This window comes from Eublepharis macularius, chromosome 19 (genome assembly GCF_028583425.1).
Source record: "Eublepharis macularius isolate TG4126 chromosome 19, MPM_Emac_v1.0, whole genome shotgun sequence".
NCBI lineage: Eukaryota > Metazoa > Chordata > Lepidosauria > Squamata > Eublepharidae > Eublepharis > Eublepharis macularius.
In genome coordinates this window covers 13,208,969-13,278,287 of record NC_072808.1, presented here as the reverse complement: position 1 = coordinate 13,278,287, position 69,319 = coordinate 13,208,969, and the positions used below count along the sequence as shown (strand labels likewise).

At 45.7% G+C, this 69,319-nt stretch overlaps 1 protein-coding gene across 1 annotated transcript; it reads left to right on the top strand.

The window, feature by feature from the left end:
- The first annotated feature begins 16,617 nt into the window (after positions 1–16,617).
- LPAR2 (lysophosphatidic acid receptor 2) lies at positions 16,618–68,840 on the top strand. The gene is made up of 3 exons (XM_055003558.1): positions 16,618–16,799; positions 52,981–53,732; positions 67,489–68,840. Exons 2-3 carry the CDS (start codon positions 53,000–53,002, stop codon positions 67,788–67,790), a joined length of 1,035 nt encoding a protein of 344 aa, XP_054859533.1. The 5' UTR covers positions 16,618–16,799; positions 52,981–52,999; the 3' UTR covers positions 67,791–68,840.
- The last annotated feature ends 479 nt before the right edge of the window (positions 68,841–69,319 follow it).

The window sequence follows — 69,319 nt, the reverse complement described above, 5'->3', positions numbered from 1 at the left end:
CCAGCAGGTCAACTGGTCAGCCAGCAGACAGCAGGTCAACTGGTCAGCCAGCTGACAGCAGGTCAACCGGTCTGACTGGCAGGCAGAGGGGGCAGCCGGAGGACAGCAGGTCAACCCTTCCCATGGGCAAGGGGAGCCAGAACCTGCCGGTGCCAGGGGCAAGGGGCAAAGGCCCAGGGCCTCAGGAGGCAGGGGGAGACAGAGAGAAGCCAGCGAGTTCCACTCCCCTGAGGAGGGAAGGGGGACTAAGCAAGGAAGAAGGGGGCAAGGGCAGAGGGATTGGGGGCCCAGCAGTCACCCACCCAAAGACCTTACCTGAGGAGGAGAAGCAGTAGCAGCCCCAACAACCCAAAGCCACGCCCCAGCTAGAAAATAGTAGCCTGGCCCAGGAGTTGCCAGAAGCCAAGCCACTCCAGGTGGGGCTAGTGGAGGCACTCTGCAGGAAGCCCTGGGCAACCAGCCAAGGAGCCGCAGCTGGACCCACCTTCAGCCATCAGCTCAGCCAGGGAGGCCGGGCTGCTAGCCAGGGGACTGCAGCTGGACAGGCCTTCAGCAATCAACCAAGGCAGGGAGGCTGGGCAGCCAGGGAACTGGTGCTGGTCAGTGGGGCCAGATCGGCTACCCCAGCTGCAACTGCTTGGTGCAGCCCAAGACCAGGCTGGAAGAGGGGTGGGACAGTAGAAGGAAGCCCTATAAAAGCTGGCTGGGAAGAGCCCTGGGGTGGTGGGTGTGAGTGAGGAGTGATGATGTGGAGTGAGAGCAGTAAGATGCAAGGGTGGCGGCTTGGAGGAGAGTTCTGGAAGGAGGAGATGGAGGACGCAGAGGGTAAGCAGGCCAGGTTGAGCAGGCCAGCGAGTGGACTGAGAGGGAGTCTGGGTGAGGTATACTGCCCCTCCTTCCACAGAGCAGGGTCCTGCAGAATCCCTGGCCCCCCTATGATGTCAGGAGCAGACCGCCCAGTGCCACGCCCAGCGGCAGTGGTGGCAGGCCCTGACAAAGACATCAATCAGTAGTTCAATAAATATCACAATACATGCAATTGTTGCAAAATAGTCCACCACCTGGAGGCTGGCAACCCTAGCATTCCTCTGTGTGCTGTGATTGCAAACAGGAAAGAGCTGGTGTGCTTCTCAGAGGCACAAAACTCTGGTTGTATATGTGAAGCAACATTCTCTTATTGAGGACCCTGGTAGGTGGTTCCTGGGATGCAGTGAGAAATTTGGGGTGGGTCACCTAAGGAGGTGTCCAGCCATAGGCTGCACAGCATGGCGGTACCAGGACACATGTGGTCCACAGGCCATGTGTTGTGCACCCCAGGTGTAACACATCCGATCCCTGCAACATACTGTGTCGTCCATTGCAAATAATAATTTCCTTTACTTTGCAATCATGTGCGCTTTTGCAAAATCCTTTTAGTGAGCTATCCAAGAGGTTCCACCCATCAAAAATCATTCAACTCTGGGGTGAAGAGGATTCCTTTGGCTTTCAAATCATCATTGGCATTTGTACCTCTTCATCGTCTTTTGCCTTTTGGCTGCCCGGCAACTTCCGGCAACAAACAGCAGTTCTCCTTTGCTGGGCAGCGAGAAAATCAGGCAACGACTTCCATTAATCTGACACATACAGGGAAAGGTACATTTGTTTGAAAGTGTCATCTGCAAAGCCAGCCCTCTCCAGGGCCCTTGTTGCTAACGATCTCAAACCTGCTGCCTAAGCAAAGCCGGAATTGCAGCTTTGCAAGTTCTTTTTTTAAAATAAATGATAGAGCAGAGGGCAGCCACAAACAGCTGGTTGAAACGGAGGTTGGGCTTCATCTGTTCCAAATCTGTTCTTTCGCGTGCTCCCGACTTGCTTTCAGTGCAGCAAGCGACAGCCAAGGGCGTTTTCTGAATCTGTGGCAGAAATGAAAGGAGATGGCTTCCGGACAAAGGCCAGCAAAGCCACACCATCCGGTAACACGTTCCCGGGAATACCAGGCCTGGATCGCCAACTCTGACTCAACATTTGATAGTCAACAGGCCAGTTAGTCGGGTTCATTTGCACATCGGGATGGGAGAGGTGGCCTGCTATTGCCAAATGGGCTGTTTTGATTTTGTAACTACCTCGTGGTAAACAAACCTCCCTTTTCTACAAAACGGGCCAAGGCATTCTGTAAGCACAGTGTATCATCTCCCAAGGTCAATGGCTTTCCAGCAATACAGGCTCCAAATTATGTTCCAAAGACTTGTACCAACAAGATGCCATTTGAAGGAACTCGGCGTTTGTTTAAAATACTGCATGGTCCCCTCTCCACAACCTTGAGATGGCTCACACGATATAATTAAAAACCCTAATAAAATGACACAGTTGGTATCATTAAAAAAAATTCAATTCCATTTCAAATTGTAAGCTGTCCAGAGTCTTGGAGATGAGGTGGGAATAGGGTTGCCAGCCTCCAGGTGGTGGCTGGAGATCTCCCGGGATTACAACTGATCTCCAGGTGACAGAGATCAGTTCACCTGGAGAAAATGGCAGCTTTGGAGGGTGGACTTTATGGCATTATACCATTCTGAGGCCCTTCTCCTCCCCATACCCCACCCTCTCCAGGCTCCACCCCCAAAATCTCCAGGCATTTCCAAACCTGGACCTGGCAACCCTAGGTGGGAACGAAGACAAATCATACCAAAAAACCAAATCCATAGCTAGTCAACAAACTCTAAACAAACTCAGAGAACCAAAAGCAAGCTTGAAAATGATCCAACAGCCACCAAAAGTTTATCTCAAGAGCTTACATGCTCTTACATGTTGGAACTTGCAATTATGGGAAAACTTAACTTTGTTGATCAGAGATCAACAAACGATATCTTTGTTTGTGGTCGGATGGAAACCCTTTATAGACTTTTTACATGAAATAGATAATAACAATTTGGTGATTTGTGGATTTATGAATTAAGGACTATGGACTTTAGGGGGAAAAAGCCTTTAACATAGAATAAGAGAAAATTTGAAAATGATACTCATATTTGTTACGGAGAAAATCAGAAGCCTTCTTGTAGTTTATTCAGTCTTTTTCTGGTCCCCCCCCCTTTTTTAATGTTCATATATTTTGTTAGTTTTGTCTGCTTGTTAACTGTTTTTTTCTCCCCCCCCCCCTTTTTGTTGAGTGAGTCTTTAGGTAACCTTATCTTTATATTTTGTCTTTTTATTAAATAAATAAAACTTGAAAAATAAACAAACTTGGAGAAAATGATCCAACAGCCACCAAAATACCTCAAGAGCTGATATAGCTTCCAAGGTGAGAGAGCTCAGGCAGCTTGGTCCATATCCTTGGGGCCAGCGATAATAAGGCCCTGCTCCTCATTCAGATGATATGCATACAAGCTAGAGTTGCCAATTCTGGCTTTGGAAATTCCTGGAGATTTGGGGGTGGTACCAGGACAGGTGAAGTTTGAAGAGGAAATGTGGTAAAAATGTGATGCCCTATAGTTCACCCTTTAATGCGACCATTTTCTCCAGGGGAATTGATCTCTGTAGTCTAGATATCAGTTGTAATTCTGGGAGAACTTTGGCCCCCACCTGAATGTTGCAACCTTATCTATAGTTTAATACTTAACAAAACCAACAACCACACAGTACCTTTTGGAGGAAGCCTCCTCTCTGGTCTCCAGGGGCAACCCTGTGCCATATGATTTTCTGACATGGCACTGATTTTTTTTTTGGTTATTTTAGTTGAGTAAGATTATGCCATCTTACATGCGGCATAGGCATAGCAAACACTGCCAGTGTTCTCTGCCGTGCACTGCTGCAAGTTTCTCTTTTTGCACTGGTACTTGGCAATGGTTCCACACTTTCCATTTTGGTCATAGCTCAGCTGTTTCAGCATTACTGTCACATCTTCAACTACTCCATCCCACGCCCTCTCCTAGCACTTGATTGCTGCTAGTGTGTTGATTTAAAAGTAGATAACGTCAGATTGGAGGGAAGGACGCCACAGAATATGATCTTCTTTGAAATGAGTAGGGGGCTGGCTGGAAGCCAAGATACAGAGAGATTTAGATGACACTTGAACCACCCAATTATGAAGCCAAGTTGGCAGGATTATGACTAATTCCAGGACCATAGACGCGTCAGTCTGATGCCACAGAAATCAGCAAAGACATTTGGTGGACCTTCCAAAATTAAGCCAGCATGTCCATGAAAAGTTTCTGCTGCAATGAATCCATTCACACTGTAGACACCAGAGAAGCTGGTCAGGGTAAGCGCGGATTTAATGTATGAAGAAAGATGCAAGATTTCAGGTTTATTAAAAAAAAAGACTGACATTCAACTGGCTAATTTAGGTGGGTAGCCATGTTGGTCTGCAGTAGAACAGCAGGATTTGAGTCCAGTGGCGCCTTAGAGACCAACAGGATTCTCAGAGTGTAAACTTTCAAGAGTCAGAGAGCCAAGCTACAAGTGGCGAATGACACTTGAACGGCAAGTGAACAGACTCACGTGTATTCCTCCCTGTTCTCCTGCGCTCCACTTGCGCTCCGCTTGATGATCAAGTGAAGCGCAAGTGAACAGGGAGGAATACACGTCAGGGCCAAGCTACACATGACGAAAGACACTTGCCTGGCAAGTGGATTGAGTGGAGGGCAAGTGAACAGGGAGAAATACACTTGCCGTTCAAGTGTCATTTGTCACTTGTAGCTTGGCCCTCAGTCTGTTCACTTCCCGTTCAAGTGTCATTTGTCACTTGTAGCTTGGCCCAGAGCTCCCTTCTTCAGACACATGTTTGAAGAAGGGAGCTCTGACTCTTGAAAGCTTACACATTTTTGTTGGTCTCTAAGGTGCCACTGGACTCAAATCCTGTTATTTAACCAGCCAAGACAGCCATGCCGGAATGGTTTGCAACAAAAAGAGAACCCTCTGAGGAGTGATCTTTGCTGGCTCTGTAGAGAGGGGAAACTGACAAAGCCTTCTGATCTCTTTTAAAACTCAGCTTCCCGGCTAACCTTGCGACTCCCTTCACATGCTCCTCCTCGTGTAATTTGTCTCTAGTAGCTTAGCTCTGAGGGCCTAACCCTATATTATGCAATTTAAAAATCCATGCTGCGTTCACTGCAGGTCTTGTTGAGCACACATGCTGGGAGTTCCATATTGAAACTGAATTCCCAGTTGTGCAGGGTCTAGATTTGGATTTGGGAATGCCGTGTGAGGAGCGAGGATGCTTCGGTCCCCATCCACCCCATGACCTGAAATGGCCCCAGGAGCTTACTATTTGTCCTACTGGGAAAACTTATGTGAACTGATGGGCTACTCATAAGTTTCCCCAGTGGGGAAAATAACAGTTTCCAGAGGCTATTTTGTGTTGGGAAAATGATGTCGGGTGGGGGCAGGGAGAGAAGGTTTAATCTCCCTTTGTCTGTGGTCCCAATTTGAATTGGGCCCCTGCAAACTTAGAACTCAGTTTCAACACAAAACTCTCAGAGCCAAGCTACAAGTGATGCCTGACGCAGGTTGGACACCTGTCAGCTTCCCTCAAGTTTTGATGGGAAATGTAGGGCCAAGCTACACATGATGAATGACACTTGAATGGCAAGTGTATTTCTCCCTGTTCACTTGCCCTCCACTCAATCCACTTGCCGTTCAAGTGTCATTCGTCATGTGTAGCTTGGCCCGTAGGCAGCTTGGCGGAATGTTGGACAAGTGACAGTTGAAAAGTCCATTGGACAGCAGTCAGAGAGCCAAGCTGCAAGACCAGGATGCCTACATTTCCCATCAAAACTTGAGGGAAGCTGACAAGTGTCCAACCTGTGTCAGGCGTCACTTGTAGCTTGGCTCTCAGTCAGCACACATCTGTTTCATAGGTCCCCAATGGGCCTGTAAAGAGTATAACACGCAGAAAGAGCCTCTGAAGAGGTGAAGCTTTTGATAAAAATCAGTAGCTGCATTGGCCCACGTAAAAAATTCCTAAAACAGCACTTGTTTTCCAGAATCAATCCTTTTCAGTAATCATTTATATAGACTTCCACATTTTAACAACAACAACAAAAACAACAACTGCACTTATAAACCGTTCTTCTAGACAGGTTAGTGCCCCACCCAGAGCAGTGAACAAGTTAGTGTTATTAATATCCTCACAATACAGCTCGGGAGCTGGGCTGAGAGGAGTGGCTGACCCAAGGCCACCTACTGAGCTGATGGCAGTAGTGAGATTCGAACCAGCAGAGTGCTGCTCCGTAGCCAAACCATTTAACCACTGTGCTACAGCAGCTTTTACCTAAAAGCAAAACAAAAGAAAATATGAGATTCACAACAAAGCTTGCTTTGTGGATGAAAACTCCTCAGACGGTGTGTGGCAAAATAGTACTGAACCCACGTTCTTCCAAATCCAACTCCTCCTGTCATTATACTCCTCTGGGATCCCTCCCTGCACATAGAAAACTAGCATCTCGGCGGGGGGGGGGACCTAGATTACAATTCTTCAACCTGAGGTGCTAGATTTTCTATGTTCAAATATTGTTCCCTCGGTTTGCAAAGCATTCAATCATGTGAGAATCTACTCACTCTTTGAAGCTCTATGTCTGAGAAACAAGCTTACCACCTCATCTGTTTTTGTGAAAACAGGGCCTCAGCTATCACCTGTCATTGGGTCAAGAACAGACTAAGGACAGGACAAAGAGCACAGAGCCACAGACACGGGTCTTGACCCTGTCTCAACAGGGTCACTGCTCCTCTGACTCCCCCCAGACCAAAGGCGTCTGCCCTTCTGTTACACATTCACAGTGCTGAGATAACTCAGCTGGTCACGAAAGCCCCAATGGCTTGGGTAGGAGTGAACTGAGTTTAATTCCTTCCAAGGTCAGCATCTTTAACCCACTCTGTGCTCCAGTCAAGGCCTCTGCAGCTGTGAAGTCTGGGGGCCTCTTGTTGACTCAGTGATAAGAAAGACTGATTGATTACTCTTCGCATAGAGAAGTGCTTCAAGCTAAGGTGGATTAGGGGCTTACTTTGTGCCAGGAATTAATATTGACTCATGCAAATAAGCACTCTGCAAGAGGGTGCCCTTCTGCTCGATCTATTCCTCCTCTCTTCCCCAGCAACACAAATTGTTTAAAAAAATTAATAAGGGGCTGTAAAGCTTTGCATCTTGGTAACCCCTGAGAATCAGTTTATCTGGATTTTAGTTGTGCTTGACAAAGCATGAAAGAAAGAACCTTTTGGGATAAGCAGTCCCCAAGACTGTTGAGTGCGGGAAACAGAAAATCCAAAGAACAGCTCCTTCCACTAAATAGGTAAAGGTAAAGGTGGAAGCAAGGAGTCATTACTGGCCCATTTGGGGGGGGGGGGACGTTGCATCACAATGTTTTCTTGGCAGACTTATTGCCTCCTTATTTTTAACAAAGTGCAAGTGCTGTAAGCGCAAGAACTTATAACATTATATTACTACCATTTCAAATATTACAGATCCTCCTATATATACCAATGCTATAAATACAGTGATAGAAAATCACAATCCATCTATACATTCAAGAAGTCTATTTGAATCCTAACACAAGGTAAGTATCCACGTCCAAAATTCAGAATGATAGCAGCTTGTTTCTTCTTCTTCTTGAATGTATAGATGGATTGTGATTTTCTATCGCTGTATTTATAGCATTGGTATATATAGGGGAATCTGTAATATTTGAAATGGTAGTAATATACTGTTATAAGTTCTTGCGCTTACAGCACTTGCACTTTGTTAAAAATAAAAAAGTATATTTATTTGGGTCTCTTAGAACTAGTTGGATGCTTCTTCTGGTTGTTTTTCTCTAGCAAGGGACTCTCTCCTTTTTGGTTGTTGTGGTTTTTCCGGGCTGTATAGCCATGGTCTTGGCATTGTAGTTCCTGACGTTTCACCAACAGCTGTGACTGGCATCTTCAGAGGTGTAGCACCAAAAGACAGAGATCTCTCAGTGTCACAGTGTGGAAAAGGATGACTCAGCCCAACCCCACCTTCCGGAGTAGATATAAATGACCTGCCAACATCTTTTCCACACTGTGACACTGAGAGATCTCTGTCTTTTGGTGCTACACCTCTGAAGATGCCAGTCACAGCTGCTGGCGAAATGTCAGGAACTACAATGCCAAGACCACGGCAATACAGCCCGGAAAACCCACAACAACCATCGTTCTCCAGCCGTGAAAGCCTTCAACAATACATCTCTCCTTTTTGTTTGCCTAGACTTATTGCCTTCTCCAGTCATCTACACTTTACCCCCGGGGAAATTAATAAAGGACATAATCAATTCCTGTGCAAACCCCACTGAAATGACCAAAAGTTCAGCAAACGCACATTAACAAGCCCCAATATTTTTGTAGCGAAAAGAAACCTCAGACAGCTGCAATTTTGAGCGACAGGATGTTTGACCCCACTCCTCGTTGTTTTGTTTTTCTGCTTAAAAATCGCACAGGTGCACTTGCACGCATGCACGCATGCATACCGGCACAGTGCTGTTTTTCCTCCCAGAGGAAGAATTCAGCACCTCGTTCCCTCCTGCCTCTCCTTTGCTCAGCCTCCCAAGGCCGGTTTTCACTTAAAAAATAATAATAATAATGACAGAGCTATTTGCTCTGCTCTATTCACCGGATGCTGTTTCCACACAGGTTCTTTTTTTTCCCTTTTCACATGGGGATATTTGCTTGCATGGAAAGTAGGAAGCCCCCACGTTAATGGAGAACATCCATGGGACATTGTGCTCATTCCGAGCATAAAATGTGGTGTTCCCAGGGCTTTGCTAGCTCCTACAGTTCTGAGATTTCCTTCCTTTGTTTACCCTGTGGAAATGCACTACATGGCTCTATCCTAAAGAAGCTTAGGATAAATACAAATCCTGAGCAAGAGGATTCCCCCACCACCAGGGCTTTTTTCAGCTGGAACGTGGTGGAACAGAGTTCCGGCACCTCTTGAAAATGGTCACATGGCCAGTGGTCCCACCCCTTGATCTCCAGACAGAGGGGAGTTTAGATTGCAATCTAAACTTCCCTCTGTCTGAAGATCAGTGGGAGGTGCCACCGACCATGTGACCATTTTCACTGAGGGCAATTTAAACTTTTAAAAACTCCCCCCTTGTTCCAGCTGACCCAAAGTGACATCATTGTGCGGTTCTGGGGGAGTGTGTGCACTTTGCGCGCGCACATGTGGTACCAGGGGCACCACCTCCCACCAGGAGTTGCCCCCTGTGTTGGCAACCCACTGAGTTCCACCAGCTCTTTTCCCAGAAAAAAAGCCCTGCCCACCACCATCTTTGCGCACAGGTTGACTGGGTTTCAGAGAGCATCCCTGTGGACTGAAAAGAGGGCCATCTCTCTTCTATCAGGTGTTGAAGGGATCTGTTTGTTACTTCTTTCTCCCTTTCGACTTCTCTATTTCAAATCTCTCCTCTGCTACTCACTGCCCTGGTGGCCTTTGGCAAGTCACTCTAGCTTAGCTTCTGCAATATGGAGATGACCAATGGTTTACCTTTCAGGGCCGTCGTAAAGATTGCAAAACAATATATGCAAAGCGTTTTGAATACTGAAAGCACTATATGAATACCAAGTTTATTATACCACATCCGTGGGACTTTCTACTCTCCTTATAGTACATGGTCCATAATAAATACAGTAATCTTTTTTTCCCTTTTGGGTGGTGGTGGTAGAGAATGCCCTCAAGTCACAGCTGACTTATGGTGACCCCTGGTGGGGTTTTCATGGCAAGAGACTAACAGAGGTGGTTTGCCATTGCCTACCTCTGCAACCCTGGTCTTCGTTGGAGGTCTCCCATCCAATTACAAACCAAGGCCAACCCTGCTTAGCTTCTGAGATCTGACGAGATCAGGCTTACCAGGGCTATCCAGGTCAGGGCTCTCTTTTGGGTATCCTATTGCTTTCTCTCCCTCTTTCCCCAAGAGCTTTTCAAAGGATGATAGTGCCAAGCTACAAGTGATGAATGACACTTGAACGGCAAGCGAACAGACTCACGTGTATTCCTCCCTGTTCACTTGCGCTCCACTTGTTCGCCACTTGATGGAGCACAAGTGGAGCGCAAGTGAACAGGGAGGAATACACGTGAGTCTGTTCACTTGCCGTTCAAGTGTCATTCGTCACTTGTAGCTTGGCTCATAGTCTAGCAAGTGTTGCTAGATACAACAGCTAAATGGAGCCTCCATGTACAGAGGGAGGATAGCTCTGAATAAGAGGTTAAAACGACACAGGAAAGCTTTCCCCTTTGTGATCTGCTTGTATGCACTAGGGGATGTTGGAACCATCACGGTCAACCAAACGGCGCTCTGTGGAATCCAGCAAGGAAATTCTTGTGCAATTTTGATTTTGTTGCAAAGGCTTGGGAAGGCATCTGCAAGGAGAGAAATTATTCAAGTGGTGGCAGGCAAATCTTACTGGGAGATACTGAGCGAGCCAAAGAGAAGAAAATAAAATACATCAGGCCCTGGGAAACTCCTTAGTGATGCCATCCAAGTTCCAGTAAAACGGACAAGACTTACTGCTAAGGAAATCAGTTCACACCCAGAAAGCCAGTGTGGGAGGCAGAGCGGGAGCTAACCAAATGAATTCCAATTAGACATGGCTCAGGCAGGACCTTTGTAATGGTAGCAGGCCGCCCTGCAGAGAATAATTTTTTTTCCTGATGGCTGTCTGTCATCCAACACAATATAATGGGTGTCATCTTGCATAACCATGACGGTGGTGGAAAGTGGCCTCAAGTCATAGCTGACATATGGCAACCCCCTGGTGGGGTTTTCATGGCAAGAGACTAACAGAGGTGGTTTGCCATTGCCTGCCTCTGCAAACCCTGGTCTTCCTTAGAGGTCTCCCATCCAATTACTAACCAAGGCCGACCCTGCTTAGCTTCTGAGATCTGAGGAGATCAGGCTCACCGGGGCTATCTGGGTCAGGGCATATAACCATGAATGCCTGTGCTTATTGGGAGTGGTGGAGGGGGGGAAGGCACCTCTTACAGCCAAACGGTGATATAATTTTCCAAAATACTGTTCAAGACGTTCAGACGTTCAGCTGCGCCAGAATCACCAAACACCACCAAATTCACTTTGAAACGAGGGTCAAAACAAAGCTCGAAGACTTTAGAGGGCTCATAGTTGAGTCCATGTTTATTTTGAAGTAAGTTCCACTGAGTTCGCCCTGAGTTCCACTGAGTTTGCCCTGACCTGGATAGCCCATGAAACGAACTACTGTGCTCCTGGACAGCTCCCATGGTGTTTCCACAGGAAAACCTGCCCAAGTAATGCACCCCACATTCTGTGAATGGAGACAGATGCCAGTTGGATTTCCACCTCAGGAGTCAATATCCTGGACAGATCCTGTTACACACTTCCTCATTTTGTAAATATCTGTGGGCTGCTATATGCCTCATGGTGTATAGGCCTGCTTGCCAAGGGGTGGCCCTTCCAGCTATTGAGGGATGCAGAATCCCATATGCCTGGGCATCTACAGCCCAACATTTCTTCAGCCCCTCTACAAGGCCAGTTCTGTGAGTCCTGACTCTAACATTTAGATGCTGGAAGTCAGGAATTAGAAACACTTCTATATTTACAGAAATAAATATTTATGCAACTTGTTCTAAACTCTCTTTTTGTCCACGAGCCTGACCAGGTCTGGCAGGGTACCTTCCCTCTCCTGGAGGGAAAGACCCCATCATTTTTACTATTTTGAGAACACTCTTCTCTGTAGCCAGTTCGCACTGAGGAAAGGGGAGATGGACGGAGAAACCTCACACATGTGGCAATGATTAAAGCAAGTTGGTTTTAAATTACTCCCTGCTACAGCCTGACTATAAAGAGGAGGAGGCAAGAGGGTGTGACTCTGTATCTTCAGGGCCTCCTTTAATAAAATCCCATTCCTCTGCCTGACGACTCCAGAGAAATCTTTGGCCAGGAGTGTTGGTTTGGAAAAAAATGGGGGAAGGGATTGCAATGACCAAATGTCTAAGAAAATGTAAAAGGGGAGGGGGAACTCTCTCCAGACAAAGTTTCTGCAACAGCAAAGGGCTTTGGTAAAGAAGGATGAACAGAGAAAATGGATTGGATTGCTTATATTTATTATGTAAGTTTATTATTACAGCATTGTGCCAATATAATATATATATAAAGGTCGAGAGACCATAATATAGACAGATAGTTACAAATAGATAAAAAATAGATAAAAATTATATGGTGAGGTATATACAGATGAAAGCGTAGGTGCATATATGCAGATGTGTTAAAATACCCAAAAGAGACTTGCAACCAGATATGTCACTGCAATGAGAACAGAAAAACTGTTCTGTATACAATAAAACTGTATACAATAAAAACTTTCTGTATACAATAGCAGTAGCTATCAATTAAAGCCAGCGATAAGGATATCGGACCAATATCCAGCAGTAAGCAACTAGGAAAACAGACAAAAGACGGTGGAAGGACCATTTCCAAGCAACGTCCCACTCAAACCCTGTTTCCACATGATAGGAAGGATGCTTTCTCATACAGCCATGGTATTCCCCATATTGTGTGAAAGGCAGATGTCATTGTGTTTGCAGCCATGTGCAAAAGAACAATCCATACAGAGTTCTGCTTACACTGGTGACAAAAAAAAGTTACTGTTCCAGCGCTTCTGCCTGTGAAAAACAGCATCTTGAGTGTGTATACACTGAAGCGCAGACCCCCAGTTTCCCTCTCCCACCATTCCTAACAAACACAAGGGTGTAATCCACACCGCGTGCATCCTAATTAACATTTCCTCCCAGCTCCCTCACTGGGAATGACAGGTTAGAGGGTTCTCTGGCTTCCTTTTCCCCTACTCTGCTCTGCATCTTCAACCAACAGATTATACACTGTGGATTAGGGGCCCAAACTGAGATCGTACATTCCATTGAATTCCTGGGAACTGAACCTGGGAACTACTCCAGTGTAAACATGGCTGCAAGTATTTTAGCCTGAGACAATTCCTAAGCAGAAGTAGAAGTAAATCCTACCAATGTCACTGTACCTGGATAGCCCAGGTGAGCCTGATCTTGTCAAATCTCAGGGCCAAGCTACACATGACGAATGACACTTGAACGGCAAGTGGATTGAGTGGAGGGCAAGTGAACAGGGAGAAATACACTTGCTGTTCATTTGTCATGTGTAGCTTGGCCCTCTGAAGCTAAGCAGGGTCAACCTTGGTTAGTAATTGGATGGGTGACCTCCAAAGAAGACCAGGGTTGCAGAGGCAGGCAATGGCAAGCCACCTCTGTTAGTCTCTTGCCATGAAAATCCCACTAAGTAACCCATGACTTGAGGGCAGGATTTCATTCCATTTACTCTCCCAAGTACATTTAGCTAGAGTACAATTACAAATAAAAACCACAGGACTTAGAAGAGCTCCAAAACAGCCTCTCCTGACCCCCAAAACCCAGAGGTTTCACCACCAAGCTTTGCCATCTGTTCTCAACAGCCACCTCCGGATTCTGTATCAGCAGCTCCCAGTCCTGGCGAACCACATTGTTTTAATAATTTCCTCATTTCTGTTTGCTTCTTTCTTTATAAAAAGAGACGTGTGGGGCTCTGAGTTTGCCTAGGACCCACCCCCGGACCTGGAAGCCCTGCTGTCTTATCACAACCAGGCACAGGGGTGGGCTGGGATTTTTGGTGGAGAGAAAAAGGCATTCTTATTATGCTCAGGGGTGCTCTTTTTTTATTTTACTTGTGTCACTGCTGGCTCAAATTATAACTCTGTGAATCCTTATAAAACAATGTTTCATGCTATAGTTTATATGTTTTTCTCATCAGCACTCCAGAGAAAAGTTAGAGTGCAACGAGGAATTGAAGCTATAATATCAATATGTAGGAAGATACAGCAAGGCACAACGCCATTAGCAGATACAAGCTAAATATAATAATCTTAGTAAATTTAACTCATAAGGAATAATTAAAACCCTGGTTCAAATTAACCCCTCAGCCTTGTCAGGTTCCAGTGAGCAGTTGGAAAAGGGAGAAGGGAACTGGGCAAAAATCGATTTCTTGAGTTCATAATTTGGGACTGGAGGGACAATTCCATGCAAAAAACAAGTGCAGTGTGGTAGTAGAGTGCTGTGCAGTGGTTGGCGTTCTGGTCTAGGAAGCCTAGGTGTAAATTCCATCCTTGCCGTGAAACTTACTAGGTGATCTTGGGCCAATCACTCTCAAGGCCAAACTACAAGTGACGCCTGACACTAGTTGGACGCTTGTCAGCTTCCCTCAAGTTTTGATGGGAAATGTAGGCGGCTTGGCGGAATGTTGGACAAGTGACAGTTGAAAAGTCCATTGGACAGCAGTCGGAGAGCCAAGCTGCAAGACCAGGATGCCTACATTTCCCATCAGAACTTGAGGGATGCTGACAAGTGTCCAACCTGTGTAAGGCGTCACTTGCAGCTTGGCCCATAGTTCCACTTACCTCAAAGGGTTGTTCTGAAGATAAAATGGAGGGGTTGGACTAGATGACCCTGAAGGTCCCTTCCAACCCTATGATTCTATGATCTGTGTGCGCCACCCTGTGCTCTGTTACCTGAGAATTTTTTTTCTACTACTTGGGCTCCATTGTACAAAAATTGCCTGGGAAAACAGAGCACAGGGAAGCAAGCCAGAGAAGAGTTCAACTTCCCTCACTCATATCATATGCAGTTTCTCATTTTTAAAAAAATCCAGCCTTTCCCAATTTACACATGAACAAGGCAGGAATGTGAATACATGTGGCTGCCCATATGGGCCTGTGTTTGTCATTAATATTATTATTAAGGGCATTTTTGTCCTGCCTTCCATACAAAGTTCTCCCCACCTCCTCTGTGTCTCCACAACAACCCTTTTAGGATGAAAAAGTATTACTGGCCCCTGAGATCACATATAATGACCAATGGACTCTTTAGAGACAAGGTCCTTGTGTTTATTAGGTGAGGACCTGAGAAACCTAAAGCAGATGTTCAATGGGAGTTTTGTGGCTCCTCAACTTAGGCAGGCTTCCTCTTTCCTCCTCCTGATTACAGCGTGTTTGGAGAAGCAGTTCCAGCCCCTCCGGACCGTCTCCTCCTCCTGAAACTGCCCCAGGGAGCCACTCTTGGCTCCTCTGAAAGACTTACAAGCAAACCATGATTTTGCAGACGGGGGCCAACAGCTGCTCCACCAGGCAGTTTAAGCACAAAACAATGCAGAGGGGACGGCAGCTGCTGCTTCTGCCCTCATGTCGCAGGTGGGAAGCGGAAAAGGCTCATGTGTGTCTGGGAGGCACAAAACTCGCATTGAGTGCCTGCTTCAAAGATGCTGCGTCATCTCCCAACACACAGGAAAACTTTGCAAGGTGCAAAAAGTGGGCCTGAGTCAGAGCCAAGCTACAATTGGTGCCTGACACAGTTTGGACACTTGTCAGCTTCCCTCAAGTTTTGATGGGAAATGTAGGCACATCCTGGTCTTGCAGCTGTAATGGAGAGCCAAGCTGTAAAACCAGGATGCCTACATTTCCCATCAAAACTTGAGGGAAGCTGACAAGTGTCCAACCAGTGTAAGGCGTCACTTGTAGCTTGGCTCTCAGTTTAACGGCAAGCAGGGATTTGAACCTGAGTTTCCCCGAGCCTTGCCCGACACTCTAGCCATTGCACGTCGCTGGCTCTTTCCTGTGGTATAGGAGACAGGACCAGTCTATGACAGTTTTGTGACTGTAAGCCAAAAAGCAAAATAAAAGGGCCAACCAATGAAGAAATATAAATGTATTTCAGTTCAATTTCATCAAGGAATAAAGTGCATAAGAGTGCAAATTGCTATAGAGACATACAGTCAAAATTTACAGCAAAAATTTACAGTCAAAATTTTGCTATAAGTTTTAACTGTAAATTTTGACTGTCTCTAAAGTTGGTTTGCCAGGTCTAAGTTGGGGAACTCCTGGAGGTTGGACGGGGGGTGGAGCCTGGAGAAAGCAGGGTTTTGGGAGAGGAAGAATGCCATAGCATCTACTATCCAAAGCAGCCGTTTTCTCCAGGAGAACTGATCTCTGTGGCCTGGAGATCAGTTGGAATTCCAGGAGATCTCCAGCCACCACCTGGAGGTTGGTAACCCTAGCAAAAGCCAATCATCTTGGCTTGCTCCTGTGCCATTTTAACTTTTCAGTCTGCCCCTACAGGCCATGGGTACAGTTTGTGGGGTGCTGGATGTTCCTTGAACATATCCAAGCCCTCAAATTCAGGCGCCCTCTTGCTCCTTTTCCTGACAGCCCTCGCCGGCTTCTTTCCTTCTTGTCAAAGTCTTGCATCTCCTCACACCCCAGCGACTCAAACCCCTTCCAGACAGAGCTGAGTAGAGAAGCCAGGAGTGCTGGTTCTCCTTGCCCTTCCTCTTCCCTTCTCACACAAGGCGCACCCTGCAGCCTCCCCTTCCTTCTGCAAAGGGCCAAGCCAAACTTCGCCGCCTTGCCTCCGCCTGCAAACCAGATAAAGGCAGTTAAAGAGACTCAGGTTACAATTCCTGGGTGGCTCAGGTCTCCTGCCAGGCGGGGAAGGCGGGCCGAGGGGAGGCCACAGAGAGGGATGGGCCGGCGGAGACAAGGAGCGTGGCTTGCAACATTGCCTTGCTAGAGTCAGCATTTCCAAGGGCTTGAACTGTGACAAGAGATTCAGGCTGGAGGAGTTTTGGAGGTTTTTTTTGTCTTCCACTTTTCTTGAAAAGGCATGAGAGGAAAAGAAAGGAAGAGGCCGTAGCTGCTCAGCCATGACTAGGAGACGGTGCTCAAGAAATTTCCCTGGATGCTGCCAGAGTTGGAGATACCTGTGTTAGAGTGTGCACTCCTGGACTCAGGTAAGGACTTTTATTTTTATTAGTCAGGGTAAAGATGGCCAGCTGAAAGTTTGTAAGAGCAAAAGCTGGTTGGAAACAATGAAAACAGGGCTTTGACTCTCCGAAGCTGAACATTTTGTGGGTCTCTGAGATGCCACTGGACTCCAACCCTGCTGTCCTTTAAAAAACAAAACCCTGTTGGTTGCTTGAATCTCCCCCCCCCCCCCCGCCACAGTTCATCAGCCGGTCTCAGGACAGTTTCTCAAATGAACTGGGGAATAGATGCTAATGCGTGTTATCCATTTATACCTGGAGTTACAGATTGCTATTTTTACAGGATTGGTTGGGAAGAAAGAAAGGACAAGCAACTTCAGGTTAATTAAAAATGTTCTCTTTGGAGAAGGAGTCTGGACATGTTGAAAGGCGGGGGGCGGGGGGGCTGGCATTTAAATAATGGGATCAATACATTGAGATGGGCCTTTTACAGGCGCAATTCTTGATTCAATCCAGTGTGTAAGAAGAGCTGGCTTCTACCTAGTTGGATGGAATTCTAAGAATCTCAACATTTGTTTTGGGGGGAGGAATAAAGTTTTTTTATCACGGCTTGTAAGAGAAGTTTGGTAACACAATTTCCACTGGTCAAGTGGGGAAGACACTCGCTGTCTTCAACTTAAAAACGCAATTCCTCATCAAAACTTCTCAGACCACGAGTTCGGGACTCCCTCACCTGTACTGAACAAATCTTGGGCATCAAAAGTTGATCCCAGTAGCTGTGGTGGAACCTTTGTCTTCACAGGGCGACGAAAAGCACTTCGTTGCTTAACTTTCAACAAGTGGATTAGGCTGGCGCTACGGACCTGTGGAGTGTGTTACTTTTAAAAGACTGTAATGCAACAGAGGTCATAGGTTTGGCAGTGGGTTGTAGGGGGTCTGAATCCCAGGGAGGGATCAAACCTCAGCCCCTGATGTCCCTTTACTTTCTTACTCTGCCCATGTTTTTCTGCCAATGTATTGTCACCCAGCTGACCTGGCCCAATACAAGGGAGTACTTGCACTGATTAATAGTTCAGGTATGAAATGCCCATTGGTTCAGTGCAAGAAATTGCTCCAGATTTCCATGGAACAATTCCCATCCATCACTTTGGTGGACATCAGACCGTCATCTTACAGCATACGTACCGACTGCAAGGCAAGACAAAGCAGTGAATTTTGGCTCTCTAAATGCAAAAGAGGAGGAGGAGAGGAAGAGATCTGACCCATCCGGATACAGCCTGCTAGAAAGTTCTGTACCAGGCCCACCACAAGGAACAAGTTATAACAGCAGTGCTGATTTTGTGAACTTGGACCGATCATGAGGGAGAGGGCAGAATGGGTTACATTCGTGCTTAGTTCTCGTGACCCTTCTTACATGCCCAGGGTAAGGCCGATCGCCACCTTGGAGTCAGGTAGCAATTTTCCACAGGCCAGTTTGGCTAGGGATCCTGGGGGTGTTTTGCCATCTTCTGAGCATGGAGCAGGGGACACTGGGGCAGTTGGCAGTGGGAGAGCTGTGAATTTCCTGCATTGTGCAGGGGGTTGGACTAGATGACCTTGGAGGTCCTTTCCACGCCTATGATTCTATAACAATAATAATTATGTTTGTATACTGCTCTTCTGCTCAGCTCAGAGCAGTGAACCAAGTCAGTGTTGTTATCCCCACAATACAGCCGGAGAGCTGGGGCTGAGATGAGTGACTTCTCCAAGGCCACCTGCTGAACTCAAAGTAGTTGTGGGAGTCGAACCAGCAGAGTGCCGATTCACAGCCCAACCAGTTAACCACTATGCTACAGCTGCTGTAGGCAATCCTCACATTATCTAGTCACAGTGACGTCCTTTTAGATTTTACTTATTTATTTTATTTATGTCATTTATAGTCTGCCTTTCTCACTGAGACTCAAGACGGGTTACAGTATGAGACCAGTGCAGTCAGTTTCAAGGATATTTCCATAAACAGTGCCATAGGGTAAATAAACACAATTTTACAAAGACATAGCATTAGTAAGAATCTAGTACAAAGTTGAAGAAATGCTGAAACAGAACATAAGCCATTCTAGGGCTGACATTAGACCACATGAAGCACAGGTAGCTCATAGGAGCACATATTTAAGACAACAGGTAGCACGTAAGGCAACAGAGTTGTGAAGGCTATTAGCAAAGCATCTGAGAGCCCCTCCCATACAAAAGCCTTTTTGAATAACTCGGTTTTGCATTGTTTGCAGAAAGCTAGGAGAGAGGGAGCGCTCCTGATCTTCTCAGGCAGGCCATTTCACAGGGTAGGGGCCACCACAGAGAAAGCCCATGTATGGGCTGCTGTTGGTTTTGCCAATTTTCCACCTCCAACATATCTTGCTCCAGCTCAATATTGGTGGTATCATTCATTACTGGCTATTTTATAAGCATAAAATAAGTCTCTCTTCAGCCCATTGTGTCACCGAGAGTAGACTTTTCTTTAGATCTTGGCGAACACATTTTCATTTTAACCTTATCAATAGTGGGTTCTAACAGAAGCAAAGCAAAAACTTTCCTGCCTTCCCACAACATTAATCCCAGGGTAACTCTGCATACACTGGGCTAGTCTTATCTGTAACCAGATAGCAGGCCCAAGGATGGCAGATTCTCCCATGCTTCTGTACGAGGCAAAGATACCGCTGTATTGAGGAGGTTGTCCAAAAAATGTGGGAAAGACAGGCCCCCTAAGGCATGGACCTTAACTGTAAACTGGTAACTCTTGGCAGCATCCAAACATACTTATCAACCGCTCCCTTCCCCTCCACACCCACCTTGGAATCTGCCAACCTGGCCAGCACTTTTTCTCAACAATTTTGCATAAATGTGCCTTAAGCAGAAAAGAGATAGAGGCATTGTTTCAAACAGGATGTGCCCAAACAGTGAAGCTCCAGAATCCTTGTCTCTTATTCCTTGCTTGGTAGCACATTACCCACCCCTGGCATCTCTTTGTTCTCGCCAGGGATTAAGGAGTGTTTACAGTATCGTTTTTAATGAGATCATATATTGAGGTCATGTTTTCCCATATCTGGCCCACTGGAAGAGACAGCCCAGCTGTGTTCTGGAGACGAAAGCAATATTAAAATCTGCAAAGTTTCAAATATGAATTCATGTTTAAAATGTGTGTGTGTTTTTAAAAAGACCACAGAACCTGAAATCCAGGCACTTAAGTTGTGTTTTGATTTGGAGCAGATCTCAAATCTCGGGAACATGCCAACTAAATAGCGCATGACCTGTTCAATACGAACTGTCCAATACTGAACGCAACTAGGCACATGTTGAAATAAGTCAATGAATACCAAAATTTGTCCGATGAGTACATTTGGGAGCAAATTTGTTTCAACCAGTCAGTATTATGCAGTGTTCAACATGCTCTTTCTAAGCAAACGACACTGATCTACTGTTTCAGTTTTTTGGTACATTTTTATTCTCTCTCTTTTTTAAAAGGAATTGAGGATAGCCTACATGATTCTCTCCCCCCACCCTCATTTTATCTTCACAACAACCTTGTGAGGTAGGTGAGGCTGACAGGCAGTGGCCAAGGTCACTCACTGAACTTCCACAGTAGTGAGGGAATTTGAAACTGCGTTTCTGTAGCCTAGTTCAACACTGACCACTGTACAATACTGTCTGTGTTGACTTGAAAACCATAGTACAACTGACAAAGCCATAGAGCAACTGCAGAGCAATTGTAAAAGGAACAGTCCTGTTTTGTATCACACCTGCTATTGGCCAATGGTGTTCAATTTTTCTTTTTTCCATTTCCCCCATTAACATGTCTGCTGAGGAACACCAGAAAAACTATGGATCCAGTGTATGCCACAAAGGATTCTGGGACTAGTGTTAAATCACACACACAGTTCAAGCAAAGCAATAGCCAGTTCCTTCTAGGGCTGATTCCGCACATGTTGGATAATGCATTTCCAATGCACTTTATCAATCGTTTAAGGTGGATTTTTTGTTCCGCACACAAAAAAGTCTGTTCCAAATGATCTATAAAGAGGATTGGAAGTGCATTATCCAATGTGTGCAGAATCACTCTGGGTCTCACCATCATATGAACTGAGAGGACACCTTCAACACACTGCTGCGAGATGATGATAGGCAGGGCTTTTTTTTCTGGGGAAAGAGGTGGTGGAACTCTCAAGAGGGAAATGAAGAAGAAAGACATGGGATTATTTGAAATAATATTATTTTCATGTGCTACAGACTTACATCAACTGTGAGACAGAACCCACTAACTTGTGGGGTGGTGGTGGTATTGACAACATAGGAACTACCCAGTAGGATCATACTTATCACAATAGTTGTGAACTCTTGTCCGGGGAGCAAAATTCTGAGGGATGCAAAATTTCTCCAGCCCTGCCTCTATACTGTCCCCAGGGCAACCGAGGCAAGTCCCTCGTATCTATTGGGGAGACCCGTTCCTCTCAATGATCCAGCCTCTCCTCCCCGAGCAGCCACTCATGCCTAGGGTTGCCAGGTCCAGGTTGGGAAATTCCTGGAGATTTGGGGGTGAAGCCTGGAGAGGGTGGGGTTTGGGGAGGGAACAGGCCTCAGAATGGTATAATACTATAGAGTCCATCCTCAAAAGCAGCCATTTTCTCCAGGGGAACTGATCTCTGTCACCTGGAGATCCGCTGTAATTCCGGGAGATCTCCAGCTACCACCTGGAGGCTGGTAACCCTACTCATGCCAGATCTCTGTGCAGTGCCAAACAGCCCCTCAGAATTGTGTGCCCGGTGCAAGAGGTGGCGGAACTCTGTCCCACTGCGTTCTGGCTGGAAAAAAAGCCCTGGTGATAGGGAAACTTATCTACTATTCCTGAGCTTTCCATTGCAGAACCACTAAAATATCTTCCAAAGGATTCCTTGGAACACGTTTTTTCTTCAAATCGCTGAGAGCAAAATAAAACATAAACCCAGTGACACTCGAAAGACTAGCCATATTTATTCCAGCTCAGAGCAGGTCATTTTTGTCTTGAGCTGCTCGTTGTAAAAGGAACGAAAACCAAGGTCTCACCCGTTCAAGGACAGACCCCTCCCCACTCTCTCAAAGGTTCCTGGAATTTTCCTGCGTTTCCACCACGCCCTCTGTTAAGATTCAAACCTGAGCATTGTAGGCCCCAAAGATACGGTTTTGTACCCCTTTCTCCAGCAGGCCAACACAGGACATCCCTCCCTGTTCGGTTTCTTTGTTCCCATATCACACCACTCTGGCAGTTTTGTTACTGGTCCCTGTGCTTGCTTGTGTCCCCCCCCAATCCACCCCCCTCTTGATGCTAAGCTCCAAGGTCAGCTGTTGCCTAATTGAAAAGCAAGGCCAGACACTCCTAAAATGCAAGGAAGCGTTTACCTGTTGGCAGCACCAGGGCCGCACCCTTTTTTTTTGCTTCCCTGCATTTCAAAGGGATTCTGTAAACAGCTGAAGAAGAAGCAACCTTTCTTTTTTCCATACCCCAGGGCGCTTTGTGTGTGTGCGCATGCTAGGGTTGCCAGCCTCCAAGTAGTGGCTGGAGAGCTCCCGGAATTACAACTGGTCTCCAGGGCACAGAGATCAGTTCACCTGGGGGAAACGGCTACTTCTGGGGGTGGACTGTACGGAATTATGCCATGCCAAGGTCCTTTTCCTCCCCAAACCCCACTTTCTCCAGGTTTCTCCAGGTTTCACCCTCCAGATCTCCAGGAATTTCCCAACTCGGAGCTGGCAACCCTAGCGCATGCGCATGCCATTTTTAATCCAAAGTGACATAGAAAGAAGCTAATGGCCCAATCCATAAAAGCAGCTCCTTTAAAAGAAAATTCAAAGACATTTGGAGTTTTAACCGCAAGCTTCCAGAGCCCTTCCTAGTTGCACTGTCTCTGAGATCTATTGCAGCAGACAGCTTTTTAAGTGTTAAGGTACCATCTTCTACAACGCCCCCCCTTACAAAGTCTCATTATCAAAGGAAATTAAGAGTCCACACAGCTCACCAAACTACTCCAGGTTAGTTGTCTTCTCTTGAGGTTATTTGGTCCTCTGCCACTGGACAAACAGTTTGAAAATGATTTGATGGTGAATGCCAAGTAGGATTGTCCATAGTTGTATGGGAGACACCAAAGAAGAGTGCTCTGTTGATACAACAGAGGAAAGCAATAGCAAGCCACCTAAGAACCTCTCTTGTTTTTAACACCCCATGGATGGGGTCACCATGAGTCGGTTGCGACTTGACGCATTCTTCTTCCTCCTCCTCCCTGTGCTGTGAACACAATCTTTTGCCACTCTGGTAAAAACAGGTTTAGCAGGGTTTTGAGATAAATCCTACATGACCTGTTTGTATTTATTATGAGCCATCAACTTGCTTCTGACTTGTGGTGACCCTATGAATTAATGACCTCCAAAACAGCTTATCATCAACAGCCTTGCTCAGGTTGTTTGCTTGTGGCAAAATGAGTCTGGTATAAAGACCACAAACAGCTAAATGTCTTTCAGGCCACTTTCAAATTTCTCAGTGCGTGCACACAAACGAACACCTGTCTCCAGCCACAAAAAAGTCAGGAAAATTTTACCAACCAAATCCATGGTACAGCAGTCAGTTGTATGCATTGTAATTTGGGTCTAATTGTAGCATACAAATTTATCACCAGCTCCAGCTCTTCTGTGGCAACTCGAACACTTTACCTGATGGACCACGGATATAATCAATTAATCTATCACATTTGAATCTAATCTACTGCTTCCAAGTTGTCTTTACCTCATCAATTTGATTTCAAATAGTCTGTTTCTTTATGGCGGGTTTCTTAAATAATGCTGTTAACATGCCAGATAAGTTGGGCTGATAGCCAATTAAATTTTTTTCTTGTTATTGGCTAATTTGGCTGCATTTTGAACGAGTTACTGATAAAATTTAAGCAAGTTTGGTAACTAGAGATGGGCACAAACCGAAATACGAACCAAAGTTCGTGACGAACCGGGCTGGTTCATGGTTCGCAAACCGGCGGTTCATCAGAGCTTATTTCTGACGAACTGTCATGAACTTTAGGCTGGTTCGTTTGGTTTTGATTCATCACTGTAGACAGCCTGGCGCCAATCAAACAGTTTCCTAGGCAACAGGGGATGGAATTCCTGCAGACCTTTTGCGACCCGGAAGTGACCTTCTGCTGGCCTGGAAGTGACCTTCTGCTGACCTGGAAGCGACAATTTGCTGACCTGGATGTGACATTTTCACGAACCAAACAAACGGGTTTGCAAACCAGGGCAGGTTTGTGAAAGTTTGTGGTTCGTGAAATGCGACGAATCACGAACCGCACGGTTCATTTTTTTCCCGGTTCGTGCCCATCTCTATTGGTAACACAAAAATAGCTTGCGTTAAAATACACATTTAACGTTTTCTTTTTCATTATTTATTTGACTTGTGTTTGACCAACCAAATGTAGGTTCAAAAAACAGGTTTAAGTCACAGTCCTGTAAAATCAAACCTGGCTCCTTCAAACCAATCCACTGACATTTCACTGAGTATATTGATTACAGCTTGCAAGTCTAAAGATAAGCTTTATAAGATCTCAGTTCTCTGCAAATTCTTTAAAATATGCATTGCTAGAGAAGTTTTACAAGGTCAAGAGCATGTCAGATGAAAGGATAAAAATTCTTCCTCTAGTTGAATCACTTTTCCTTTCAGCAGATGTGGAACATGACAGGGCACGGAGACTTCTGAAAGACTTTCTAAGCTGAGTCGCTGTGGGTTTTTTAGGGCAAACATCTGCTACTTATAGACTGCTTGGAAGTAAGCAGCTCCATTTTATTCAGTGTGTCTTACTCCTGGGAAAGCAATTTTAGGATTGCAACTGGTTGTGCAAGAGACCCCAGCTTTTTTTGAACATTGTTAAAGAGAGGTAGCTAGCTGTCCTGTCGTGGGAGGAATCCCATTTTCTTACCAAATGCCATGCTGGAAAAAGTGCAATTTCTCTCACAGCTAATTTTCTAAAACTATAGCATGGGTGGTAGGGTTGCCAAACTCCAGGTGGTGGCTGGAGATCTGGAACTGCAACTGATCTCCAGGTGACAACGATCAGTTTCCCTGAAGAAAATAGCTGCCTTGAAAAGTGGACTCTATGGTATTATAGCCAGTGGAAGTCCCTCCCCTTTCCAAACCTCGCCCTTTCCAGGCTCCACCTCCAAATCTCCAGGAATTTCCCAACCAGAAGCTGGCAACCCATGGTTGCAGTAATACAAGTGCTGTGGATACACCCTGTCTACGCAAGCCCCACACTTCTACTGAATGCAAGGTAGCTTCCAAATATAAGAAGCTAAAACATTGCCTTATTGGAGTGCTCACACATATTTGTTATTTATTTACTTTATTTGTACCCTGCCTTTCTGCCCAACGGGGACCCAAAATGGCTTACAATGTTCTTGTCTCTGCTATTTTATCCTCACCACAACAACCCTGTGAGGTAGGCTAGGAAAATTGTGTGTGACTCGTCATCCAGCAGGCAGGCAAAGTGGAAATCCGAACCTGTGTCTCCCAGAAGTCCAACATTCTACCTGCTGCACCATATTGACTCTCCAAAGAAAAGGAAATATATACATAACTTTATGTATGTAAGAGAGCCAGTTTGGTGTAGTGGTTAAGAGCACGGGACTCTAATCTGGAGAGCCGGGTTTGATTCCCCGCTCCTCCACTTGAAGCCTGCTGGGTGACTGTGGGCTAGTCACAGCTCTCTCAGAGCTCTCTCAGGCCCAGCTACACATGACAAATGACACTTGAACAGCAAGTGTATTTCTCCCTGTTCACTTGCCCTCCACTAAATCCACTTGCCGTTCAAGTGTCATTCGTCATGTGTAGCTTGGCCCTCAGCCCCACCCACCTCACAGAGTGTTTTGTTGCAGGGATAATAGTAACATACTTTGTAAACTGCTCTGAGTGGGCATTAAGTTGTCCTGAAGGGCGGTATATAAATCAAATGTTGTTGTTGTTGGGAAACTGTCACAAAAGCCTGCTACTCGTTGGACTTTGCCATTACAGTTAATAACTTTCTATAACACTAAAACAGGAAGAAAGGTTAGCAATTAAACTGACATATTAAGTGCTTTTTGTCTAAATAAAGTTAATACAAGTAGAGCATACAAAGTAAACAGAGACTTAATCCAACTACTATAAAATTTGTGTAATTGAAATTCAAAATACATCGGTAGCCAAGAGGTGTCAGAGTTTTAGCATGAATATTCCAAGCTGCTAAAATATACCTTACAAAAGGAAACATGGTTGCCATGCCAACAGGCCTGGAGATAGAGTTGCCAGCCTCCAGGTAGTGGCTGGAGATCTCCTGGAACTACAACTGGTCTCCAGGCCACGGAGATCTGTTCACCTGGAGAAAATGGCTCCTTTTGGGGGTGGACTCTATGGAATTATGCCATGACAAGGTCCTTTTCCTCCCCAAACCCCAATTTCTCCAGGTTTTACTCCCCAGATCTCCAGGAATTTCCCAACTTGGAGCTGGCAACCCTACCTGGAGAAAAAATGTCCTGTCCTTTTAATATAGGCTTAATCAGGGCTTTTTTTCAGCTGGAACCTGGTGGAATGGAGTTCTGGTACCTCTTGAAAATGGTCACATGGTCAGTGGCCCTGCCCCCTGATTTCCAGACAGAGGAGAGTTTAGATTGCCCTCCACGCCACCGAGCAGCACAGAGGGCAATCTAAACTCCCCTCCGTCTGGAGATCAGAGGGCGGGGCCACCGACCATGTGACCATTTTCGAGGGTGATTTAAACTTTAAAAAACTCCCTCCTAATTTCAGCTGACCCAAAGTGATGTCATTGTGCAGTCCTGAGTTCCACCACCTCTTTTCCCAGAAAAAAAGCCCTGGGCTTAATGGCTTGTTATTTACCAAGTGATGCTGTAAAAAGTCTCCACTGCCTATTTCCAAGCATTAAGCCTTTATTAAAGGGACAGAAGATGTTTCTCCAGGCTGGTTGGCTGGCAGCACTGCTTTTGCATGCCAGAAATCCAGAGCCCATGAGAGCATTAAACTAGCATGTTAACAGTATACACTGTGGCATTGCATACATAGCCGCCCAATTTAAATGAGATGTTGGACTTGTCAAGGCTGCATGGGTGAGTTCCTCTTGCCTGCCAGCATTACATTTAAATCAGGCCTAACAGTAGCTTGGCAGGCAAGTTTTAACAGGTGATTTTTTTTTTTTTTTTACTGCATAATAGTTGGAGAGCATGCTGTGTTTAAAGGCACAGAGCTACAGGGACAGAAAGAAAAATAAGCGAGGATGGTGGTGTGTGCCTACAAATATTTTTTTGCTGAATCAAGATTGTGGTTTCTGGATGTCAGTAATCTAAACACTGTCACCTCATTCCTTGTTCCTTGAAAAAAATGGGGGGAGGGGAATTATGGAAAGAGCTCGGTTCCTCTTAAGCAAGATTCTGAGCCAGCTGTTTGCCTGTGTTATATTTTTCATGTTGCTTGTTTGCAGAAGGAGGCGGGTGTGTGTATAGGTGTGAGCACAGGGTGTAGTTAGCAGAAATCATATTGTTGATGACATGTATTCCTCCCTGTTCACTTGCACTCCACTCGATCGAGGAATACATGTGAGGGCCAAGCTACAAGTGACGAATGACACTTGAACAGCAAGTGTATTTCTCCCTGTTCACTTGCCCTCCACTCAATCCACTTGCCGTTCAAGTGTCATTCGTCACTTGTAGCTTGGCCCTGAGGTTAATGATTTCTGTGCCATTTTTAAGCTGCTTTATGTTATTGGTGAGCTGCCTTGAGCAGGGCCGTTTCCACACATTGTTAAGTTTGTGCAAAACTCAAGGAACAGCGGCATCTTTGTGGCATGATTTCTGACATCACCCCATCATGATTCCGTTTTCATGGCGCGATGATGTCAGAAATCACGCCATGAAGATGCTAGCATTCCGTGAGTTTTGTGTGATGTTGCATGATGTTAACGATGTGTAGAAACGGCCCAGGTCTCTAGAGAGGCAGCGTACAAACTTTCTAAATAAATAACTCAGCCAGATACTTGAGTCATGTCCTGGGGGGAAACTCTCCCCTGTGAATGTGGAAAAAGCAGCTGTTTAAAAGGCTGTGCTGGCCCTTGTCAGCCACGGAGACCACCAATGAAGCACTTCCTACATCAGGACTGCAATGATCAGATACACTTGAGCAGGGCTTTCTGCCTGCAAAGAAAGAGCTGCTTGGAAAAACCTGACCCGACTTGAAGCTGTAAGTTGGTCTTCAGTCTTGGGAGAGATCAGATCTGAACTTGCTGATTATGCACACATTGGATAGTGCACTTTCAATGCACTTTATCAATCGTTTGAGGTGGATTTTTTGTTCCACACACAAAAAAATCCGTTCCAAATGATCTATAAAGAGGATTGGAAGTGCATTATCCAACGTGTGTGGAATCACTCGATGTATCTGCTCTGAGCACCGAGTGTGCGTTGACCAGCCAGGTCTGCCAAAAACTTTTGGAAGATCAGCAAGCTCAGAATAGATTGAGGGGGGCCAGGGCTTTTTTTCTGGGAAAAGAGGTGGTGGAACTCAGTGGGTTGCCAGTACAGGGGGCAACTCTTGGTGGGAGGTGGTGCCCCTGGTACCACATGTGCACGTGCAAAGTGCATGCATGCTCCCAGGACCAATGACGTCATTTTGGGTCAGCTGGAACAAGGGGGGAGTTTTTAAATCACCCTAGGCAAAAATGGTCACATGGCATGGAGGGCAATCTAAACTCCCCTCTGTCTGGAGAGCAGAGGGTGGGGCCACCAATCATGTGTCCATTTTCACGAGGTTCCAGAACCCTGTTCCACCGCATTCCAGCTGAAAAAAAGCCCTGAGGGGGGCACATCTTGTTAAAGCTTCCTGATTCGGACTACCACTTTGATTTGAGCCACTGTAGTGCAGGAATTAGTGTACTGGACTGTGGAAAAACCTGTGTTCATATCCCCCGTTACCATGAAACTCAATAGCTGATGGAGGCAAATGGGAAGACAAAATAGCTTCCCTGCCACACCCCACAGTGGGAAACTCTCCTGGGGTGAAGTGGTCCCTGTAGGGGAGAAGAGGGGGCCCACCCTGAGCCATTGGTGCACTGTGATTTTTTGCTCAGCAAGAGGCACACTAGGGAGATAACGCTGTAGCAGAAAAAAGAGGTTCTCCCTATAAACTATCAATCTTGAACCCAATGATTGTAAGCAATTTTAATAAAGTGCTAACCGTGAATAAAGTGCAAGATGCTACTAATAAATATGTCCAATACAATCAATACAGAATATAGAAATGATTCAAATCAATATATACAATTCAATTGTATATATTGATTTGAATCATTTATTTATTCTGTATTGATTGTATTGAACATATTTATTAGTAGCACCTTGCACTTTATTCACGGTTAGCACTTTATTAAAATTGTTTACAACCACTGTGATTTTTCCCAGGGATCATAATAGCCAATCCATGCCTGCTGGGTGATCTTAAGTCAGTCACATACTCTCAGCCTAACCTACTTTCACAGGTTTGTGGTGAGGATAAAATGGAGAACCACATCTGTGACTCTGGGTTCCATGAAGGAAGAGGAGAGATAAAATTGTAAGGAAGAATTCTGCAGGGTTTGTTAGGAAAAAGCTACGATCTTGAGAAATGGGCAATTTGGATGTAACAATGCAGTGCCTAAAAGGACATTAAAGTATGTATCTGTGACTGGGAGCCCTGGACTAAATATGGCCCCCCAAGAGGTGCTGCTAGGGTTGCCAACTCCAGCTTGGAAATTCCCGGAGATGGGGTTGCCAAGTCCCCTTACCTTTCTGGTGAGGAGGGAAGGGGATCGAGCACTTTTGGGTCAAAATCAGTCCGGAAGTGATGTTGTGTGCTGCCCCAGGAGTACACCTGGGAGAGCTGTTTTCCTGCCTCCCTCCTCCACTGGTCAGATGAGTGGTGGCAGGTAGGAGCGGGAGACCTGGCCCCTACCTGGGGCCTGGCAGCCCTTTTTGGGGAAGGGAGGGGGTTTGGTGGAAGTGTGGTGAGTCTGCCCTCCAAAGCTACCATTTCTTCCAGGGGAACTAACCTCAGTAGTCTGGAGATCAGGTGTAATTCCAAGAGAACTCCAGGTCCCATCTAAAGTTTGGTGACCCTAGGTGTTGTCTGGCTTACCCTTTGCCAGTCTAGTGGTCTACGTTTGAAAGCAATTGTGGGTTTGATAAATGTCACTCTGATAATGGTGACACCTATGGCCTTAAATTCTTTCCTCAAAGTGTCTGGCTAGTAATAGTAAATCCAGGGCAGATAACCAGTCTGCGAAGGGGCCTTATCACTTAGTTAGAATGGCCAGATTTTACCACAAGAATGAACCATGGGGAAAAAAGTGCATCACATTTATAGTAATACAATGACCACTGAGTAGCCATGTGGTAGAAGGCCCTACTACTTTGGTAAACTCATCGTCATAACTTCACTCTTAAAGCCAAGCTACAAGTGATGCCTGACACAGGTTGGACACTTGTCAGCTTCCCTCAAGTTTTGATGGGAAATGTAGGCGTCCTGGTCTTACAGCTTGGCTCTCCATTACAGCTGCAAGACCAGGATGCCTATATTTCCCATCAACACTTGAGGGAAGCTGACAAGTGTCCAACCTGTGTCAGGCGTCACTTGTAACTTGGCTCTTAGTTGCTAATTGATTATGGAAAGATTCTGCACTAGAAGCAGACTTTTAGCCAGGATTTAATGGCCAAGCGGGGGTTGGTGTCTCTAGTAAGTATTAAGAAAAAGAATGAGAATCCTAATCTGTTTATAAAAGGGATTTGCAAATGCATCTCTGTGTTAATTGCTGTTCTTAAGTGTGCTCAGGGGAACAAGGCCAAAGGAGGAGCTTAAAAAAAAAAAAGAACATTCTAAAAACATAGTTTAATCCTCACAATTCCTTTTAAGCATGAATTATAAATCTGTAAATGTGGCTAGTGTGGTTGAACTCTTTTCAAGACACACTAGCGACAGTTGCCACTACATCCCTAGGGAAACGCTGTGACTTGGCCTCCACTTATTTTCTGTCTTTTCGTTTTAAAATAGTTTTCTTGGAGTGATTCAAGGCTCCTGGGTTGACTTTCCAGGGCTTGGAGGAGACTAGGCCAGGAGGGCTACACTGGAGTTGGTTTTATTGAAACTGTCCGTCTGTTCTCTCTCCTTATTGCTTTTCTGCCTGAAGCACTTCTTTGCCTTGATTGGGGTGGGGCTGTCAAAACAAAGGCCAGACATGCTTGCTTGCTCTTTCAAGAGCCCAGCCCTTCTTTTAAGTGCTTTACAGCAAGCGAGGGCATTTCTTTTTAGTTGGAGCATATTGTTATTTTCACATGGACTTGCACCATAAGTAGAGCCCCGTGGCGCAGAGTGGTAAACTGTGGTACTGCAGTCCAAGCACAAGTCCGACCTGAGTTCGATCCTGGCGGAAGCCGGGTTCAGGTAGCCGGCTCAAGGGTGACTCAGCCTTCCATCCTTCTGAGGTTGGTAAAATGAGTACCCAGTTTCCTGGGGGTAAAGTGTAGATGACTGGGGAAGGCAATGGCAAACCACCCCGTAAAAAGTCTGCCAAGAAAACGTCGTGATGAGACGTCCCCCCCATGGGTCAGTAATGACTCGGTGCTTGCACAGGGGACTACCTTTACCTTTTACCTGCACCGTAAGTATAGCAACATCCTGCAGCAAACATAACATGTAGATGACATACACTTAACGTGTATGCATATGTGCATTTTAATTTGGGCCAGTATTCCCAGATACAAACCAGTGTAGTGGTTAGAATGTCGTATTAGGACTAGGGATCGAGCCAGGTTCAAATCCTTGCTCTGTCATGAAACTGTTTGAGACCATTGAGCCAACCTCTCTCTCTCTCTCTGCCTAATCTACCTCACAGGGTTGTTGTGAGGTTAACATTGAAGAAGGGGAAAGACTCCCTGATCTTGAAAGAAGGGTATGATTTTACAAAATAATTACATTTGAAAGAGATGCGTTCACTAACTCGTGGTGCAGAGCTGTGCGGTCAATACCACATCCCCCTTTGCTGCTGATATTTGAAAATGCCTCTTCATTCTCTTTCCTGACAGGGACTCTGTTTTGTATAAGTGCTTCGTTACATTTATTACTTTCATTTTTATCATCAGCTGCACGACAGTGAGCAAGTCGACAGTTGCTGCTTTTCTTTACTTTAATCGCTCAGCTTATTTGGCCAACTGGCCTTGAGCGATGCCACACTACCAAAATAAATATAAAAATAAACCATTTTTAAAAGACCTGACATTGCCACACTTAAAATCCTTTGAATTTAAAAACATAAGCAAAAAAAAAATGGCTGCAGTCAATGGGCCAAGCTACACATGACGAATAACACTTGAACGGCAAGTGGATTGAGTGGAGGGCAAGTGAACAGGGAGAAATACACTTGCCGTTCAAGTGTCATTCGTCATGTGTAGCTTGGCCCAATGTTACTCCTAAGTCGAACGCCAGCCAGGCCAGCTAAACTTCTCATAAGACCACACTAAACATTGCACTTAAATATATGCACATTTTTACCGTTTTTTAAAAAAATGAATCGCACTTCTGGTGGATGTGGTATAGATTTCTTACTCCCCCCCCCACCAGCCACGTTCCTTCCCAAAAATAGCCCAGGAGGTGGAGGAGCAAAACCTGCATCTTTTGGATGAGAGGAGATAACTTTGGTGGTAAAACAGACAGAGGGGAAAGGAATAAAAGACTGCTTTTCATTCGTGCTCTTGCTCAAGTTTACTGCCTCCTCTGCTTGGTTTTTACACTAAATATGGGGAGTAATTTAACATGCATTTGTCTGTAACATGTAGCTTAACCCACAGTCATAACGTTATTAAAAAGCACAGGACTCTCATACATTTTATAAGTTTTAAAAGGCATAGGGCTCTCCGTTGGAAAAGGAGGGGTGAGCCTAACTCTAAATATGATGTAACGACCGCCTGTCTGGTTCCAGATTTATAAATGCTGGTTATCTTTGAGTTACCGGGAACAATTGACTCTTTGACCGATCTGCCTGGGAAATTGGTAGGACGATTGAAGTGCATTCAGTAAAGGCTGCCAGCTTTTGAAGTGGTCCATATAGCTTTCCTTTTAATAGAGGTGTATAATAACAACTGCACTTATATACTTCTCTTCTAGACTGAGTAGCGCCCCATTCAGAATGGTGAACAAAGTCAATGTTATCTTTGGGCCAAGCTATACATGACGAATGACACTTGAACGGCAAGTGGATTGAGTGGAGGGCAAGTGAACAGGGAGAAATACACTTGCCGTTCAAGTGTCATTCGTCATGTGTAGCTTGGCCCTCAATCTCCAGAATTCAGCTGAGGATCTGGGGCTGAGAGAAATAGCTTACTCGGGGCTACCTGCTGAGCTCATGGCCGTAGTGGGGGTCACACCAGCCGAGTGGTGATTCAGAGCCCGACCACTTAACCACTACGCTGTAGCAGTCTGATATGAGTCAGTTCTCAGTTATTTAGCTTATCGGTTATGTTATTTAGCTCGATGAAGATCTCGGCTGCACACGTCTGCATATTAAACCTCTATAAAAAGAGCAGGACATCATTTCCCCCCCTGACCACTTGGCAATCTCAGCCCTTTAGTGATAACAAATTCTCCCTCCTTCTCCTTTGTCAAATACAGCTCGGCTGGAATAGATTCCCGGCAATTTTAGGGTGGACACTGCGAGTGTAAAATGGAAGGAGGCAGCCAACTGTTGACTCACCTCTAGTAAGGTTGCCTTTGCCATCAGACATTGTGGCTGTAGACTCAGCAGCCAACTCTGCAGGCTGTAACTTGCAGGCTTCCTTTGCTAATTTTTGCCCCTCGAGCAGCTCTTAAACACATAACAGCAGGACGTAGGCAATTCTGAGTCCATTGGCCATCTTTTCTCCCTTAGAGTCATGAACAGATATGGAGAAAAATGTGCTGTCCCTTTAATAGAGGATTAATGTAGGGAAACAGACTGGTGAAGAAGCTTTTCATGGCATGGAGGTCAATAACGTTGCCTGGTAAATAACATCCCTTTAAGCCTCTGTTAAAGGGATGGGACATTTTTATCCCTTCCAGGTAGCTGGCAATCCTACAGGAGGTGGGACCTAAAGATGGGTGGGCCAAATTAATAGGAGCCATGATAGGTAGAAAGAAGATCTGGGGTTTTTTTTGTTGTTCTGGGGTTTTGCTGTTTCCTTGTTCTTATGGAAATGTACTAGGGAAGAGGAACTCTGGGCCAAGCTACAAGTGACGAATGACACTTGAATGGCAAGTGTATTTCTCCCTGTTCACTTGCCCTCCACTCAATCCACTTGCTGTTCAAGTGTCATTCGTCATGTGTAGCTTGGCCCTCTGACTCACCCACCTTCCTTCCATGGAAAGCAGGTGGCATGCCTTCTCATTGGAGATCATTCAGATTAACAAGAATGTCATCAAGTGCATGTCTCCAGTGGCCAAATGTATGGTTTCCACTTCCAGAGAAGAACTTCATCATGCCCAACCCAACTGCTAGCCAAGCTCTGTTCTCACAGGCAGGCTGTGGCACTCCCAGCTGGCGTCTCTCTCTCTGTGACATGTCTTGCCATTATGACATCATTGGAAAGGGAACCAATTGCATCCTGTTTCTCGTATGACATCATTGGAAAGGGAACCAATTGCATTCTGTTTCTCATATGACACTGGAAAAGGGAACCAATTACATTCTGTTTCTCATATGGCATCATTGGAAAAGGGAACCAATTACATTCTGTTTCTCATATGACATCATTGGAAAGGGAACCAGTTGCATCCTGTTTCTCGGTTGCCCAGGGAAACTAGCTATATTGTCCAGTACTTATTGCCCTCTTGGCATTCAAATGTTAAATAGGTCTTGGGGATCATTACTTCTAAGAGGGAACTTGGTGGTCTTGGGCTTACCAGATGGGCAGTGAAATGGGGACAGTGAAATGGGTAGGGGTTTCAGCATACTCCCCAGATATGCGTAAAAATATTACTGGGTAACTTTTTTTGTAAGGAAGACTGAGCATTCTTGTTGCCCTTTGGGAGGCACAGAATTTTGAAGGCATGTCAGTGTTTGTTTTTTTAAGCTGGGGGGGGGGAGGCTGATCATACATCATAATAACTTACAGCATTTGCAGAGGGGGCAAGAGTTGGAGGGCTTGTCCTGCATTTCGTGAAACCAAGCGTGACTTTCCCATTCAACTTGGTGCTTCTCACATATAAAACACCTTGTAGTTTCTTGCGTCATGAATGCTTCTTTCCACGAACCCTGGGATATTGGGTTATCACAATTCCCATTCTTTGGTTGCAAAATAGGATTGCCCAGGGCTAGGCAACAAACTGAAGTGGGATTTGAACCCGTCTCTCGAAGCAAACCCTAACAACCTGTGCGTGGTCTTTAAACTCAAGCCGTTAAATCCAGGGACCCCAAACCCCTTTTTCTAAAATGACCTAAATATGGTTATCTCACTGTCAGCAGGAAAAGACGGTGATGCTGATTTTGATACCTCATTTTTTAATATCCCTTTTGCTTGTTTACCATCTCATGTTGTTCTAGTTACATAATGTACTTTGCCTGCCTAATTAGCTCATCAGAGAAGTTGGCAGGGGCGGCCGGGTGCCGAGGGAGGTATTAGGAACTGCAGCTAAACAAAAACACTTGCTTTGGGAAAGCGAACCTGGTTCCTGCTAGTTGTAGTTCAGTATTAATGTGTCATTTCCCTGGACAGGGCATAATAGAAAGGGAAGCAGCAATTACCTTCTGGTTTAAAGGAGAAAAATGCTTCACAACTTTAATGCCGCACCTTGCTGTGGAAGATGAGCCCTCTATGGCTTTTCTCTGTTATTGCTTAGAATGAAACACAGCGGAGCTTGGCAGAATAGGAGCATGCGTGTGTGTGAAATTCAAGGTGTGTCGCAGTGCCGACCTCATCACTTAACTTTTTGTGGGGGGCTTTATTTTTGGTAAGGGAGAAAGAAGGTGCCTAGCAGAACCCGTCACAGAAAGAGTCTCAAAATAGTAAAGCCCCGTAGCACCTTTAAGACTAACCAATTTTATCGTAGCATAAGCTTTCGAGAACCACCGCTCTCTTTGTCAGATGCACGAAGAGAGGTGCATCTTCGTGCATCTGACAAAGAGAGCGGTGGTTCTCGAAAGCATATGCCACAATAAAGTTGGTTAGTCTTAAAGGTGCTACTGGGCTCTATTATTTTGCAACTACAGACTAGCATGGCTAACTCCTCTGGAGAAGGAGTCTCAGCACAAAAATGGTCGTTCCTGGAGTTCGTGACCATAAACCTGGGTTAAAATTTGTAACTATGGGCCAAGCTACAAGTGACAAATGACACTTGGCAAGTGTATTTCTCCCTGTTCACTTGCCCTCCACTTGCGCTTCACTCAATCCACTTGCCATTCAAGTGTCATTCGTCACTTGTAGCTTGGCCCTAAGTGGAGGAAGTCTGGATTTTGAAAACTAATCATAGCTGCTACCCACTGACTTCCTGTCTATTGTAAGGTGGACAATGCTACTACTTGTTTACTCTAGAATCAAAGAAAGCTAGGCTAGTGCAACGGTTAGAGTGTATTGGTCTAAGAACTGAAAGACCTGGATTCATATCCATATTCTGCCATGTATGGCGGATCACCTTGGGACTGTCACTTTCTCTTAGCCAAGCCTACCTCACAGGGCTGTTGTGAGGATAAAATGGTGGAGAGAACTGTAAATTGGATCCAGCAGAAATTTCTGCTGATAGAAACAGTTTCTGTCAGTAGAAGGGGGCTTATCAGAAAACAAGGACTCTTTTAAACTTTGGTTGAGTTGCGCCCCCCTTTTTGTCTGACAAAGTCTCTCTGGCATGTAGATTTCACCTGTTGTGTGTGTCAGTTTGCTGTTAATGGCACAGGAGTCCCACTCACCCCCAAAAGAAGTCAGAGTAAAAACCCTAACAGAAAAGTAGTTTCCAACAGTCTCATGGGAAAGTTCTGGTGCAAATTTTAATTCAGGTTTACAGGCACATGTGGGAGGAAGGATTCTGATAACTAATCGTCTTTGCTAACCCCTAACAGGAAGTGGTGACTCCACTTAGCAGTTCCGTCTAAAAATACCACCTTGTTCTTGAGACATTCTACTTAACAACTGCAAAAGAAGCAGGTATTCACCTGGTATTGCTTTTGTCAATGACTGGAGGGGAAGCTGCAATGACCTATTTCCACCTGTCTGGTCTTTGGAAGCAAGTCTCATTGAATTTGGATTTATATCTAAGTAATATACTAGAGCCCCGTGGCGCAGAGTGGTGAGCTGCAGTACTGCAGCCCAAGCTCTGCTCATGACCTGAGCTCGATCCTGGTGGAAGCCGGGTTCAGGTAGCCGGCTCAAGGTTGACTCAGCCTTCCATCCTTCCGAGGTCAGTAAAATGAGTACCCAGTTTCCTGGGGATAACGTGTAGATGAGTGGGGAAGGCGATGGCAAACCACCCCGTAAAAAGTCTGCCAAGAAAATGTCGTGATGCGACGTCCCCCATAATGACTCGGTGCTCGCACAACCTTTACCTTTAATTTACTATATTGGGTTGCTGCAGACATAAAACTTAGAAAAACTTCTAGAAGTCCACTTTTTGTTTCAAAAATCCATTTTCTGAATACTCCAAATCTGTAAGAAAAGTTGGCAACTTGAACAAAGCAAGGTCCCAGAGAACAGTTGCTAACAGAGAAGGAAATGTGCGGCCTGATCCCCTGCAACTTGCGCTCAGGAGTAAATCCCTGCTGCATCCGTTGAGATTTATTACCAAATAAATATTCATAGGATTGCAGGTCTTAAACCTGGGACTGTAAGAAAATAGTGATGGAGGAGTATTTATATATTTAAAACATTTATTAGCTGCTTTTCTATCTTAGAGTGTTCAAGGCGACTTACACATAATGTAAAAACACATCAGAAGATTTGGGTTTAAAATCACAATTTAAAACTATGCCAACTATGTCTGGCTGCCTCTTGAAGCTCAGCAGTGTTCTGTTCTATAATCATGGAGCTGCCACTGAAAAGGCCCTTTCTCTTGTACTCACCGGATGAGCTTCTTTGGTCAATGGTCATAGATCCGGAGGAGTTGTCCGCGTTAGTCTGTAGTTGCAAAATAGTAGAGCGTTCAGTAGCACCTTTAAGACTAACCAACTTTATTGTAGCATAAGCTTTGGAGAACCACAGCTCTCTTCGTCAGATGCATGCAAAAAGAGCTGTGGTTCTCGAAAGCTCACGCTACATTAAAGTTGGTTAGTCTTAAAGGTGCTACTGGACTCTTTACTATTTTGGTCAGTAGGACAGCCAGGAAGGCCTCTCTCTGTGATCTTAGCTCCCAGGCAGGAACATATGGAAGAAGACAATCCTTCAGCTATCATGGGCCCTAGCCATGTAGGTTTTAAAGGACAAAATCAACAACTTGAATTAGGGTTACCAGTGGGAGCGGGGGATGCCCTGCTCCCAGCCGCTGCCTCCCGTCACCACTCACCTGGCTAGTGGAGAGAGCCCTCAAGTTGGAGTTGATTTATGGCAACCCCTGGTGGGGTTTTCATGGCAAACCACCTCTGTTAGCCATTGCCTGCCTCTGTAACCCTCGTCTTCATAGGAGGTCTCCCATCCAATTACCAACCAAGGCCAACCCTGCTTAGCTTCTGAGATCTGACGAGAGCAGGCTCACCTGGCTAGCAGGGGGAAAGAGCTGGGATTAGGACCAGGAGCTCCAGAGTACATGCGATCGTGCTCCAGAGCTCTTCCTTGTCATGCTGGGAATGACTTCATTCCTGGTGCAACAAGGAAGAGCTCTAGAGTGCATGAGAGAGGTAAGTTCTCACCGCAACCCTCCCCCCCACAACCTCCCTCTCCCCCTGGGTTGGGCTCCAGGGGACCTAGCAACCCTAGCTTGGATAGGGTTTGGGATCATATCAGAAGCTAGTAGAGTTTCCAGGTCCCCCAGGGCTGAAAGCAGGGATGGGGGGTGGGGGTTTCATAGAATCATAGGGTTGGAAGTGACCTCTAGGGTCATCTAGTCCAACATGTTGTGGGGGGGGGGGCTGCGCCTGCAGGGTCTTATGAATGAACAATGTCATTCTTGGTGCGATGCAGAAGTGACAGGTTGCACTAGGGGTCGATTCAGTGAAAATCACCCCAGATTGAGTCTAAAGTAAAAGTTTTCACAGCCAGGAGACAAAGCAGCACCTGTTCTCTTCTGCCGTTCAAGCTCCTATTCTAAAGACTCGGCCACAGTAGTTGGTTTAAAAGTTGGGCCTCCCCCCACTTCCTCTTACTCCCCAGGGGAGCAAAGTATGGTGATCAAATGCCATTCAGACAGGGTTGCCAGCTCTGAGTTGGAAAATTCCTGGAGATTTGGGGTGGGTGGAACCTGGAAAGAGTGGGGTTTGGGGAAGATAGGGGCACCAACAAGGTATAATACCATAGAGCCCACCTTCCAAAGCTGCCATTTTCTCCAGGGAAACTGATCTCCGTTGGCTGGAGATCCGTCGTAATTCTAGGAGATCTCCAGCCGCCACCTGGAGGATGGCAACCCTACATTCAGAAGAAAGGGCTGCCGTGCCTTTAAGGACCATTTCCACTCACGCAGCCTTAAGCCAGAAACCAGCTAGAGTGGCCTCATTTCCTTCCCCTACAAAGCTATTAATGCTACAGGAGGGCTGTTTTTATTTGGCTATCCTGCAGTGGAGATTTCCACTGGCAAGAGGAAGGTGCAGATTATCTCTTTTTATTAGAAGGCAGCCTTTTAAAGAGAGAGTTTTTTTCTTTTAAAAAAGGAGGGGAATTAATGTTGTCTTCTTCTCTGTGTTGGGTATATATGGAGGAGAGGTCATTTCTCTCTGGGGTAGGTGATTAGCCGATACTCCAGTGAGCTAAATGAAATTATTCCTGACTGTTTGGGGCTTTCTAGGTTGTTAGCTGCAATGATGTAGTAGTTACCTTTAGTTTATTTTACTAGGTTAGTAGTTAGTAGTTAGGCGCCTTTTTCCAAAGATTGTTGTGGTGTTGGTTCATTCAGTCTGGGTTAGATTGAAATTATTCCCGATTGTTTGGGGCTCTCTAGGTTGTTAGCAGCAATGATGTAGCAGTAGGGTTGCCAGTCTCCAGGTAGTGGCTGGAGATCTCCTGGAATTACAACAGGTCTCCAGGCCACAGAGATCAGTTCCCCTGGAGAAAGTGGCTACTTTAGGAGGTAGACACTATGGAATTATACCATGCCAAGGTCCTTTCCCTCCCCAAACCCCACTTTCTCCAGGTTGCACCCCCTAGATCTCCAGGAATTTCCCAACTTGGAGCTGGCAACCCTATGTAGTAGTTACCCTTAGTTTATTTTACTAGGTCTTGCAGGGAGTTAGGTGCCTTTTTCCAAAGATTGTTGCGGTGTTGGTTCATTCAGCCTAGGTTGTTCTCTGTTCAGGCCTGTGGGTTAATTTTGGTTAGTGTGTTCCAGATGTTTGTATTTATAGGATCCCCTTCTGAAAAAAAAAAGAAACCAAATTTTCCGAGGAGCAGAGCAATTGTTGCAACCCACCCTGAGCCTGTTTGTGGGGAGGGCGGGATATAAATGTAATTAAATAAAGTATTCGATAAGGCATTCCACACAGTTGACTATGCTACTGGGTTCAAATCCTGCGATTGTATTGCCAAATCTGTTTACTATGGCTTTTCTTGTCAGCCGTTTGGGGGCCTGCTTTGCAGAAGAAGGGTGGATAAATGCATTTTAGAATAAAATTAAAGGAAGGAAAAGTGTTTGGGATGTCGGGAACCTGACAGGAGCTGATTACATATAATGTACCATTATACAGTGCCTGTTAGGGAGGGCAGATGAGAAGTGCCATAAATTGGCACTGATTAAACAAATTAGAGCGACACACTTTTGCATTGCAAACAAGGAGCATTAAAATGTGACATTCGAGAACTCCTTTTAACCTCTTCTCTGTACCAGATTCTGGCAAGTAGTTGCTTGTCTTTCCCTCTACACGTTCATAGCCTTTCGCGTGGCAGAAAAATTCGGAACGCACGAATGGCTATGCACAAAGTTCACACAGCAAATTGGAAAAGTTTTCCAAGGTTTTTGTTTTTACATTGTTTGGTTATCTGTGTCTGACTCATGACGTTCAGGTACGCTGGAGCTCATGGCTGGAATCAACGAACGGGTTTCGTCAGAATGCAGAATGAGCCCCGCTCATTTCTTTGAGGTTGAATGAGCTTGCGTCCAGATGTTCGTGTGGAGCATGTTTTGTAGATCAAGCTGAATCAAGTGGGGTGTGTGTTATAAAAAAGGTCTGCGTGAGACTTTGGAACCCCCCAAATCCTAAACCGTGGGCATGAGAGAGATGGCTTCTCATCCCGAGCATCATTGGTAGCTTCCCTTCTTAACATGCCTCTTTTGACAAAAGTCCAGAGGGATAGCCATGTTAGTATGTTACAACAAAAACACAAAGAAATCTTGTGATACCTTAAAGATGGCGCAGTGCGGTGCGGTGCTTGCTTGTTTGTTTTGCTGAGACTCAAGGTAGATTACCTCATGTATGATCAGTGGCTGGGACGTTCAACTAACAATGCCATAGGGTATGGATTGCAGAAATCTGAAAACAAACATAGATCCATACAGACAGGGCTTTTTTCGGGGAAAAGAGGTGGTGGAACTCAGTGGGTTGCCCTCGGAGAAAATTGTCACGTGGCTGGTGGCCCCGCCCCCTGATCTCCAGACAGAGGGGAGTTTAGATTGCCCTCTGTGCCGTTCGGTGGCGCGGAGGGCAATTTAAACTCCCCTCTGTCTGGAGATCAGGGGGTGGGGCCATCAGCCATGTGACCATTTTCAAGAGGTTCTGGAACTCCGTTCCACCGCGTTCCAGCTGAAAAAAAGCCCTGCATACAGATACAAAACTTCAGTAATTTGACATGAATATATTAAATGATGCAGAAACTCCCAGTCGGGGCATACAGGCCCTGACCCTTTACTAAGACATCTGTTTGATCCATTTTTCACAGCACAGTCTATTGCCTGAGTCAAAAGCCCTCCAGAATATGCAGTTTTGCTTAGTTTGCAGAAAGCCGAGAAAGTGGGAGCTTTCCTGACTTCTTTAGACAGGTTGTTCCGTAAGACAGGAACCACCACAGAGAATGGGCGTGTATGGGCAGCTGTTGATTTTTGCCCCTTTGCAGGATGGTATCTGCAGAAGGCCCTGTTCAGATGAGCTGCCCTGGGGGAACACAGGGAGAGAGGCGGTCCTGTAGGTACTGAGGCTATGAAAGGCTTTTTATGTGACAGCCAAAACCTTGAATTAGGCCTGGTAACTGATGATGATGAAGAACAAGTTCTGTGCGTGCTAGATAGTATCTGATGTGCTGCGCACATCTGCTAAAACTTCCATTTGTGCTAGATCAATGTTTTTCAGTGGGCTTTTGTGCACACGGAAGTGCTAGTAGAGGAGGAAGGGCGCTCTGTGGAACGGAACTCATTCGTAGAACCCAAGCCTAAGAGATTTGTTGTGGCAGAAACTTTTTGTGGATTTACAGCCCATGTTGCATCCCTCTGTCCACAGTGCTCTTAGTCACCAGTTGGCCAGAAGACTCCTACTTGTTTCTCTTTTACAGTATCTCTTGTGACCAAATATTTATGGGTCAGTGCTGAAGAATGTCATGAAGAGGATAGAGGGAGCATGGTTTCAGCATCGAGTCATAATCAGAAATGGGAGAAGTGGGCTTTGTTTCCGTCTTGCATTCGTGGAAGGGAAGCTCATACTTCTTGTTTTTGTAAAAACACACTTGCGAGGTTTTGGAAGTGTTCACATTTTGTTATGGTTGTGGTTGCGACCATGTGAAATCCTGGAGTCTTCCCGTGCACGGACATTGCAAGTAGAGATGGGCACGAATCGAATTATGACCCCAAAAAATGCACGAACCGGGCTAGTTCGTGGTTTGCAAACCAGTGGTTCGTGGAAGCTCATTTCCACGAATTTCCACGAACTGGTCTACTGATTCGTTTGCGTCATGAAGGGGCAGTTTAAATGGCTATTTCCCCAGGGAAATGGCCGTATAAACTTTTCCTGTGGCTTGCAAGCGGCAGGTCCCTTTATACTATCAGCTGGCAGGGGGCAGGGGGGAATCCCCCCTTGCCTCAGCAGCCATTTGAGGGGCAAGAAGGCCGTTTTTGGCTCCTCTGCTGCCCTGAGGGCCCACGCAGCAGCAGAAAGGGCCAAAAATGGCCTTCCCATCCCTCACGGGAGGAAGGGAAGGATGCTGCAGGCCCGCAGGGCAAAGTAAGTGTGGAGCTGGGGCTGGGGGTGAGGGTGGGGGCTGGAGTTTGGGCAGTTTAAAGGGACCTGCCCCTTGCAAGCGGCAGGTCCCTTTAAACTATCAGCTGGCAGGTGGTGAGTGGGGGATCCCCCCCTGCCGCCTGCCAGCTGATAGTTTAAAGAGATCTGCCACTTGCAAGGCAGGAAAGGGCCCTTTAAACTGTCAAATGCCCCTTTCCTTGCCACTGCTAAGTGGCCATGAAAGGGGCATTTAAACCCCCAAAACCACAAACTGGTTTGTAAACTTGCCCCAGTTCATGCCAGTTCATGGTTCATAGTTCGTGAAAACCCACGAACCATGAACCTCATGGTTCGGTTTTTTTGTGGTTCGTGCCCATCTCTAATTGCGAGCTTAGCTACATTCTGTAGTCAATGGTATTTAACTATTAACCTCTCTTAAAGTGATTCAGTGTACTCTTGCCAGAGGTTTTTTTTTTCCAGTAGTGACCTTGGTGTTTGAAAAATCTCATGGAGGAATTTAGGATTAGGAAGACACCAACACTGGTTGTATTCTGGATGCAATGCAAAGCAATTCTTGTTTAAGTGACTTTGGCCAGGTCAGGATGTTTTGGATGGATTGATTTTGCAGTTAGTGTGATTGTTTGGATACAAGTATTTGTATTTTAACTCAATTTTGCCTTAGCAGCATGAGCAAGTGCCATGAGCTCGTTGTGAGGGGGGAGGGAGAAAGTACCATATAAACAGGGCTCATTTTGAGGGGGAATGCACAGGAATGCAGGTCCGGTAGTTCTCCAAAGAGGTCACGTGTCAGGTGGCCCCGCCCACCTGATTTTTGGCCATTTTGGGCCCGTTTTGGCCTGGATTAGGCCCCAGATGGCCAGGATTGGGCCTAAAACAGCCAGGATTGGTCCCAAAACAGCCAGGATCGGGCTTCTTACAGGTGGTGGATCACTCTCCCTCTCATCAGTGGCCCGATCCTGACCATTTTGGGCCACTTTACAGCCATTCTCAGCCCCTTTTTGCCATTTTGGGCCCAATTTCGGCCCTGAATGGCCAGGATTGGGTCCAAAACAGCCAGGATAGGTGAGGTCAGGGGGCGTGGGATATGCAAATCAGTTATGCTAACGACACACTTCCAGTGATGTCAAGGGATGTGGCATATGCTAATGTTATGCTAATGAGTTATTCTAATGAGTTCCTGCAGCTCTTTTTCTGCGAAATGACCCCTGCATATAAATGTTTGTATAAATAAATAAACCCGGAATGTTGTGAATTCTCTGAAGTAAAAAAAATGGAAGGAGAGGGTTGCCGTAAGTGGAGTTATTGTTCTACTAATACCATAGACACCTATTGGCTAGTGACTGTGCCATCATTGGATGAGGAGAAAGCAACTCCTCACCGAGGAGAAGGATAGCTCCTCACTGCCAAAAAGGATACCGGAAACGGGATGTAAATGCTAGCATACCCATAGCAGTTACGAAGCTGAACAGGTTGGACAAGTATCCCCTTTGGAGTTATTGGACACTTTTCTGAGTGAACTGGATATTGTCGGCATATACTTGAATTTCTGGATAACAGGTCTTTGTAACTTGTTTATCTAATATGGTTTACGAGGCACTGTCACTTTAAATGAATAAGCCTTGGTCACTTTTACTATTCTTACCATGCTAAACGTAGTATTGTACCCAAGCATTAGCACTTTACTGTAGACGGGCTGACTGCTCTCAGTATGTTCTATAGATTGTGACTTTCAGTGATTCTGCACATGTTGGATAATGCACTTCCAATCCTCTTTATAGATCATTTGGGATGGATTTTTTTGTGCGGAACAAAAAATCCACCTCAAACGATTGATAAAGTGCATTATCCAATGTGTGCAGAATCAGCCTCCCAGTGGCTGTTCTTTATTGATTGAATGTATTGTGTCTGCCTCTGAGATATCAATAAGAAAGTACTGGTAGTGGCATTATTTACGTCTTTTAAGGTCTGTGACCCTATAACAATTTTCAATGAAAGGACAAACAAGACAGTTTTCATTCATACTTTATTGTGTATAAAGATGTCTTAGTTTGTCACGGCGATGTAGGCTTCTTGCCTGGATCACTGGGTGTGGAGCCCACACATGCCTCATGGAATTAATTTCTGTGTCGCCCTCATAAAAGGTGTTCCTTTATAATAGGATTAAAAGGCAGTGTAGATTTGATAATGGGTCTCCTACAATTGTGTGTGTGATACTAGGATACCTGAAGCTGCCTTATCCTGAATCAGACACTGAGTCTGTCTGAGAGTGGAACCACAAGTGACAAACGGCACAGGTTGGACACTTGCCAGCTTCTCTCAAGTTTTGATGGGAAATGTAGGCCGCTTGGCGGAATGTTGGACAAGTGACAGTTGAAAAGTTCATTGGACAGCAGACAGAGAGCGAAGCTTCAAGACTAGGATGCCTACATTTCCCATCAAAACTTGAGGGAAGCTGACAAGTGTCCAACCTGTGCCTTTTTTCACTTGTGGTTCCGCTCTCAGTCCATGTTGTCTACTCAGACTGGCAGTGGCTTTCCAGGGTATCAGGCGCAGGCCCGATGCGTCCATGGAGGTAGTGCCAGCAGCCGCCTTGAGCGCTGAACTCTGAAGGAGGTGCCGCGCCGGCCTCTGATGGCCCCCCTGACCCAGAAGTGGGCCGCTTCCCATTCACCTCTCCACCCCTTCATCGCTGCCTCCTGCCTCAGCTCAGCTCCTGGTGAGCTGGCCACCCAGGCAGCGCGGCAGCGAGCGGGAAAGCGGGCCGCCTCCTTGCCCTTTCACCACTGCCGCCCGCCTCAGGTGAGGGGGATGCTCCTGTGCGATGATGTCACAAGTGATGTCATCATGCAGGGCCAGAGAGCGTGCGCACGGGGCAAAGGGCGCAAGTAGGTATCTCACCTCAGGCGCCAGAAACCCTGGCACCAGTCCTGATCAGGCAGAGGTCTTTCACATCTACCACTGAGCCACAGACCCTCCTTCAGCAAAACTCGTTTCCCAGCCAGCCAGTCAGCCAGTCAGTCAGCCTTTATTGGCATTAGTTGGCACAGTAAACACAGAGCAAAGTACAGGAACATAAAACATAGATTATTTCTGGAAAACATTCCTGATGCAGTTTTATAGCCATATAAAGAAACATTGCTACCCTCTTGGTGATTTTAGGCAGGGAATCATTCAACAGGCGATGGACCTTTAGGAAATCTGGAAGGTCCCTCATTTTAAATAATTTCGAGTTTAAATATTCGAGGCACAAGTCTGCATATAGTTGGCCATAAAGCAGGACGCGCGGGACTGTCTTGATACTCTTTGTGGCCTTTGCAACAACTCTGTTGTTTGCATTTTTTTGTTCTTGCGCCCGTTGAGATTCTCACAGGGCCAAGCATCCATTCTGGAAGTGAGTACTTGGTAATGAGTGCTGTCAAAGAGACAGCAGCTGTGTAGACATGGCATACTCTCCTATTGCCGTTGGGCCGCTTGAGTGGTCGACATTTATGCGCTGGGTTTTCTTTGATCATTTCTGAGGGTGAACAGCTGTGGTAACCAACTCTCTAGCGACTGCCTCTCCCACGCACCTCACTTAGGGAGGAAATATTCCCGAGGAAGGGCTTCTTATCAGATCTGGGCCACTTTTCCAGGCTTGGTCTGGAGACTTCTGCAGCTTCAGCACAAATTCCTGAACTGTGCTCCCGATCGTCCTCCGTCCGCTTCCCATGCTCTGATTTCTGCAGGCTGCATCATCATTTCCCACCCCCGCTTTAAGGATTTGAGCCCAAACCGGAAAACTTTTTATCTGTTGTATGCTGCTTGACTTAGATTGGTAAGTGTGTGGGGCTTGGTTTACTTAACTGGTCCTCTGAGAAAACTAAAACGGACTGAAAAAATATACCTAGCACTGATTTTAGGATGAAAAACACCCATATTTTAGACAGCATGTGGGATTAAAGATGGAAAACCTAAATAATTACTCATATATATTTGCTGTATGCATGGATAATGGGTTTCTGGGTAAAAACCCATTGCAAACAATTTGTTCACAGGGAATTGATAACTATGTTACATGGTCTGGCTTCCAGAGTGTGACAATGCAGGAGTGCTTTGGGGGACAGTATTCATTAAATAAATAAATAATTTTTTTAATAAGTTTTATTTGAAAAGAGAAATAGAAATGACAATAGATAGTGCGTAGAAATGTATACAGAATACAAAGTACTACATTTAAACTACAACAGAAACGTATATTCAAAATATGTGACATACAACTAGTGTATGAGATAGTTCTCTTCAGGGTTTATTTTCTGGGAAAAGAGGTGGCGGAACTCTCAAGAGGGAAATGAGGAAGAAACACATGGGATTCTTTGAAATCATATTATTTTCAAGCTCTATTGCTGAGTATTTTCAAGAGGTGCCGGAACTCCGTTCCACCGCGTTCCCCCTGAAAAAAGTCCTTGTTCTCTTCTCCCTCTCCTTATTTGCTCATATCTAAACTTTAATATCAATAGTTTTTAATCAGTCATCTCTTCCATATTTTATACTCAACATTTTTAAGGTCTCTGTGTAATGATTTCAGGGCTTTTTTTCAGTGAGGTGGAATGGGGCACCTCTTGAAAATACTCGGCAATAGTGCTTGAAAATAATATGACTTAGCCACCTCTTTTCCCAGAAAAAAACCCCCTGCTCCATTTCAATATTAACTATGATTAGTTTTTCTTAAGCTTCGAGCTCGGTAATCAAAGGATTCTTTCCACTTTGGGGGGGAATTCCGATATTGGTCTATTACGCATGTAAGTGTTTGTGAAAATTCTTAAAAGCAGTCAAACAGTTGATAAGCAGTTCTATGAATTGTGCTAATGCACTTAAGCATGGATGATAGAGAGATCAGTAACGCCATGATGAACGAGTGTCTCTTTTCATCTCGCAGCAGTCCTGCTGGTGTACTGCTGGTGCATATAAGGGTTGAAATACAACTATTTTTCTCTTGAAAAGTCACTATAACACTATAGTGGTTTTTATATGATACTGAGAATGAATCAAACTCTTAGCTGGTTCCGTTTTTTCCAGATGGATTCTGCTGCACTTTTAAAAAAAAGTCTAGATCCATGCAGACTTCTAATTTGTTTCCCAAATCCTTGGACATCCAGTGTGCTGTTATGTTTGAGTAACTATTGGCAGGTTAATCAAGTGTGAGTGTGTGCTTGATTGCTAACTTCTGGGTGTGTAGGGAACTTATAAGTTCATCAGTAGAAAAGATCAAGAGTCCAGTAGCACCTATAAGACTAACAAAATTGGTGGTAGGGTATGAGATTTCATGAGTCACACAGCTCACTTCTTCAGATACAGCTAGAATGTGAGTCCATCTGCTTTTAATCCTGGAGACTGGAGTGATTTCAGATGCCAAATGACAATAGCAGGCGTGATTGGATAAGGGTGGAGTGTGCAGAAGGGTATTGGGTGTGGAGAAATCAGCATTGGTAATGAGACAGGAAGCCTAGGTCTCGATTCAGTCCAGGTGGATACATTGTCCTAAGCTTCGTTATCAGTTGCAATTCAACAGTCTCTCTTTCTCATCTCCCTTTGAAACTCCTCTGCAGGAAAACTGCTACTTTTAGGTCAGCAACTGAATGTCCTGGAAGGTTGAAATGTTCCCCCACTTGCTCTTTTCTACTGCTACAGACAGACTAACATGGCTACCCATCTTGATATGTTCATCAGTTCTGGTTTTGGCCCAAATCCTAAAGCCTGGGAGCAGCAGAAGGAGGAACTGGGTAACGTGGAAGCTTGCAGAAGTTTGTGCTTTACAAGCTGTAACGGAATGACAAGTTGGTAGAATTTAAGCCTTTGCTTCATGCAAAGAATCGTGGCATATGCACTTCCCTGTCTCCAGCTTGTAATGACTAGCAAACCCTTGTGCAATCTCTGAATGCAATGAATCACAAAGGAGGGGGTAAACAGCATGGGCTGTGGTGTGTACTGCCAGGGCCAGATCTAGGGCTGCTGGTGCCCAGGGCAACCCAAGTCTGGCCCCCCGTGTGCACGCATAGTGTCCGCACGCTCCCGGTGCTGCGTGAAGACGTCATTTCTGTGATGTCATCACGCAGGGCAGAGCATGCCACCAGCGTGGCAAGCTGGCTGCCCCGGTGCACACTGCACCACAGAGCTGGCAGCGGCATCGCGGGTGGCTGGGAGGCCACCCGTGCCATTCGCCTGCCCTGCTGAGGGGGCGGCTGGCTTGCTGTGTGCTCCCTGTCCTGCAGGGCAGACAAATGGTGCGGGCGGCCTCCCCTCCTCCGCTCAGCTGCCTGTGCTGCCACCAGCGTGCTCCCGGAGGCTGGCAGCTGCGCCTGGCACCCCCTCTTCGGCAGCGCCAGGGGCAGACTGCCCCCCCCCATCGATCCAGCCCTGTGTACTGCTAGCACTGCTTCACCAGAACCTGCCCCACTTAAACCAGGGTTGACTTCTATTGTAAAGACTGAGCTTTTAGCAGCGTTGTCATCCACCGTCAGCAGTTTTGAGAGATAGGCTTCTTGAGAATCTAGCCTCCCGCTTGGCAAAGAAAGTAACTTCCTTGGCTGTTGATAAACGCTTTACAATGTGCAGAGTATCTTCTGTCGGCTCATAAGTCAAAATTGCTGCTGTGTAAAGGCTCGAGTGTTTCTCTCCGTCCAAAATGCGTCGGTGTTTCTCCTGCCCTGTGTGTCTTTTTTTGCCAGAACATATGAAATTCTTTAAAGTGCTTGACATCTGGATTCAAAGTTAAACAAATATGTGCAATTTAGCCTCCATGCATCCGGGCTTAGAATTTCCTGGCACAGTTAATATTCCATATCATCTCTGCCGCCCTGACAGATATCACCCCTGCTCCCGATTGCTCGAGCTATTACTAAATGGAATGTAACAGACATGTATGTGCATTCCCTGGGGATCAAATGTTCTATTAAGAGTTTGTCCGTAAATGGCTAATTAATCCAATTAATTAATATTAGAGATTAATACCTATTAAGTTCTTGTTTAATAGCTTCATTCAAGCATTGCTGTTGCTATAAGGACAAAAACCTAATGTTAATAAATTCCAAGCGTGCAGCCTGGCTGTGTGTATGTGTACTGCAGTATATTTAAGAGTACTGAGTTGCGATCTGGGTTCGTATCTTTACTGGGTGATCTTGGGCTTATCCTTCTTGTCTAGCCTAATGTAGCTCACAGGATTGTTAGAATAAGAAGAGACTCGTGGTGCTTTACAGTGTGCAGTACTGCAGTCCAAGCTTTGCTCATGACCTGAGTTCGATCCTGGCGGAAGCCGGGTTCGGATACTCGGCTCAAGGTTGACTCAGCCTTCCATCCTTCCGAGGTCGGTAAAATGAGTACCCAGTTTCCTGGGGGTAAAGTGCAGATGACTGGGGAAGGCAATGGCAAACCACCCCGTAAAAACTCTGCCAAGAAAACGTCATGATGCGACGTCCCCCCTTGGGTCAGTAATGACTCAGTACTTGCACCTTTAAGAGGAGAGCGTATACTACTCTAAGCCCGTTGGAACAGTGGGATAAAAATATAATGGATCTATTTATTCTTTCTCACAGAAAGCCAGGGTACGCAACCCAATATCAGCACTGTTTCAAATCTGTATGCTTGTTCAACATTTTGCAATGCTGACCTTACCACTTCCACCCACCCCACCCACCCCATTTTTTTCATTTTTGCAATATCCGATCTGATCAAGAGTTCTGGAGAACGTGAAAGCTTGTGTGCTGTTCTGTGTAATCCTGGTTGGTCCTTCTGAATAGTACGACATGGATTTTGTTCCTGATTTTAGACAGATGGATAGGTTCACTTTAGCAGTATATTCCTAAGCAGGGTTATTCTTCTAAACCCATTGACTTTAGTGTCTTAGAAGGGTGTAACTCTTCTAGCCTCAAAAAACCTTACCATACTGTATTTATAGAACCCGTGCTCTTTCCATGGTGTGATTACTTCTTCTTAGGTATCAGCTTTAACCCTGGCCCCCTTATTCATGAAAAGAGGATTTACAATTTACAAAATTTGCTAGCAAAAAGAAAGAAGACAAGAGGCAGCGGTAGTAAAGTTACCAGTCTATGTATTTCTGTGGATTTAAAAAGAGTCGTAGCACCTTTAAGACTAACCAACTTTATTGTAGCATAAGCTTTCGAGAATCACCGTTCTCTTCGTCAGATGCATCTGATGAAGAGAACTGTGATTCTCGCAAGCTTATGCTACAATAAAGTTGGTTAGTCTTAAAGGTGCTACTGGACTTTTTGATTTTGCTACTACAGACTAACACGGCTAACTCCTCTGCATCTATGTGGATTTAAAGACTCTTGTGTACATATACACAAATTCTTATATATGTAGCTTTAGTAAGCTTGTTTCTTTCCGTTTTGTTGCAATGTTATGTCAGATATTTTTGTTGAGGTACACTTTTGTGTAGTTCCCCCCACCAAGAGTAGGAGCTATTTATGCTGGCAAAATATGGCTGGATGGTCATTAATAGGAGGAAATCCTGGCTTAGTGTGCAGAATCCTAGATAAGTATTGTTATAATTTTGAATTTTAGGTATTTAGGTATTTATATTATGTAAATTATAGTAAGCTACAATTTTAATGATTACCTGGATAGTTTATATTGTTGCCAGATAATTATGCTTTCAGGACTGATCAATTTTATAAGTAAATTTCTAAAGGTGGTAATTTGTTGAAATATGTACCTTTTAAATATTTATTTTAAAATGACGTGTCTCGCTGATGTGCAATCATGTAATTTTGAATTGGTTTCAAGAATGTGACGGCCTCCGGCTAATAAACTTTGGTGTTTGTTGTTGAGCTATTTATGCTGTGTCTTCAGAGTACAAAACAGGTTTTGAGCTGAAATAGTACATAAGACTCGGTGCTCAGAGTTTTCTGTGGTTTCCGATCACTAGTCTAAGTTCTAATCAGATCTCATCTCTGAAACCAAAGTGGAGGCGACTGTCTGTGACAACCACATCTATTTCTGGGTATTGCTCCGGCAATCAAACAGGTGTCCTTCAGACGCAAGTACTGCCGGTGAGCTGGGTCATTCCATTCATAGTCTGTCACTTGGTGGGTCGTGGTTAGCATCAAGACCGATCTCCAGCGTATGACAGTTACATTGTTGGGGGCGTGTTTTCTTAATTTTTGTTTGGGGGGGATAATGATAGAAGAAAGGTGAACATAAGCAGAACGTGGTTGTTCAGGAAGTGTTGTGTCTTAGGCTGGTTTTAAAGGGCAGGCCCAGATCGAAGAAACCAGAAGACTGCTGGCTGAATTGCCCCCAGAAGTCATGTCAACGGAGAGCTACCCAGATTAAAGGAAATCCCTCCTTGGTTCTTTTTGTATCCTCTACAGTTCGACTGCTGCCTGTGTTCTTGTTCCTTGTGGGTCACACACACACAAAAGGTTAGTTTCTGTACTGTTTCTCATGCTGTAGAAAGAACAACCAGAAAGGCAGAGTGGAAGCCAGGTGGCACGTGTGTGTAGGAGTCCAATGAGAATGGTGAATTGGGTGTTTGTTTTCTGTTCGTCATCATCAAAATTACCAAGAGCTTTAAGTGATGAGCTAACTTGTTGGCAGGGTTGTCTATTTTTAATGAGTCAGGCCGTGTGGGGGCGATTGCTGTTTGAGGTTGGAACTGTTTTGGGTCTCGAGGGCAAGAAATTGGACAACACTCAGGTGTGATGCTTTACATTGCCTTATGTCTGATGTGGGCTAGAAAGGTTGGGCCAACTACGCTTGTCTTCTTTCGAAAGATAACAACAGAGACTGATAAGAACACTGCCTGTTTTTTTCCCCCTTCCCCTTCCTCCCAGGGAACAGAGATTTGAAAAGATGACCCACTGCTACTACAACGAGTCGGTCGAGTTCTTCTACAACAAAAGCGGGAAGGAGCTGTTCCATCACTGGAGGTCCAAGGATGTCTTGGTGGTCGTTCTTGGCTTGACAGTCAGCATCATTGTCCTTCTCACCAACTTGCTCGTCATCACCGCCATAGTGATCAACAAGCGTTTCCACTACCCTATCTATTACCTGCTAGGGAATCTGGCAGCTGCTGACCTCTTCGCTGGCATTGCTTATATGTTCCTGATGTTTCACACCGGGCCCAGGACAGCTCAGCTTTCTCTCAAGACCTGGTTTGTCAGGCAGAGCCTCTTGGACACCAGCCTCACCGCTTCGGTGGTCAACCTTTTGGCCATCGCGGTAGAGCGGCATCAAACTGTTTTCACTATGCAGCTCCACAGCACCATGTCCAATCAACGAGTGATGATTCTCATCTGCTGTATCTGGATCACAGCCCTGCTATTGGGCCTCATTCCCTCCTATGGCTGGCACTGCCTATGCGATCTAGACAATTGTTCCAAGATGGCGCCCCTCTACAGCCGCAGCTATTTGACCTTCTGGGCCCTCTCCAATCTCTTCATCTTTCTTGTTATGGTGGTTGTCTATACTCACATCTTCATCTATGTTAAGAGGAAGATGGCACGGATGTCTAAGCACACGAGCTTCCACCCACGCTACAAGGAGACCATGATCAACCTCATCAAGACAGTTATCATTATCCTTAGTAAGTAGCGGCATCTTCAGATTTCCTGTTCCTGGAAAACGGGGTTTGGGATACATGGATTTGTTCCTTCTATAAAACCCTTCCCTCTTATGGGCTGTCATTCAAAATGGCAGCTTCCTAGATGGGGAAGGACTAATTGGTGGATATTCATATCCATTCTGGAAGGTTAGAATATTGGCATATAATGCATCAAGTTACTCTTTGTGTAAGTCTAACCCGGAGACTTTATTTATTTATTTGTTTTCTATTTTTATTCCGCCCTCCATGCACAGGCAGGCTCAGGGGATGGCCAACTAATGTCCCATAAGCTAGAAGAGTTCGTCAATCAGATCTGGCTTCTGCCATAAGCTAGAAGTGTTCCTCGACCAGATCTGGCTTCTGTCATAAGCTAGAAGAGTTCCTCGACCAGATCTGGCTTCTGTCATAAGCTAGAAGAGTTTCTCGACCAGATCTGGCTTCTGCCATAAGCTAGAAGAGTTCCTCGACCAGATCTGGCTTCTGCCATAAGCTAGAAGAGTTCCTTGATCAGATGTGGCTTCTGTCATAAGCTAAAAGAGTTCCTCGACCAGATCTGGCTTCTGCCATAAGCTAGAAGAGTTCCTCGATCAGATTTGGCTTCTGTCATAAGCTAGAAGAGTTCCTTGATCAGATTTGGCCTCTGCCATGAACTTGCTAGGTAGCCATGAGCGAGCCGCTTTTCAGCGCCCTTCTCCCGAGATCTGCAGTAATGGGATGAAACTGGCTGTAGTGAATATAATTAGCTGTAGTATTCAAAGCTGGCCCTTTGGGTGGATCAGTTAGTAATAGTCTTATGGGGCCATCACTTTAGATGTAAACATCTCAAGTTAAGCACTGTGTAAATGATCTACAACTTACAAGCTTGTCCCCGCCCCCTGCTGCCCATCTCCCCAGGTAATGTAACCAGATTCTATGCGTATTTATTCAGAAGTAAACCCCGCTGTGTTCAGTAGGGCTTACTAGCAACAGCTTGTATTTGAGAGATCCCTGGCTGAGCTGATGCCCTGATGACTACCTCCGAGTCCGGCTTTGATGGTGCCAGTGGATCTCTCGATCCCGGTACTGTCCATACACCACGTGCTGGCCTTTCCCAGTCTTGTGATATGACCTTGGTTAGCTGGGAATGGAATCCGGGGTCTTTGAGAGCTTGCTTTGCCGCTGAGCTGCTTCAAATCATTAGATTCAGAGGCAATCGGGAAGAAATTGAATGAAGCTGATTAGTTCCACACTGGCTGAGGTTTGGCTTATGAGGGGGTGTGTATTGCTTTGCCTGAAGGAAAGGACTGGGGACTGCTCTCCCTCAGCTGAGACAGCGTGGACTCGAGCCATCTCTTTACAGGATTGCTTCCAATCCATCTGTCAAAGCTCCGTTCCCCGAGTGCTTGGAGGGAGCCGAGAGATTGGAGCCAGGCCTCCTGCTGTGCCGATGAGTTATCTTGGCTTTGCATAGGCGCATGTGTAACGGCGGCGTGCTCCTTGGGGGTCTTGGTATGGCCAGATAATGCTAAGAGGAATGTGTGCTTGCACCAGGGGTGGCAGGGAGGGAGGAATTTCGTCCTGCAGATAGAACACTGGAGAGATCTGCTACTGCAAAACTTGGGCATTTTATTGAACAATCTTAAGCATACACATAGCAAGATAGGCAAATATAGTTAGCCTTTTAGAACACTGCTGTTGATGGGTCAGCTTATATCCGAGTGTGCTTTACTGTTACTGCATTGGAGCATCATTGGGTGCAGTATCTGTGATGGATCGTGTGTGTGCAAACTGTTGGGAAATCCCCCAGGCACTTAAGAGATCTGTTGATTTTATTTTTATGATGCAAACCACCCCGTAACAAAAAGTCTGCCAAGGAAACGTCGTGATGCGACATCCCCCCATGGATCAGTAACGACTCAGTGCTTGCACAGGGGACTACCTTTACCTTAACTGTTATTTATTATGTTTTAAATTGTGGTTTTTATGATATGACCTGTCCTGAGCCCGCTTGTGGGGAATGCAGGATATAAATCCAATAAAACAAATAAATCTTCCCTTTCATCCTAGTTTATCTGATCCAGAGGAGTTAGCCGTGTTAGTCTGTAGTCGCAATATAGTAAAGAGTCCAGTAGCACTTTTAAAACTAACCAACTTTATTGTAGCAGAAGCTTTCGAGAACCACAGCTCTCATGCATCTGTTGAAAAGAGCTGTGGTTCTCGAAAGCTTCTGCTACAATAAAGTTGGTTATTCTTAAAGGTGCTACTGGACTCTTTACTAGTTCATCTGAGTCGGCTAATTTCTCCATCTCCCCCACTCCTTTATCTTAGAGTTGCCTATTCCAGGTAGGGAAATTCCTGGAGATTTGGAGGGTGGTGTTTTGAGAGGGTGGAGTTTGAGGAGGGGAGGGACTTCAGCGATGTATAATGCTATAGGTTCCACCTTCCAAAGCTGCCATTTTCTCCAGGGAGATATATCAAGATGGGTAGCCGTGTTAGTCTGTCTGTAGCAGTAGAAAAGAGCAAGACTCCAGTAGCACCTACAGGAGTAACAAGATTGGTGGTAGGGTATGAGCTTTCATGAGTCCCCTACCCTACCACAAATTTTGTTAATGTTATAGGTACCGCAGGACTCTTGCTATTTTCTCCAGGGGAATTGATCTCTGTGACCTGGAGAGCAGTTGCAATTCCTGGAGATCTCCAGCCACCACCTGGAGGTTGGCAACCATACTTTATCTGATATTCAACTCTGAACATTCTGGGGACAACAAGTAAGCTCTGTCCTCATCCGACCAGCTCCAAGGTCGTTTTATTATTATTTACGAGCTAATAATTCTTTTCTGCATACCTAGATCATCCCTGATTTATGCAGAAACTCTAGCCTTGTCCGCAGGTGGGCCACTTTGGCTGCCTTGGAAAATAAACATTTGACTATGAAGCTTTCTGGCAGAGGGATCTTTTTCTCCCTCTCCCAAAAAACTTAGACTGGAGGGCATCCAGTGGAGCTGATGGGCAGTAGATGCCGGACAGACGAAAGTAAATACTTCCTTGCTCAACAAGTGATTAAGATGTGGAATTCACTGCCAGAGGAAGTAGCGCTGGCCAGAGGCGGCTTTGAAAGGGGATTAGACAGATTCGTGGAGGACGGGTCAAGCAGTGGCTACTAGTTGTAGTGATTAAATGGAATCTCCATATTCAGAGGCAGTAAATCTCTGAATAGCAGTGCCAGGAGGCAACTTGAGGTCTGTGCCCTCTTGGTGGGCCTCCAGAATAACTGGTCAGACACCATGTGAGACAGGATGCTGAAGTATGTGGACCACTGGGGTTCCTTAGTCCTTCACAAGCTGAGGGCTGAAAAGAATTATTATAATAACATTCGATTTATATACTGCCCTTCAGGCAGTATATAACACCCACTCAGGGCGCTTTACAAAGTATACTATTATTATCCCCACAACAAACACCCTGTTAGGTGGGTGGGGCTGAGAGAGCTCCTAGAAGCTGTGACTGACTCAAGGTCACCCAGCTGGCTTCAGGCGGAGGAGTGGGGAATCAAACCCGGTTCTCCAGATTAGAAGCCCGCGCTCTTAACCACTACACCAAATTGCAGTTTGGACCCTTCCCCAGGGCCATATTAACCCATGGCCGGGCCCTTAGGCTTTTAGGTATTTCAGGCCCCCTCTGGCATTTCAGTCTTTCCCCCCACTACAGCTGACAGCCTGACCCTGGTACAGTAGGTACCGGACTGCAATACAATAGAAAAGAGCCAAGCAGCACCTTTAAGACTAACCAACTTTACTGTAGCATAAGCTTTCGAGAACCACAGCTCTCTTCGTCAGATGCATCGAGAACTGTGGTTCTCAAAAGCTTATGCTACAGTAAAGTTGGTTAGTCTTAAAGGTGCTACTGGACTCTTTTCTATTTTGCTGCTACAGACTAACACGGCTAACTCCTCTGGATCTATGAGACTGCAGTACACAGCCCCATGTCCATGTTGAGGGTCTCCTGAAGAATTCTGCTCACCATCTTTTAAATATTTTATTGTGCGAGTAGAACTCTTCAGGAAAGCACATTTTGGGGGTATAATTGTTCAATACTGTAATATTTTGAATTGAATAAAATTGTTATTATTTATTTAAAATATATAATTTATGGATCATTGTTTTAATATAAGAGACCGTTTGTTTCACTCCAGTAAGGAAGCAGTGAATTGTCTTATTAATAGAGGTTACATAAGAGAATCAATTAATTGTAATTTATGTGGGCGTGTGCCTCAGCAAAAGAAATTGATAGGGGCTCTAGTCCTTGCAGGGCCCCGAAGCTTCAGCCTAGTCAGCCTTATGAATAATACAGCCCTGCCCCTCCCCATCTTCCCAGAAGTTTATGAGCTCTGGGAGACACACAGACTTGCTCTTTTCCCCTCCCCTGCCTCCCCCTTTCCCCCAGCCAACACTCTCAACTGCTGTAAACATTCCATACCTCCTGGGGCATATGCAGTTGTCATCTGGTTGTACTGGTTTCTATAGGGGTGTCCTTTTTGTCTTGGTTAATTTACGAAGTCTTATTCTATATGTATACGTAGGGAGTCCCTGGAGTATGTAGAAATCCATACCTTGTGTGTGGGTGGCCTAGCTTTTCTGCCTTTGGCACGACTCGAGCAACCCAGTTTGCTATTACATAAGGTAAAATAAAGATGATTTAGAGCCATTGATGTATATTAAGCTTGCAGCCCAATCATTCTTGCTTTGCAGTATAATCCTAACAAAAACACACCTCTTTCTCTCATTCTTCTCCCCTGCCCCCAGGAATTTACAATCTAAATTCAAAAGCAAGGAGAAACAGAAAATGCTGTTGCGTGTACTTGAGCTTAATTTTCAGTTGGGAATGGGGTCAATGGACTGGATCCAAGCTTTCTCAGAAGAGGTGAATTCTGAGGAGGGTTTGAAGGAGGAGAAAGAGAGATGGGACTGTGTTCCAGGAGGTACCCCCAGACACAAGCAGATGCTAGAATTTATGCCACTCAAAGTTTGGATGTGTTTAGGGTTGCCAGGCCCCCTCAACCTTTTGGCGGGGGACAGGGGCCTGGCACTTACCTTTGGGGAGAGGGGGTGAGCGCGTGCATGCCCCCACAGGTGTCACTTCAGGACGCACATCATCACGCAGCCCCTGGGCAGTCCCATTTTCAGGTGCTGCGGAGCGCTCTGCAGCACCGGAAACAGGCCATTCTGCCATGGATTGGGCCCGTTTTTGAGGCGCTGCAGAGTGCAGGAGTGTTCCTGCGCTCCACAGCGCCTCAAAATGGCCCTGGTTTGCGAACCGGTTCATTTGATTCATGAAAATGCCACATCCAGGTCAGAAAAGCACCACTTCCGGGCCAGCAGAAGTTCACTTCCGGGTCAGCAGAAGGTCTGCAGGAGGTCCATCCTCTGTCACCTAGGAAACTGATTGATTGGCACCAGGCTGTCTGCAGCGATGAACCAAAACACAAACCAAATGAACTAGCCTAAAGTTCGTGGCGGTTCGTCAGAAATGGGATCTGATGAACTGCTGGTTTACAAACCACGAACCAGCCTGGTTCGTGCTTAATTTTGGTTCGTATTTCGGTTCGTGCCCATCTCTACACAAGACTCAATGGCTGTGACATCATTGCTTGTTGTGCCCTTTTTTTTTAGTCACAGGAGCCTGTCAGGAAAACAATCTTGGTATAGGTGTGTTAACCTTCAAAGGTATGTAGCAGGTTGGGTCCCCAATCTCTGGAATTCTCCCAGAATTACAGTTCCAGAGTTCAGTTCCCATGGAGAAAACTGCAGCTTCAAAGGGGCAGTCTCTGTGGTGTGCCATAGGATTGCCAGCCAACAGGTGGTGGCTGGAGATCTCCCGAATTAAAACTGATCTCCAGGTGACGGAGATCAGTTCCCCTAGAGAAAATGGTTGTCTTGGAAGATGGACTCTATGGTACTATAGCCAGCTGAAGACCCTCCCCTCCCCAAACCCCACTCTCCAAATCTCCAGGAATTTCCCAACCAGGAGCTGGCAACCTCTACGAATGTAGATGAAATCCCTTCCTATATTTCACTCTTAGCAGGCACCACTCCCTGATTTCCAGGAATTTCCCAGGCTGGGTCTGGCAGGGCTGCTCCTTATGGAAGTGCCTTCTCTCAAATGAACCATGTTAACAGATGGAGGTTCTTTATTGCTCAGGGCCAAGCTACAAGTGATGAATGACACTTGAACGGCAAGTGGATTGAGTGGAGGGCAAGTGAACAGGGAGAAATACACTTGCCGTTCAAGTGTCATTCGTCACTTGTAGCTTGGCCCTCAGTCCCTTCTTTTTCTAAAGCAAAATTGGGGAGTTGGAGGAGCAAGGTCTTTTAGATGGCAGCTCCTGAGCTAAAGAATTTCCTCTGGGAGAAACTTAACAGTCCCTTTACTGTAAAAAAAAAAAAATGTTGAATACTCTTTTATTTCGATGGGCACCTGGGACTCTGACCTGGAATGTTACAAACTGTTTTACCAGTTGTTGATTTGTGGTTATTGCTGTTTTTAGGTTATGGATAGGTAAAGGTAGTCCCCTGTGCAAGCACCAAGTCATTACTGACCCATGGGGGGACATCGCATCACGACGTTTTCTTGGCAGACTTTTTGTTGCGAGGTGGTTTGCCATTGCCTTCCCCTGTCATCTACACTTTACCCCCAGGAAACTGGGTACTCATTTTACTGACCTCGGAAGTATGGAAGGCTGAGTCACCCTTGAGTCAGCTACCTGAACCCGGCTTCCACCAGGATCGAACTCAGGTTGTGAGCAGAGCTTGGGCTGCACTACTGCAGCTCACCACTCTGCGCCACGGGGCTCCTTTAGGTTATGATTTTTTTTTAAGCTGCTCTTGGTGTAAATAGGAATTACGTTTGATTTATTATAAGTTACCCTGAGGAGCTCAGCAGTGTTGGCGAGATAAAAATGAAAGGGTAGGGTTGCCGGTAGATCAGAAATCCAGCTTGACCTGATCTGGTGCCTGATGCCACAGGATGGAGCTGCAGAAATCATCTGGCAAAGCTTTCCATGGCGTAGAAATAAACCTCTGCAGATTGTGTGACCATTCATGGCATCGCTACAGTGGCTAGGTAGGGGGAAAAAAGTTTCGTGGCACTTTGACAATCAACACAAACACAAAAAATTCTAGCACAAGCTTTTGTGGCCTAGAGGCTGTTTTGCCAGGCAGGCTTCTCTTTAGCCAAAGAAAATTCTGCTGCAGTGTAGAATCACTGATAAGAGTGTGTGTCTCTTGGAGTTTGAAAGTACCTATTGTGCCCCCTGCAAGCCTAGCTGCTGGGGACTGGATTAATGAAAAGCTGGTTCTTTAGATGTCTCATAATCAAAGTTATATTTGTGCAGAATGTTGTCTGCTTTAATGTTAATAGCTCCAGCAGACTCCTGAGAGTCTGAGATGCTGTAGCTCTGTGGCAGAGCATGTGCTTTGCATGTAGAAGATTTGGGTTCAGTCCCTGGCATTTCTGCTTTAAAGGGTTGGGTAATAGCTGGTGTAAGAAGCCCCGTGGCGTAGAGTGGTAAGCTGCAGTACTGCAGCCCAAGCTCTGCTCATGACCTGAGTTCGATCCTGGCGAAAGCCGGGTTCAGGTAGCCGGCTCAAAGTTGACTCAGCCTTCCATCCTTCCGAGGTCGGTAAAATGAGTACCCAGTTTCCTGGGGTAAAGTGTAGGTGACTGGGGAAGGCAATGGCAAACCACCCCGTAAAAAGTCTGCCAAGAAAACATCATGATGTGACATCCCCCCATGGGTCAGTAATGACTCAGTGCTTGCACAGGGGACTACCTTTACCTGTAATAGCTGATGTAAAAGACCTTTACTTGGAGTACTGATAGTGAGTGGAGAATGCAGATCTTAACATTTGGCCTGACTTAATTATAAGGCACGTTTGCGTGCTTGGGTGCATGTGTTCAGAAGTAGTAGGCTGCTTTGAGAAACTGGCAACTTTGGGGACTAAAATGTGAGAATTTTGGCTGAGCCCCAATTCCAAAATTGACTCCGGACCATGTGATCCTTGGTTTTTGAGGGATTTTCTGCTTCTCTGAACGAATGCTCCAGTCATTAGGAGAAATTCGTATTTCCTGTGTTTAGCGGAGATTCTGGAAGGGATGTAGAATGTATCCAGGATATTTTTTTTAAAGCAATCTGAAATGTCTTAAGAATGAGGTTGTGGATTTTGAAAATTCTTCCTAGCAGCTGCAGTAACACAGGAGCAAATCATTAAAAAGTTACCTATATAAGCTAGGGTTCCCAAGTGCCCGCTAGTGGCGGGCAAGCTCCCGGGAGTTTGCCCCCTTGCCCGCCAATCTGTCAGTGATCAGCAGGAGGTAGCAAGCCCCTAGGGGTCGCCCGCCAGCAGCAGGCACCCCAGAAATACAAGCAGCAAGCATGCTCCCAGGGGGCGTGACGACATCACTCCCAGAAGTGATACCATCACACTGGCTGTGGGAATATTTCCATGCTTTGTTTGGAGTTAATTTGGGCCCTAAATTGGCTGAATCAGCCCTGCACAGAGTGTGGGAGTGCTCCCATAGCCGGCGCGATAATACCTCTTCCAGAAGTGATATCATCACGGTGGCACCAAAGGGATAGCACGCCAATAGCATGAGGTAAATGCCAGTCCCCCCCCCTCCCGCCCCTGGCCAGGAGGGTGTAAGTGGTAATCCTAACATAAGCCCACCTAATTGTTGATAGTTGTGCATAGAACCAGTCATTAGTCAGAAAGTCAAATGCTCCTGAGGACTAATTGTGAGCATTGAGTGTGGGGGTTTTCAGCTCAGTCATTGAAAACATAATGGCGTGGCCATGTTTGGAGATGTGAGACACACTTATTGCAGCTCATTTATGCACCCTTTGTGTGGGCTGATGGCCACCAGTCTCACTGGGACAAAGAGTAAGCTCGGTGCCAAGCTGCAACACAGCTTGTCCTAATTCCGCATGTCGTCGGTGATGGATGGTGCTCGTGTGCCCTTGACTTGAGCATTGTGTACCTACTCCCTGCAACAGCTGTATCCTCCTGTCTCTGGCACAAGCAGCGTTTTGGAAAAGCTCAAGGCCAGATTTCCACATGTTCCACCTCCTGCGTACTTGAACCAACCTAAAAATTCAGCTCGAGTCGCCTCGAGCTGCTTCGGCATCTTTTGGAAATGAAGCACGAGTCTTGGATGGGTTCCTTTGGAAAAATTGCTTGGTGGCGAACAACAGCTGAGAACAGGGCGATGCCAAGTTGAGTTAAGAGAATCACCAGGAGATTACAAATACATGTGTTTTTGTTTTGTTTATTTTGCATGCTGTCTGCAGCTGACAATCAATAAAACGGAACACAATCCATAGTGGCTAAAAAAAAAAATTCAACCAACATAAAACAACATTTTAAAACTCAGGTACCAGGGATTTAAACCATTAATGGGCCTTCAGGAATAGATATGTTTTCAGATTAGTCCAGAAGGCCCATACAGATGCTACTTGCATCTCTTGTTGGGAAGAGTTCCACATTTTAGGAGTGGCAGCCCGAAGGAGCCCTTTTTGCAGTGAGTTCTCCCTGCCCTGCCCCCTGCTGCAACTGATCCCAAAACCAGGTGGTGATTATTTTGTTAGAGGCAGTCTTTGTGTACATAAGGGAAGAGAGGTAACTGTGTTGGTGGAGATACTGGAAGTCCCAGGTTCAGTTCCTGGGATCTCAGGGCCAAGCTACAATGACGAATTACACTTGAATGGCAAGTGAACAGACTCACATGTATTCCTCCTTGTTCACTTGCGTTCCACTTGCACGAGTGGAGTGCAAGTGGAATGCAAGTGAACAGGGAGGAATACACATGAGTCTGTTCACTTGCCATTCAAGTGTAATTCATCACTTGTAGCTTGGCCCTTAGATGGTAGAAAATACCCTTTTCTGCCGGTGACTCTAGAGAGCCACTGCTAGTTATAGGAGATAATGCCAAGCTAGATTAGTGGGCCAGTGCGATGTACTGGTTAGAATGTCTGTCTTCTCTAGTATCTGGGGGATCCAGGTGCAAATCACACCCTGACATGGAAGCTTGCTGGGTGACTTTGGACCATGGACACGTTCTCCGCCTGACCTGCAAGGATAAAATGGAAAGGAGGGGAGGAGAATGGTGTAAGCTTATGTTGAAGGGAGCCTCACCCAGACTTACTTTGTGCCCCAGAATGTGGTGGAGAGGATGCTAGCATGGCAGCGAGGATGCCTGCCCACCACCTCATTGGCCAGCAAGGGCCAGCATGCCCCAGGCAGAGGGGCATGCCTTGATTGATTGATTGATTGATTGATTGATTGATTGATTGATTGATTGATTGTCCGTTCTCCCCGCATGGAGGCTCAGAGCAGATCACATCCAAATTTAAAATACAACACAGTGTGCAATAAATAGGCGGTGCAAAACTAAAACAATTAAAACTGGTAGCAAAAGTTCAAAAACAGGCAGCACATTGCACAGCCCCTCATAATCATTAGGCCCAGGAGGCCCAGTCAGGGCAAAGCAGAGGAACGTAGAGACAGGATGGCTTGAGGGGACTACCTGAGGAGCCACTCCCAGTCAGGAGGAGGCAGGGAAGGGAGGTCTTATCCAATGGCCACCCACTCACCCAAGTGCGTTCCAGGAGTCAGGCGAGGACAGGTGGCTTTTGCAGAAGAGGGACATGGTTTTCACTGGGAGTGAGCGGGATTTAAGGAGGAGCCCTGAAGCAGGCCAAAGAAGTAGTAGTTGGCCAGCTCATACTCTGAATGGGAGCTGAGCACAACAGGGGGTAGGAGGAACCAGGTTATACAACCGCCCTGTAAGCTGCTCACTTCTGTTAATATGTCTGAAGAGCTGTGACTGCAAAGAGGAAACTTTCAGTCATCGTGTCATTGTTGTGCGTTAATGAAACTGAGATTTTCCAAGCAAGTACTTAACACCTCCCTTCCAAATTTAGTACAACCAGTCTTTTTCTGATAATGACTTTAAAACAATTAAAAGGCTCCCTGAAACTCCTTGAAATTGAACCGAAGGTCATGGCAACGTGTGGCCCTGGATAAAGCTGTATGAAATCGTGTAGCGTGTTGACCTTTTTTGAAGCCTGAAGAAGAGGCAAGGGGTTTAGGGCAGTTTTCCTTGAGGCTTCTTTCATATGTGCAAGCAAAATAGATAAGTTTCCTCTAAAACATAAAGGTAGTCCCCTGTGCAAACACTGAGTCATTACTGACCCATAGGGGGACGTCACATCATGACGTTTTCTTGGCAGACTTTTTACGGGGTTATCTACACTTTACCCCCAGGAAACTGGGTACTCATTTTACCGACCCTGGAAGGATGGAAGGCTGAGTCAACCTGGAGCCAGCTACCTGAACCCGGCTTCTTCCAGGATCGAACTCAGGTCGTGAGCAGAGCTTGGGCTGCAGTACTGCAGCTTACCACTCTGCGCCACGGGGCAGCTTCCTCTAATGGCTTTCCAATTTCATATTCAAGGGGGAGGATCAGCTTTGCCTTTGGTTGGGGGGATGAGCTTTGCAGTATTGTAATGGAAACATATTCAGTGCTATGGAGTCACAGGTCTAATCCTGCTTTCAGTGGATAGCAGAAAAGCAATGCGACAGTATCACTAGAAGTTCTTAGCATGGGAAGGACACCAGAGAGTGCAGAAGGGGAAACGCAAGACACATTGATCTGTGTTCCATTCAGTTTCAATATCAGTCTTGCCCTCCCCGCTTGCTTCAGATAGGCTAGCCGCTTAAACATTTTAAAAGTGACTTAAAAAAAACTGTTAAGTGATTTGTTAGTTTTTTAACTTCTTAGCCTATCTTTTAAAGCCCTTTAGATGCTGATAAGAAAAGAAAGCGAGTTCATGATGTCACAAGTGTCGGCCAGTTGGTGCTGTGCGCAATGTTGTTCTGCCGCAAACTAGTAGAACCAGCTTTTTCTAGGAGGGAAAAAAACCCAAAACATAGGTATGCATTTGACAGGAATGTTATGAGTGTGCTTTCAGGGTGTAGCAACTTTTCTTCATATGCACCCTATGAAAGTCTCTCACAAAGCCCAGACCTGCCTTTCTCTTAACCAAAATGATGTGGTGGGATGGCTGTTGTGGGTTTTCCGGGCTGTATTGCCATGGTCTTGGCATTGTAGTTCCTGACGTTTCGCCAGCAGCTGTGACTGGCATCTTCAGAGGTGTAGCACCAAAAGACAGAGATCTCTCAGTGTCACAGTGTGGAAAAGATGTAGGTCATTTGTATCTACTCAGGAGGGGTGGGGTTGAGCTGAGTCATCCTGTGAGAGTTTCCCAGGGTGTGGAATGCTAATGGCGGGAGGCTTCACTGTATCCTGAGGAGGTTCTTTTGCATATGGATTGGTACTTGATGTGCTAATCTTCTCTGCAGGGCTATTGTCGGGGATAGAATGTTTTGTTAGCCTGGTGTTTTTCAGAACTGGAAACCATGCTCTATTCATTCTTAAGGTTTCTTCTTTCCTGTTGAAGTTTTGCTTATGCTTGTGAATTTCAATGGCTTCCCTGTGCAGTCTGACAAAGTAGTTGGAAGTGTTGTCCAGTATTTTGGTGTCCTGGAATAAGATACTGTGTCCTGTTTGCGTTAGGCTATGTTCAGCCACTGCTGATTTTTCAGATTGTCCAAGTCTGCAGTGTAAAGCCCGGAAAACCCACAACAGCCATCGTTCTCTGGCCGTGAAAGCCTTCGACGATGTGGTGGGAGCTTGAATTTCTAGCACTGCAGGGTTTGTTTGTTTTTTTCATAACAATCCTTAGATTACTCAATCCAGTGGGCCTAGTTTCAATTACTGGCTCAGCCAGAGTCTTCCTTGGTGGTGGTGCTGTTCAGATCTGTAAATCAGGGATGGTTGTAAACAAATTAAAGAAAGGCTGCAGTGCTAGGGCAAGCTTGAGTCCTGCAATGCATAGGCTATGATAGTTTATTCCTCATTCAGTTGTGTGTGAAGATGAGATTAACTCTATTAGGTCTGGATAGGCAGTAATCTATCTAGTTCCAAGTGTCATATTTCTGTTTGTCTGTGTCTCTCCCCCCCCCCCCCCGCCCCGGTCCCTCTTTGCTGGACAAATCAGAGCCTCTCTACACAAGACACCTCAACGCATGTTGGTCAAGTGTAGGGAGATGCAATATAAGCTGGGAAGCGTAGTTTTAAAAGACAAAGCTGGCGGAGATCGCTCCTCAGTGGTTTTGTTAATTTCATCTTTGCCTCCCGGAAGGGTCTGTCAATTTCACCTCTCCAGTCTACAACTGTATGAGACCAGAGGGCAGCGAGGAATGGAAATGGGCTGGAGCTGCCTTCCAGAGCCGGGCTTGGACCCGGAGAGGTTATAATGGGCTGAAGTTTCCCTTCTGGCATTTCACAGCCCCTTCACACAGCTCCAATGTACAGCAAAACCTTTGCTCTGCCACTGACTCTATCTTTTTAAACTACCCTTCCAGGTTAACATTGTTTCTCCCAACATGTGTTCTTTACATGTCAGATGTCTCGTGTAGAGATACTCTTAGACATAACAACAGCTTTGGTGCCAGAATCTAGTATTGAGAAGCATTAGCACGAATCTCATGCATGCAAAATGAGTCAGTACTAACCCCTTTTCCCTGCCTCAGTCAGGAGCACTTTATGCACATATTAAAGTACCATGCAAATCAAGGAAGTGCAACTACTTGGAGCTTAGGCATCACAGGTTCGGAATTTTAATGGTGTTTTTCTCTTCTAGGTGCCTTTGTAATCTGTTGGACCCCTGGACAGGTAGTGCTTCTCCTGGATGGCCTGGGCTGTAAAAGCTGCAACGTGTTAGCAGTGGAGAAATACTTCCTCTTACTGGCCGAAATCAATTCGGTCATCAATGCCATCGTCTACTCTTACCGGGACAATGAGATGCGCAGCACCTTCCGGAAGATTCTGTGCTTTGCCTGCTACAGAGTCCCAAAGTACACGCCAGCTTCGGTCAAGTCCAGTAATACGGAGCACAGGATATTACCCCAGAACGGGCATCCAATTATGGACTCCACTCTCTAATTCTTCTGCTCCGGACTCCTTAATTCTGGTTTGCTGAAGCCGTTCCCAAAGGGCAGTGGGTGGCCCGTGCAATTGAAGCTAGCCTCTGTGGTCTGTAGAAGCTACCCGCTGAGGATAACAATGTGAACGAGGCTAGCAACCACATCCTGTGAGGGACAAATTTGTTCCTGTGGCTTGGTCGTTGACTATGGATGACCGTTTTAGTCTGGGGCATCATACCGTAATGGCAATTAGCTTCATGACCAGGATCTTATCGTGGCTGTAGATGAGCATGTGTCTGGGATATAGCAACTGTACATGTTTGACAGAGCTGTAAGGAATACGTACGTTGACTCTGTGCTGCAGCTGGAGAGGCACTTTAAGCACTCTATAGCATTAAGAACCAGTTCAAAACTGGCTTGCACCATAGTTTCTTTCAAAGCACATGTCTTTTCTACTCCCCACCCTCCACAAGTGAACGAGCAAATGCAGCCCTATGTGCAGACGGACTACGGGTGGTCCCTTAGGACAAATTTTATTGGCCTTGCTACATTAAACAGAATTATTTGGACAAACTTTGAGGAAAGTGTTGGAAACATAAACACTTGGGGGTACATGCGTCTGAACTTCTATTTTTAACAGCTGTGTTGATTCAGTTGAGCGGTGGCATCTTTTGCTGGACCAAAGCACTCGTCGAAATGTTTCTGTGCAGGGTGAAGTATTGTTGTCGGCCCTTTCAGTATTACTGTCTTTTGTGGGTGGGGTGGTGGTGGCTATTCTAGGGCTAAGAGAAAAAGGCAACCCTCCCTATTCCCTGATAATCTGTTACAACCTCTTCTGGTTTGGCAGCTCAGACTATATCAACCTCTCAGGAAGATTCCTGGTCAAGGTGGCAGAACTGTAAAGCTGGTGGTAGATAGGCTGGTAAATGATTCATGTGAGCTGGTACTGGTTATTGTGGCAGGACTATACAGAAATTAAACATTAAATAACAATGTATTCTGTTGCTTTGCTCTGGATTTTCAGGGGGTTTATAGATGCATCTTAACTGATGTCCATGAATGGCCCAAGTTCCCATGTGTCCTCTTCTGCCCTGATCTGATCCATTTTCACACTGCTTAATGGCCACAGAACGTCACGCCAAGCTCCTGGAACGACAGTGTCTTCCTGGTGTGATTTTGCGTGAGAACTACCGTTCTTGCACAAAATCATGTCAGGAAGACGCTGTCATTCCAGGAGCTTGGCGTGACGTTCTGTGGCCATTAAGCAGTGTGAAAATGCCCTTGGTCTGTCTCACTTTCACACCTGCTTTTATGTAGAATTTTGCACTATTGAAACAGAGTTGCAGCGCTCGCAGAGATTGTTGGATCTGTTGCAAAGTGACAGCTAACTACGGCTGGAAGTGGGCAGCCCTAGGGAAAAAGGTGGAGTTAAAGCCATCACAAAATAAACTTGGGGAATAGTAAATCTGGAAACTGCCTACTCACTTTCTGTTCTGGATGTGGTTTCATTATCATTTTTATGACCCTATTCAGAAGTTATTGATCTTA

Coding starts and splice junctions, on each gene's coding strand:
- LPAR2 (XM_055003558.1), top strand. CDS start 53,000: ATGACCCACTGCTACTACAACGAGTCGGTCGAGTTCTTCTACAACAAA. Junction 53,733..67,488: donor GACAGTTATCATTATCCTTA/GTAAGTAGCGGC, acceptor TTTCTCTTCTAG/GTGCCTTTGTAATCTGTTGG.